Source organism: Heptranchias perlo, chromosome 17, assembly GCF_035084215.1.
Source record: "Heptranchias perlo isolate sHepPer1 chromosome 17, sHepPer1.hap1, whole genome shotgun sequence".
Taxonomy (NCBI): Eukaryota; Metazoa; Chordata; class Chondrichthyes; order Hexanchiformes; family Hexanchidae; genus Heptranchias; species Heptranchias perlo.
In genome coordinates this window covers 60,079,090-60,150,471 of record NC_090341.1, presented here as the reverse complement: position 1 = coordinate 60,150,471, position 71,382 = coordinate 60,079,090, and positions in this window count along the sequence as shown.

Here is a 71,382-nt window from a genome sequence, read left to right as displayed (position 1 = left end):
CCCACTCTCGGGCCTCGGTCTGCTGCTGCTTTTATCCCCACTCTCGGGCCTCGGTCTGCTGCTGCTTTTATCCCCACTCTCGGGCCTCGGTCTGTTGCTGCTTTTATCCCCACTCTCGGGCCTCGGTCTGTTGCTGCTTTTATCCCCACTCTCGGGCCTCGGTCTGCTGCTGCTTTTATCCCCACTCTCGGGCCTCGGTCTGTTGCTGCTTTTATCCCCACTCTCGGGCCTCGGTCTGCTGCTGCTTTTATCCCCACTCTCGGGCCTCGGTCTGTTGCTGCTTTTATCCCCACTCTCGGGCCTCGGTCTGCTGCTGCTTTTATCCCCACTCTCGGGCCTCGGTCTGCTGCTGCTTTTATCCCCACTCTCGGGCCTCGGTCTGTTGCTGCTTTTATCCCCACTCTCGGGCCTCAGTCTGCTGCTGCTTTTATCCCCACTCTCGGGCCTCGGTCTGCTGCTGCTTTTATCCCCACTCTCGGGCCTCGGTCTGCTGCTGCTTTTATCCCCACTCTCGGGCCTCGGTCTGCTGCTTTTATCCCCACTCTCGGGCCTCGGTCTGTTGCTGCTTTTATCCCCACTCTCGGGCCTCGGTCTGCTGCTTTTATCCCCACTCTCGGGCCTCGGTCTGTTGCTGCTTTTATCCCCACTCTCGGGCCTCGGTCTGTTGCTGCTTTTATCCCCACTCTCGGGCCTCGGTCTGTTGCTGCTTTTATCCCCATTCTCGGGCCTCGGTCTGCTGCTGCTTTTATCCCCACTCTCGGGCCTCGGTCTGCTGCTGCTTTTATCCCCACTCTCGGGCCTCGGTCTGTTGCTGCTTTTATCCCCACTCTCGGGCCTCGGTCTGCTGCTGCTTTTATCCCCACTCTCGGGCCTCGGTCTGTTGCTGCTTTTATCCCCACTCTCGGGCCTCGGTCTGTTGCTGCTTTTATCCCCACTCTCGGGCCTCGGTCTGCTGCTGCTTTTATCCCCACTCTCGGGCCTCGGTCTGCTGCTGCTTTTATCCCCACTCTCGGGCCTCGGTCTGTTGCTGCTTTTATCCCCACTCTCGGCCCTCGGTCTGTTGCTGCTTTTATCCCCACTCTCGGGCCTCGGTCTGTTGCTGCTTTTATCCCCACTCTCGGGCCTCGGTCTGCTGCTGCTTTTATCCCCACTCTCGGGCCTCGGTCTGCTGCTGCTTTTATCCCCACTCTGGGCCCTCGGTCTGTTGCTGCTTTTATCCCCACTCTCGGGCCTCGGTCTGCTGCTGCTTTTATCCCCACTCTAGGGCCTCGGTCTGCTGCTTTTATCCCCACTCTCGGGCCTCGGTCTGTTGCTGCTTTTATCCCCACTCTCGGGCCTCGGTCTGTTGCTGCTTTTATCCCCACTCTCGGGCCTCGGTCTGTTGCTGCTTTTATCCCCACTCTCGGGCCTCGGTCTGCTGCTGCTTTTATCCCCACTCTCGGGCCTCGGTCTGTTGCTGCTTTTATCCCCACTCTCGGGCCTCGGTCTGCTGCTGCTTTTATCCCCACTCTCGGGCCTCGGTCTGCTGCTTTTATCCCCACTCTCGGGCCTCGGTCTGTTGCTGCTTTTATCCCCACTCTCGGGCCTCGGTCTGCTGCTGCTTTTATCCCCACTCTCGGGCCTCGGTCTGCTGCTTTTATCCCCACTCTCGGGCCTCGGTCTGCTGCTGCTTTTATCCCCACTCTCGGGCCTCGGTCTGCTGCTTTTATCTCCACTCTCGGGCCTCGGTCTGCTGCTGCTTTTATCTCCACTCTCGGGCCTCGGTCTGCTGCTGCTTTTATCCCCACTCTCGGGCCTCGGTCTGCTGCTGCTTTTATCCCCACTCTCGGCCCTCGGTCTGCTGCTTTTATCCCCACTCTCGGGCCTCGGTCTGTTGCTGCTTTTATCCCCACTCTCGGGCCTCGGTCTGTTGCTGCTTTTATCCCCACTCTCGGGCCTCGGTCTGCTGCTGCTTTTATCCCCACTCTCGGGCCTCGGTCTGCTGCTGCTTTTATCCCCACTCTCGGGCCTCGGTCTGCTGCTGCTTTTATCCCCACTCTCGGGCCTCGGTCTGTTGCTGCTTTTATCCCCACTCTCGGGCCTCGGTCTGCTGCTGCTTTTATCCCCACTCTCGGGCCTCGGTCTGCTGCTGCTTTTATCCCCACTCTCGGGCCTCGGTCTGCTGCTGCTTTTATCCCCACTCTCGGGCCTCGGTCTGCTGCTGCTTTTATCCCCACTCTCGGGCCTCGGTCTGTTGCTGCTTTTATCCCCACTCTCGGGCCTCGGTCTGCTGCTGCTTTTATCCCCACTCTCGGGCCTCGGTCTGCTGCTGCTTTTATCCCCACTCTCGGGCCTCGGTCTGTTGCTGCTTTTATCCCCACTCTCGGGCCTCGGTCTGTTGCTGCTTTTATCCCCACTCTCGGGCCTCGGTCTGCTGCTGCTTTTATCCCCACTCTCGGGCCTCGGTCTGCTGCTTTTATCCCCACTCTCGGGCCTCGGTCTGTTGCTTTTATCCCCACTCTCGGGCCTCGGTCTGCTGCTGCTTTTATCCCCACTCTCGGGCCTCGGTCTGCTGCTGCTTTTATCCCCACTCTCGGGCCTCGGTCTGTTGCTGCTTTTATCCCCACTCTCGGGCCTCGGTCTGCTGCTTTTATCCCCACTCTCGGGCCTCGGTCTGTTGCTTTTATCCCCACTCTCGGGCCTCGGTCTGTTGCTGCTTTTATCCCCACTCTCGGGCCCTCGGTCTGTTGCTGCTTTTATCCCCACTCTCGGGCCTCGGTCTGCTGCTGCTTTTATCCCCACTCTCGGGCCTCGGTCTGCTGCTGCTTTTATCCCCACTCTCGGCCCTCAGTCTGCTGCTTTTATCCCCACTCTCGGGCCTCGGTCTGTTGCTTTTATCCCCACTCTCGGGCCTCGGTCTGTTGCTGCTTTTATCCCCACTCTCGGGCCTCGGTCTGCTGCTGCTTTTATCCCCACTCTCGGGCCTCGGTCTGTTGCTGCTTTTATCCCCACTCTCGGGCCTCGGTCTGCTGCTTTTATCCCCACTCTCGGGCCTCGGTCTGTTGCTGCTTTTATCCCCACTCTCGGGCCTCGGTCTGCTGCTTTTATCCCCACTCTCGGGCCTCGGTCTGTTGCTGCTTTTATCCCCACTCTCGGGCCTCGGTCTGCTGCATTTATCCCCACTCTCGGGCCTCGGTCTGTTGCTGCTTTTATCCCCACTCTCGGGCCTCGGTCTGTTGCTGCTTTTATCCCCACTCTCGGGCCTCGGTCTGCTGCTGCTTTTATCCCCACTCTCGGGCCTCGGTCTGCTGCTGCTTTTATCCCCACTCTCGGCCCTCGGTCTGTTGCTGCTTTTATCCCCACTCTCGGGCCTCGGTCTGTTGCTGCTTTTATCCCCACTCTCGGGCCTCGGTCTGTTGCTGCTTTTATCCCCACTCTCGGGCCTCGGTCTGCTGCTTTTATCCCCACTCTCGGGCCTCGGTCTGCTGCTGCTTTTATCCCCACTCTCGGGCCTCGGTCTGTTGCTGCTTTTATCCCCACTCTCGGGCCTCGGTCTGTTGCTGCTTTTATCCCCACTCTCGGGCCTCGGTCTGCTGCTGCTTTTATCCCCACTCTCGGGCCTCGGTCTGTTGCTGCTTTTATCCCCACTCTCGGGCCTCGGTCTGTTGCTGCTTTGATCCCCACTCTCGGGCCTCGGTCTGCTGCTTTTATCCCCACTCTCGGGCCTCAGTCTGCTGCTGCTTTTATCCCCACTCTCGGGCCTCGGTCTGTTGCTGCTTTTATCCCCACTCTCGGGCCTCGGTCTGCTGTTGCTTTTATCCCCACTCTCGGGCCTCAGTCTGCTGCTGCTTTTATCCCCACTCTCGGGCCTCGGTCTGTTGCTGCTTTTATCCCCACTCTCGGGCCTCGGTCTGTTGCTGCTTTTATCCCCACTCTCGGGCCTCGGTCTGTTGCTGCTTTTATCCCCACTCTCGGGCCTCGGTCTGTTGCTGCTTTTATCCCCACTCTCGGGCCTCGGTCTGTTGCTGCTTTTATCCCCACTCTCGGGCCTCGGTCTGTTGCTGCTTTTATCCCCACTCTCGGGCCTCGGTCTGTTGCTGCTTTTATCCCCACTCTCGGGCCTCGGTCTGTTGCTGCTTTTATCCCCACTCTCGGGCCTCGGTCTGTTGCTGCTTTTATCCCCACTCTCGGGCCTCGGTCTGTTGCTGCTTTTATCCCCACTCTCGGGCCTCGGTCTGTTGCTGCTTTTATCCCCACTCTCGGGCCTCAGTCTGCTGCTGCTTTTATCCCCACTCTCGGGCCTCGGTCTGCTGCTGCTTTTATCCCCACTCTCGGGCCTCGGTCTGTTGCTGCTTTTATCCCCACTCTCGGGCCTCGGTCTGTTGCTGCTTTTATCCCCACTTTCGGCCCTCGGTCTGTTGCTGCTTTTATCCCCACTCTCGGGCCTCGGTCTGTTGCTGCTTTTATCCCCACTCTCGGGCCTCGGTCTGTTGCTGCTTTTATCCCCACTCTCGGGCCTCGGTCTGTTGCTGCTTTTATCCCCACTCTCGGGCCTCGGTCTGCTGTTGCTTTTATCCCCACTCTCGGGCCTCGGTCTGTTGCTGCTTTTATCCCCACTCTCGGGCCTCGGTCTGCTGCTGCTTTTATCCCCACTCTCGGGCCTCGGTCTGTTGCTTTTATCCCCACTCTCGGGGCTCGGTCTGCTGCTGCTTTTATCCCCACTCTCGGGCCTCGGTCTGTTGCTGCTTTTCTCCCCACTCTCGGGCCTCGGTCTGCTGCTGCTTTTATCCCCACTCTCGGGCCTCGGTCTGCTGCTGCTTTTATCCCCACTCTCGGCCCTCGGTCTGCTGCTTTTATCCCCACTCTCGGGCCTCGGTCTGCTGCTTTTATCCCCACTCTCGGGCCTCGGTCTGTTGCTGCTTTTATCCCCACTCTCGGGCCTCGGTCTGCTGCTTTTATCCCCACTCTCGGGCCTCGGTCTGCTGCTGCTTTTATCCCCACTCTCGGGCCTCGGTCTGCTGCTGCTTTTATCCCCACTCTCGGGCCTCGGTCTGCTGCTGCTTTTATCCCCACTCTCGGGCCTCGGTCTGTTGCTGCTTTTATCCCCACTCTCGGGCCTCGGTCTGCTGCTGCTTTTATCCCCACTCTCGGCCCTCGGTCTGCTGCTTTTATCCCCACTCTCGGGCCTCGGTCTGCTGCTTTTATCCCCACTCTCGGGCCTCAGTCTGTTGCTGCTTTTATCCCCTCTCTCGGGCCTCGGTCTGCTGCTGCTTTTATCCCCACTCTCGGGCCTCGGTCTGTTGCTGCTTTTATCCCCGCTCACGGGCCTCGGTCTGCTGCTGCTTTTATCCCCACTCTCGGGCCTCGGTCTGTTGCTGCTTTTATCCCCACTCTCGGGCCTCGGTCTGTTGCTGCTTTTATCCCCACTCTCGGGCCTCGGTCTGTTGCTGCTTTTATCCCCACTCTCGGGCCTCGGTCTGCTGCTGCTTTTATCCCCACTCTCGGGCCTCGGTCTGCTGCTGCTTTTATCCCCACTCTCGGGCCTCGGTCTGTTGCTGCTTTTATCCCCACTCTCGGGCCTCGGTCTGTTGCTGCTTTTATCCCCACTCTCGGGCCTCGGTCTGCTGCTGCTTTTATCCCCACTCTCGGGCCTCGGTCTGCTGCTGCTTTTATCCCCACTCTCGGGCCTCGGTCTGCTGCTGCTTTTATCCCCACTCTCGGGCCTCAGTCTGCTGCTGCTTTTATCCCCACTCTCGGGCCTCGGTCTGTTGCTGCTTTTATCCCCACTCTCGGGCCTCGGTCTGTTGCTGCTTTTATCCCCACTCTCGGGCCTCGGTCTGTTGCTGCTTTTATCCCCACTCTCGGGCCTCGGTCTGTTGCTGCTTTTATCCCCACTCTCGGGCCTCGGTCTGTTGCTGCTTTTATCCCCACTCTCGGGCCTCGGTCTGCTGCTGCTTTTATCTCCACTCTCGGGCCTCGGTCTGTTGCTGCTTTTATCCCCACTCTCGGGCCTCGGTCTGCTGCTGCTTTTATCCCCACTCTCGGGCCTCGGTCTGTTGCTGCTTTTATCCCCACTCTCGGGCCTCGGTCTGTTGCTGCTTTTATCCCCACTCTCGGGCCTCGGTCTGCTGCTGCTTTTATCCCCACTCTCGGGCCTCGGTCTGTTGCTGCTTTTATCCCCACTCTCGGGCCTCGGTCTGTTGCTGCTTTTATCCCCACTCTCGGGCCTCGGTCTGCTGCTGCTTTTATCCCCACTCTCGGGCCTCGGTCTGTTGCTTTTATCCCCACTCTCGGGGCTCGGTCTGCTGCTGCTTTTATCCCCACTCTCGGGCCTCGGTCTGTTGCTGCTTTTATCCCCACTCTCGGGCCTCGGTCTGTTGCTGCTTTTATCCCCACTCTCGGGCCTCGGTCTGCTGCTTTTATCCCCACTCTCGGGCCTCGGTCTGCTGCTGCTTTTATCCCCACTCTCGGCCCTCGGTCTGCTGCTTTTATCCCCACTCTCGGGCCTCGGTCTGCTGCTTTTATCCCCACTCTCGGGCCTCGGTCTGCTGCTTTTATCCCCACTCTCGGGCCTCGGTCTGCTGCTGCTTTTATCCCCACTCTCGGGCCTCGGTCTGCTGCTGCTTTTATCCCCACTCTCGGGCCTCGGTCTGCTGCTGCTTTTATCCCCACTCTCGGGCCTCGGTCTGTTGCTGCTTTTATCCCCACTCTCGGGCCTCGGTCTGCTGCTGCTTTTATCCCCACTCTCGGCCCTCGGTCTGCTGCTTTTATCCCCACTCTCGGGCCTCGGTCTGCTGCTTTTATCCCCACTCTCGGGCCTCAGTCTGTTGCTGCTTTTATCCCCTCTCTCGGGCCTCGGTCTGCTGCTGCTTTTATCCCCACTCTCGGGCCTCGGTCTGTTGCTGCTTTTATCCCCACTCTCGGGCCTCGGTCTGCTGCTTTTATCCCCACTCTCGGGCCTCGGTCTGTTGTTGCTTTTATCCCCACTCTCGGGCCTCGGTCTGCTGCTGCTTTTATCCCCACTCTCGGGCCTCGGTCTGTTGCTGCTTTTATCCCCTCTCTCGGGCCTCAGTCTGCTGCTGCTTTTATCCCCACTCTCGGGCCTCGGTCTGCTGCTGCTTTTATCCCCACTCTCGGGCCTCGGTCTGTTGCTGCTTTTATCCCCACTCTCGGGCCTCGGTCTGCTGCTTTTATCCCCACTCTCGGGCCTCGGTCTGTTGCTGCTTTTATCCCCACTCTCGGGCCTCGGTCTGCTGCTGCTTTTATCCCCACTCTCGGGCCTCGGTCTGTTGCTGCTTTTATCCCCACTCTCGGGCCTCGGTCTGTTGCTGCTTTTATCCCCACTCTCGGGCCTCGGTCTGCTGCTTTTATCCCCACTCTCGGGCCTCGGTCTGCTGCTGCTTTTATCCCCACTCTCGGGGCTCGGTCTGCTGCTGCTTTTAAACCCACTCTCGGGCCTCGGTCTGTTGCTCCTTTTATCCCCACTCTCGGGCCTCAGTCTGCTGCTGCTTTTATCCCCACTCTCGGGCCTCGGTCTGCTGCTGCTTTTATCCCCACTCTCGGGCCTCGGTCTGCTGCTGCTTTTATCCCCACTCTCGGGCCTCGGTCTGCTGCTTTTATCCCCACTCTCGGGCCTCGGTCTGTTGCTGCTTTTATCCCCACTCTCGGGCCTCGGTCTGTTGCTGCTTTTATCCCCATTCTCGGGCCTCGGTCTGCTGCTTTTATCCCCACTCTCGGGCCTCGGTCTGCTGCTTTTATCCCCACTCTCGGCCCTCGGTCTGCTGCTGCTTTTATCCCCACTCTCGGGCCTCGGTCTGTTGCTGCTTTTATCCCCATTCTCGGGCCTCGGTCTGCTGCTGCTTTTATCCCCACTCTCGGGCCTCGGTCTGCTGCTGCTTTTATCCCCACTCTCGGGCCTCGGTCTGCTGCTTTTATCCCCACTCTCGGGCCTCGGTCTGTTGCTGCTTTTATCCCCACTCTCGGGCCTCGGTCTGTTGCTGCTTTTATCCCCACTCTCGGGCCTCGGTCTGTTGCTGCTTTTATCCCCACTCTCGGCCCTCGGTCTGTTGCTGCTTTTATCCCCACTCTCGGGCCTCGGTCTGTTGCTGCTTTTATCCCCACTCTCGGGCCTCGGTCTGCTGCTGCTTTTATCCCCACTCTCGGGCCTCGGTCTGCTGCTGCTTTTATCCCCACTCTCGGGCCTCGGTCTGTTGCTGCTTTTATCCCCACTCTCGGGCCTCGGTCTGTTGCTGCTTTTATCCCCACTCTCGGGCCTCGGTCTGCTGCTGCTTTTATCCCCACTCTCGGGCCTCGGTCTGCTGCTGCTTTTATCCCCACTCTCGGGCCTCGGTCTGCTGCTTTTATCCCCACTCTCGGGCCTCGGTCTGTTGCTGCTTTTATCCCCACTCTCGGGCCTCGGTCTGCTGCTGCTTTTATCCCCACTCTCGGGCCTCGGTCTGTTGCTGCTTTTATCCCCACTCTCGGGCCTCGGTCTGTTGCTGCTTTTATCCCCGCTCTCGGGCCTCGGTCTGTTGCTTTTATCCCCACTCTCGGGCCTCGGTCTGCTGCTGCTTTTATCCCCACTCTCGGGCCTCGGTCTGCTGCTTTTATCCCCACTCTCGGGCCTCGGTCTGCTGCTTTTATCCCCACTCTCGGGCCTCGGTCTGCTGCTGCTTTTATCCCCACTCTCGGGCCTCGGTCTGCTGCTTTTATCCCCACTCTCGGGCCTCGGTCTGTTGCTGCTTTTATCCCCACTCTCGGGCCTCGGTCTGCTGCTTTTATCCCCACTCTCGGGCCTCGGTCTGTTGCTGCTTTTATCCCCACTCTCGGGCCTCGGTCTGCTGCTGCTTTTATCCCCACTCTCGGGCCTCGGTCTGCTGCTGCTTTTATCCCCACTCTCGGGCCTCGGTCTGTTGCTGCTTTTATCCCCACTCTCGGGCCTCGGTCTGTTGCTGCTTTTATCCCCACTCTCGGGCCTCGGTCTGTTGCTGCTTTTATCCCCACTCTCGGGCCTCGGTCTGCTGCTTTTATCCCCACTCTCGGGCCTCGGTCTGCTGCTGCTTTTATCCCCACTCTCGGGCCTCGGTCTGCTGCTGCTTTTATCCCCACTCTCGGGCCTCGGTCTGTTGCTGCTTTTATCCCCACTCTCGGGCCTCGGTCTGCTGCTTTTATCCCCACTCTCGGGCCTCGGTCTGCTGCTTTTATCCCCACTCTCGGGCCTCGGTCTGCTGCTGCTTTTATCCCCACTCTCGGGCCTCGGTCTGCTGCTGCTTTTATCCCCACTCTCGGGCCTCGGTCTGCTGTTGCTTTTATCCCCACTCTCGGGCCTCGGTCTGTTGCTGCTTTTATCCCCACTCTCGGGCCTCGGTCTGCTGCTGCTTTTATCCCCACTCTCGGGCCTCGGTCTGCTGCTGCTTTTATCCCCACTCTCGGGCCTCGGTCTGTTGCTGCTTTTATCCCCACTCTCGGGCCTCGGTCTGCTGCTGCTTTTATCCCCACTCTCGGGCCTCGGTCTGCTGCTGCTTTTATCCCCACTCTCGGGCCTCGGTCTGTTGCTGATTTTATCCCCACTCTCGGGCCTCGGTCTGCTGCTGCTTTTATCCCCACTCTCGGGCCTCGGTCTGCTGCTGCTTTTATCCCCACTCTCGGGCCTCGGTCTGTTGCTGCTTTTATCCCCACTCTCGGGCCTCGGTCTGTTGCTGCTTTTATCCCCACTCTCGGGCCTCGGTCTGCTGCTGCTTTTATCCCCACTCTTGGGCCTCGGTCTGTTGCTGCTTTTATCCCCACTCTCGGGCCTCGGTCTGCTGCTGCTTTTATCCCCACTCTCGGGCCTCGGTCTGCTGCTGCTTTTATCCCCACTCTCGGGCCTCGGTCTGCTGCTGCTTTTATCCCCACTCTCGGGCCTCGGTCTGCTGCTGCTTTTATCCCCACTCTCGGGCCTCGGTCTGCTGCTGCTTTTATCCCCACTCTCGGGCCTCGGTCTGTTGCTGCTTTTATCCCCACTCTCGGGCCTCGGTCTGTTGCTGCTTTTATCCCCACTCTCGGGCCTCGGTCTGCTGCTTTTATCCCCACTCTCGGGCCTCGGTCTGTTGCTTTTATCCCCACTCTCGGGCCTCGGTCTGCTGCTTTTATCCCCACTCTCGGGCCTCGGTCTGCTGCTGCTTTTATCCCCACTCTCGGGCCTCGGTCTGTTGCTGCTTTTATCCCCACTCACGGGCCTCGGTCTGCTGCTGCTTTTATCCCCACTCTCGGGCCTCGGTCTGCTGCTGCTTTTATCCCCACTCACGGGCCTCGGTCTGTTGCTGCTTTTATCCCCACTCTCGGGCCTCGGTCTGCTGCTGCTTTTATCCCCACTCTCGGGCCTCGGTCTGCTGCTGCTTTTATCCCCACTCTCGGGCCTCGGTCTGTTGCTGCTTTTATCCCCACTCTCGGGCCTCGGTCTGCTGCTGCTTTTATCCCCACTCTCGGGCCTCGGTCTGCTGCTGCTTTTATCCCCACTCTCGGCCCTCGGTCTGTTGCTGCTTTTCTCCCCACTCTCGGGCCTCGGTCTGCTGCTGCTTTTATCCCCACTCTCGGGCCTCGGTCTGCTGCTGCTTTTATCCCCACTCTCGGGCCTCGGTCTGCTGCTTTTATCCCCACTCTCGGGCCTCGGTCTGTTGCTGCTTTTATCCCCACTCTCGGGCCTCGGTCTGTTGCTTTTATCCCCACTCACGGGCCTCGGTCTGTTGCTGCTTTTATCCCCACTCTCGGGCCTCGGTCTGTTGCTGCTTTTATCCCCACTCTCGGGCCTCGGTCTGTTGCTTTTATCCCCACTCTCGGGCCTCGGTCTGCTGCTTTTATCCCCACTCTCGGGCCTCGGTCTGCTGCTGCTTTTATCCCCACTCTCGGGCCTCGGTCTGCTGCTGCTTTTATCCCCACTCTCGGGCCTCGGTCTGTTGCTGCTTTTATCCCCACTCTCGGGCCTCGGTCTGTTGCTGCTTTTATCCCCACTCTCGGGCCTCGGTCTGTTGCTGCTTTTATCCCCACTCTCGGGCCTCGGTCTGCTGCTGCTTTTATCCCCACTCTCGGGCCTCGGTCTGTTGCTGCTTTTATCCCCACTCTCGGGCCTCGGTCTGTTGCTGCTTTTATCCCCACTCTCGGGCCTCGGTCTGTTGCTGCTTTTATCCCCACTCTCGGGCCTCGGTCTGCTGCTTTTATCCCCACTCTCGGGCCTCGGTCTGTTGCTGCTTTTATCCCCACTCTCGGGCCTCGGTCTGCTGCTTTTATCCCCACTCTCGGGCCTCGGTCTGTTGCTGCTTTTATCCCCACTCTCGGGCCTCGGTCTGCTGCTTTTATCCCCACTCTCGGGCCTCGGTCTGTTGCTGCTTTTATCCCCACTCTCGGGCCTCGGTCTGCTGCTGCTTCTATCCCCACTCTCGGGCCTCGGTCTGCTGCTGCTTTTATCCCCACTCTCGGGCCTCGGTCTGCTGCTGCTTTTATCCCCACTCTCGGGCCTCGGTCTGCTGCTGCTTTTATCCCCACTCTCGGGCCTCGGTCTGTTGCTGCTTTTATCCCCACTCTCGGGCCTCGGTCTGCTGCTGCTTTTATCCCCACTCTCGGACCTCGGTCTGCTGCTGCTTTTATCCCCACTCTCGGACCTCGGTCTGCTGCTGCTTTTATCCCCACTCTCGGACCTCGGTCTGTTGCTGCTTTTATCCCCACTCTCGGGCCTCGGTCTGTTGCTGCTTTTATCCCCACTCTCGGGCCTCGGTCTGCTGCTGCTTTTATCCCCGCTCTCGGGCCTCGGTCTGTTGCTGCTTTTATCCCCACTCTCGGGCCTCGGTCTGTTGCTGCTTTTATCCCCACTCTCGGGCCTCGGTCTGTTGCTGCTTTTATCCCCACTCTCGGGCCTCGGTCTGTTGCTGCTTTTATCCCCACTCTCGGGCCTCGGTCTGCTGCTGCTTTTATCCCCACTCTCGGGGCTCGGTCTGTTGCTGCTTTTATCCCCACTCTCGGGCCTCGGTCTGCTGCTGCTTTTATCCCCACTCTCGGCCCTCGGTCTGCTGCTGCTTTTATCCCCACTCTCGGGCCTCGGTCTGCTGCTTTTATCCCCACTCTCGGGCCTCGGTCTGCTGCTGCTTTGATCCCCACTCTCGGGCCTCGGTCTGTTGCTTTTATCCCCACTCTCGGGCCTCGGTCTGCTGCTTTTATCCCCACTCTCGGGCCTCGGTCTGCTGCTTTTATCCCCACTCTCGGGCCTCGGTCTGCTGCTGCTTTTATCCCCACTCTCGGGCCTCGGTCTGCTGCTGCTTTTATCCCCACTCTCGGGCCTCGCTCTGCTGCTGCTTTTATCCCCACTCTCGGGCCTCGGTCTGCTGCTTTTATCCCCACTCTCGGGCCTCGGTCTGCTGCTGCTTTTATCCCCACTCTCGGGCCTCGGTCTGCTGCTGCTTTTATCCCCACTCTCGGGCCTCGGTCTGCTGTTGCTTTTATCCCCACTCTCGGGCCTCGGTCTGCTGCTGCTTTTATCCCCACTCTCGGGCCTCGGTCTGTTGCTGCTTTTATCCCCACTCTCGGGCCTCGGTCTGCTGCTTTTATCCCCACTCTCGGGCCTCGGTCTGTTGCTGCTTTTATCCCCACTCTCGGGCCTCGGTCTGCTGCTGCTTTTATCCCCACTCTCGGGCCTCGGTCTGCTGCTGCTTTTATCCCCACTCTCGGGCCTCGGTCTGCTGCTTTTATCCCCACTCTCGGGCCTCGGTCTGTTGCTGCTTTTATCCCCACTCTCGGGGCTCGGTCTGTTGCTGCTTTTATCCCCACTCTCGGGCCTCGGTCTGTTGCTGCTTTTATCCCCACTCTCGGGGCTCGGTCTGTTGCTGCTTTTATCCCCACTCTCGGGCCTCGGTCTGTTGCTGCTTTTATCCCCACTCTCGGGCCTCGGTCTGCTGCTGCTTTTATCCCCACTCTCGGGCCTCGTTCTGTTGCTGCTTTTATCCCCACTCTCGGGCCTCGGTCTGCTGCTGCTTTTATCCCCACTCTCGGGCCTCGGTCTGTTGCTGCTTTTATCCCCACTCTCGGGGCTCGGTCTGCTGCTGCTTTTATCCCCACTCTCGGGCCTCGGTCTGTTGCTGCTTTTATCCCCACTCTCGGGGCTCGGTCTGTTGCTGCTTTTATCCCCACTCTCGGGCCTCGGTCTGCTGCTGCTTTTATCCCCACTCTCGGGCCTCGGTCTGTTGCTGCTTTTATCCCCACTCTCGGGCCTCGGTCTGTTGCTGCTTTTATCCCCACTCTCGGGCCTCGGTCTGTTGCTGCTTTTATCCCCACTCTCGGGCCTCGGTCTGCTGCTGCTTCTATCCCCACTCTCGGGCCTCGGTCTGCTGCTTTTATCCCCACTCTCGGGCCTCGGTCTGTTGCTGCTTTTATCCCCACTCTCGGGCCTCGGTCTGCTGCTTTTATCCCCACTCTCGGGCCTCGGTCTGTTGCTGCTTTTATCCCCACTCTCGGGCCTCGGTCTGCTGCTGCTTCTATCCCCACTCTCGGGCCTCGGTCTGCTGCTGCTTTTATCCCCACTCTCGGGCCTCGGTCTGCTGCTGCTTTTATCCCCACTCTCGGGCCTCGGTCTGCTGCTGCTTTTATCCCCACTCTCGGGCCTCGGTCTGTTGCTGCTTTTATCCCCACTCTCGGGCCTCGGTCTGCTGCTGCTTTTATCCCCACTCTCGGACCTCGGTCTGCTGCTGCTTTTATCCCCACTCTCGGACCTCGGTCTGCTGCTGCTTTTATCCCCACTCTCGGACCTCGGTCTGTTGCTGCTTTTATCCCCACTCTCGGGCCTCGGTCTGTTGCTGCTTTTATCCCCACTCTCGGGCCTCGGTCTGCTGCTGCTTTTATCCCCGCTCTCGGGCCTCGGTCTGTTGCTGCTTTTATCCCCACTCTCGGGCCTCGGTCTGTTGCTGCTTTTATCCCCACTCTCGGGCCTCGGTCTGTTGCTGCTTTTATCCCCACTCTCGGGCCTCGGTCTGTTGCTGCTTTTATCCCCACTCTCGGGCCTCGGTCTGCTGCTGCTTTTATCCCCACTCTCGGGGCTCGGTCTGTTGCTGCTTTTATCCCCACTCTCGGCCCTCGGTCTGCTGCTGCTTTTATCCCCACTCTCGGGCCTCGGTCTGCTGCTTTTATCCCCACTCTCGGGCCTCGGTCTGCTGCTGCTTTGATCCCCACTCTCGGGCCTCGGTCTGTTGCTTTTATCCCCACTCTCGGGCCTCGGTCTGCTGCTTTTATCCCCACTCTCGGGCCTCGGTCTGCTGCTTTTATCCCCACTCTCGGGCCTCGGTCTGCTGCTGCTTTTATCCCCACTCTCGGGCCTCGGTCTGCTGCTGCTTTTATCCCCACTCTCGGGCCTCGCTCTGCTGCTGCTTTTATCCCCACTCTCGGGCCTCGGTCTGCTGCTTTTATCCCCACTCTCGGGCCTCGGTCTGCTGCTGCTTTTATCCCCACTCTCGGGCCTCGGTCTGCTGCTGCTTTTATCCCCACTCTCGGGCCTCGGTCTGCTGTTGCTTTTATCCCCACTCTCGGGCCTCGGTCTGCTGCTGCTTTTATCCCCACTCTCGGGCCTCGGTCTGTTGCTGCTTTTATCCCCACTCTCGGGCCTCGGTCTGCTGCTTTTATCCCCACTCTCGGGCCTCGGTCTGTTGCTGCTTTTATCCCCACTCTCGGGCCTCGGTCTGCTGCTGCTTTTATCCCCACTCTCGGGCCTCGGTCTGCTGCTGCTTTTATCCCCACTCTCGGGCCTCGGTCTGCTGCTTTTATCCCCACTCTCGGGCCTCGGTCTGTTGCTGCTTTTATCCCCACTCTCGGGGCTCGGTCTGTTGCTGCTTTTATCCCCACTCTCGGGCCTCGGTCTGTTGCTGCTTTTATCCCCACTCTCGGGGCTCGGTCTGTTGCTGCTTTTATCCCCACTCTCGGGCCTCGGTCTGTTGCTGCTTTTATCCCCACTCTCGGGCCTCGGTCTGCTGCTGCTTTTATCCCCACTCTCGGGCCTCGTTCTGTTGCTGCTTTTATCCCCACTCTCGGGCCTCGGTCTGCTGCTGCTTTTATCCCCACTCTCGGGCCTCGGTCTGTTGCTGCTTTTATCCCCACTCTCGGGGCTCGGTCTGCTGCTGCTTTTATCCCCACTCTCGGGCCTCGGTCTGTTGCTGCTTTTATCCCCACTCTCGGGGCTCGGTCTGTTGCTGCTTTTATCCCCACTCTCGGGCCTCGGTCTGCTGCTGCTTTTATCCCCACTCTCGGGCCTCGGTCTGTTGCTGCTTTTATCCCCACTCTCGGGCCTCGGTCTGTTGCTGCTTTTATCCCCACTCTCGGGCCTCGGTCTGTTGCTGCTTTTATCCCCACTCTCGGGCCTCGGTCTGCTGCTGCTTCTATCCCCACTCTCGGGCCTCGGTCTGTTGCTGCTTTTATCCCCACTCTCGGGCCTCGGTCTGTTGCTGCTTTTATCCCCACTCTCGGGCCTCGGTCTGCTGCTGCTTTTATCCCCACTCTCGGGCCTCGGTCTGTTGCTGCTTTTATCCCCACTCTCGGGCCTCGGTCTGTTGCTGCTTTTATCCCCACTCTCGGGCCTCGGTCTGTTGCTGCTTTTATCCCCACTCTCGGGCCTCGGTCTGTTGCTGCTTTTATCCCCACTCTCGGGCCTCGGTCTGTTGCTGCTTTTATCCCCACTCTCGGGCCTCGGTCTGATGCTGCTTTTATCCCCACTCTCGGGCCTCGGTCTGTTGCTGCTTTTATCCCCACTCTCGGGCCTCGGTCTGTTGCTGCTTTTATCCCCACTCTCGGGCCTCGGTCTGCTGCTGCTTTTATCCCCACTCTCGGGCCTCGGTCTGTTGCTGCTTTTATCCCCACTCTCGGGCCTCGGTCTGTTGCTGCTTTTATCCCCACTCTCGGGCCTCGGTCTGTTGCTGCTTTTATCCCCACTCTCGGGCCTCGGTCTGCTGCTGCTTTTATCCCCACTCTCGGGCCTCGGTCTGTTGCTGCTTTTATCCCCTCTCTCGGGCCTCGGTCTGCTGCTGCTTTTATCCCCACTCTCGGGCCTCGGTCTGTTGCTGCTTTTATCCCCACTCTCGGCCCTCGGTCTGTTGCTGCTTTTATCCCCACTCTCGGGCCTCGGTCTGTTGCTGCTTTTATCCCCACTCTCGGGCCTCGGTCTGCTGCTTTTATCCCCACTCTCGGGCCTCGGTCTGTTGCTGCTTTTATCCCCACTCTCGGCCCTCGGTCTGCTGCTGCTTTTATCCCCACTCTCGGGCCTCGGTCTGCTGCTGCTTTTATCCCCACTCTCGGCCCTCGGTCTGTTGCTGCTTTTATCCCCACTCTCGGGCCTCGGTCTGTTGCTGCTTCTATCCCCACTCTCGGGCCTCGGTCTGCTGCTGCTTTTATCCCCACTCTCGGGCCTCGGTCTGTTGCTGCTTTTATCCCCACTCTCGGGCCTCGGTCTGTTGCTGCTTTTATCCCCACTCTCGGTCCTCGGTCTGTTGCTGCTTTTATCCCCACTCTCGGGCCTCGGTCTGCTGCTTCTATCCCCACTCTCGGGCCTCGGTCTGCTGCTGCTTTTATCCACACTCTCGGGCCTCGGTCTGCTGCTGCTTTTATCCCCACTCTCGGGCCTCGGTCTGTTGCTGCTTTTATCCCCACTCTCGGGCCTCGGTCTGTTGCTGCTTTTATCCCCACTCTCGGGCCTCGGTCTGTTGCTGCTTTTATCCCCACTCTCGGGCCTCGGTCTGCTGCTGCTTTTATCCCCACTCTCGGGCCTCGGTCTGTTGCTGCTTTTATCCCCACTCTCGGGCCTCGGTCTGCTGCTGCTTTTATCCCCACTCTCGGGCCTCGGTCTGTTGCTGCTTTTATCCCCACTCTCGGGCCTCGGTCTGTTGCTGCTTTTATCCCCACTCTCGGGCCTCAGTCTGCTGCTGCTTTTATCCCCACTCTCGGGCCTCGGTCTGCTGCTGCTTTTATCCCCACTCTCGGGCCTCGGTCTGCTGCTGCTTTTATCCCCACTCTCGGGCCTCGGTCTGCTGCTGCTTTTATCCCCACTCTCGGGCCTCGGTCTTCTGCTTTTATCCCCACTCTCGGGCCTCGGTCTGTTGCTGCTTTTATCCCCACTCTCGGGCCTCGGTCTGTTGCTGCTTTTATCCCAACTCTCGGGCCTCGGTCTGTTGCTGCTTTTATCCCCACTCTCGGGCCTCGGTCTGCTGCTGCTTTTATCCCCACTCTCGGGCCTCGGTCTGTTGCTGCTTTTATCCCAACTCTCGGGCCTCGGTCTGTTGCTGCTTTTATCCCCACTCTCGGGCCTCGGTCTGCTGCTGCTTTTATCCCCACTCTCGGGCCTCGGTCTGTTGCTGCTTTTATCCCCACTCTCGGGCCTCGGTCTGTTGCTGCTTTTATCCCCACTCTCGGGCCTCGGTCTGTTGCTGCTTTTATCCCCACTCTCGGGCCTCGGTCTGTTGCTGCTTTTATCCCCACTCTCGGGCCTCGGTCTGTTGCTGCTTTTATCCCCACTCTCGGGCCTCGGTCTGTTGCTGCTTTTATCCCCACTCTCGGGCCTCGGTCTGTTGCTGCTTTTATCCCCACTCTCGGGCCTCGGTCTGTTGCTGCTTTTATCCCCACTCTCGGGCCTCGGTCTGTTGCTGCTTTTATCCCCACTCTCGGGCCTCGGTCTGTTGCTGCTTTTATCCCCACTCTCGGGCCTCGGTCTGTTGCTGCTTTTATCCCCACTCTCGGGCCTCGGTCTGTTGCTGCTTTTATCCCCACTCTCGGGCCTCGGTCTGCTGCTTTTATCCCCACTCTCGGGCCTCGGTCTGTTGCTGCTTTTATCCCCACTCTCGGGCCTCGGTCTGTTGCTGCTTTTATCCCCACTCTCGGGCCTCGGTCTGTTGCTGCTTTTATCCCCACTCTCGGGCCTCGGTCTGCTGCTGCTTTTATCCCCTCTCTCGGGCCTCGGTCTGTTGCTGCTTTTATCCCCACTCTCGGGCCTCGGTCTGTTGCTGCTTTTATCCCCACTCTCGGGCCTCGGTCTGCTGCTTTTATCCCCACTCTCGGGCCTCGGTCTGTTGCTGCTTTTATCCCCACTCTCGGGCCTCGGTCTGCTGCTGCTTTTATCCCCACTCTCGGGCCTCGGTCTGCTGCTGCTTTTATCCCCGCTCTCGGGCCTCGGTCTGTTGCTGCTTTTATCCCCACTCTCGGGCCTCGGTCTGTTGCTGCTTTTATCCCCACTCTCGGGCCTCGGTCTGTTGCTGCTTTTATCCCCACTCTCGGGCCTCGGTCTGTTGCTGCTTTTATCCCCACTCTCGGGCCTCGGTCTGCTGCTGCTTTTATCCCCACTCTCGGGGCTCGGTCTGTTGCTGCTTTTATCCCCACTCTCGGGCCTCGGTCTGCTGCTGCTTTTATCCCCACTCTCGGCCCTCGGTCTGCTGCTGCTTTTATCCCCACTCTCGGGCCTCGGTCTGCTGCTTTTATCCCCACTCTCGGGCCTCGGTCTGCTGCTGCTTTTATCCCCACTCTCGGCCCTCGGTCTGCTGCTGCTTTTATCCCCACTCTCGGGCCTCGGTCTGTTGCTTTTATCCCCACTCTCGGGCCTCGGTCTGCTGCTTTTATCCCCACTCTCGGGCCTCGGTCTGCTGCTTTTATCCCCACTCTCGGGCCTCGGTCTGCTGCTGCTTTTATCCCCACTCTCGGGCCTCGGTCTGCTGCTGCTTTTATCCCCACTCTCGGGCCTCGGTCTGTTGCTGCTTTTATCCCCACTCTCGGGCCTCGGTCTGCTGCTGCTTTTATCCCCACTCTCGGGCCTCGCTCTGCTGCTGCTTTTATCCCCACTCTCGGGCCTCGGTCTGCTGCTTTTATCCCCACTCTCGGGCCTCGGTCTGCTGCTGCTTTTATCCCCACTCTCGGGCCTCGGTCTGCTGCTGCTTTTATCCCCACTCTCGGGCCTCGGTCTGCTGTTGCTTTTATCCCCACTCTCGGGCCTCGGTCTGCTGCTGCTTTTATCCCCACTCTCGGGCCTCGGTCTGTTGCTGCTTTTATCCCCACTCTCGGGCCTCGGTCTGCTGCTTTTATCCCCACTCTCGGGCCTCGGTCTGTTGCTGCTTTTATCCCCACTCTCGGGCCTCGGTCTGTTGCTGCTTTTATCCCCACTCTCGGGCCTCGGTCTGCTGCTGCTTTTATCCCCACTCTCGGGCCTCGGTCTGCTGCTGCTTTTATCCCCACTCTCGGGCCTCGGTCTGTTGCTGCTTTTATCCCCACTCTCGGGCCTCGGTCTGTTGCTGCTTTTATCCCCACTCTCGGGCCTCGGTCTGTTGCTGCTTTTATCCCCAGTCTCGGGCCTCGGTCTGCTGCTGCTTTTATCCCCACTCTCGGGCCTCGGTCTGTTGCTGCTTTTATCCCCACTCTCGGGCCTCGGTCTGTTGCTGCTTTTATCCCCACTCTCGGGCCTCGGTCTGCTGCTTTTATCCCCACTCTCGGGCCTCGGTCTGTTGCTGCTTTTATCCCCACTCTCGGGCCTCGGTCTGTTGCTGCTTTTATCCCCACTCTCGGGCCTCGGTCTGTTGCTGCTTTTATCCCCACTCTCGGGCCTCGGTCTGCTGCTGCTTTTATCCCCACTCTCGGGCCTCGGTCTGTTGCTGCTTTTATCCCCACTCTCGGGCCTCGGTCTGTTGCTGCTTTTATCCCCACTCTCGGGCCTCGGTCTGTTGCTGCTTTTATCCCCACTCTCGGGCCTCGGTCTGCTGCTGCTTTTATCCCCACTCTCGGGCCTCGGTCTGTTGCTGCTTTTATCCCCACTCTCGGGCCTCGGTCTGTTGCTGCTTTTATCCCCACTCTCGGGCCTCGGTCTGCTGCTGCTTTTATCCCCACTCTCGGGCCTCGGTCTGTTGCTGCTTTTATCCCCACTCTCGGGCCTCGGTCTGTTGCTGCTTTTATCCCCACTCTCGGGCCTCGGTCTGCTGCTGCTTTTATCCCCTCTCTCGGGCCTCGGTCTGCTGCTGCTTTTATCCCCACTCTCGGGCCTCGGTCTGTTGCTGCTTTTATCCCCACTCTCGGGCCTCGGTCTGTTGCTGCTTTTATCCCCACTCTCGGGCCTCGGTCTGCTGCTGCTTTTATCCCCTCTCTCGGCCCTCGGTCTGTTGCTGCTTTTATCCCCACTCTCGGGCCTCGGTCTGTTGCTGCTTTTATCCCCACTCTCGGGCCTCGGTCTGCTGCTTTTATCCCCACTCTCGGGCCTCGGTCTGTTGCTGCTTTTATCCCCACTCTCGGCCCTCGGTCTGTTGCTGCTTTTATCCCCACTCTCGGGGCTCGGTCTGTTGCTGCTTTTATCCCCACTCTCGGGCCTCGGTCTGCTGCTGCTTTTATCCCCACTCTCGGGCCTCGGTCTGTTGCTGCTTTTATCCCCACTCTCGGGCCTCGGTCTGCTGCTTTTATCCCCACTCTCGGGCCTCGGTCTGTTGCTTTTATCCCCACTCTCGGGCCTCGGTCTGCTGCTGCTTTTATCCCCACTCTCGGGCCTCGGTCTGCTGCTGCTTTTATCCCCACTCTCGGCCCTCGGTCTGTTGCTGCTTTTATCCCCACTCTCGGGCCTCGGTCTGTTGCTGCTTCTATCCCCACTCTCGGGCCTCGGTCTGCTGCTGCTTTTATCCCCACTCTCGGGCCTCGGTCTGCTGCTGCTTTTATCCACACTCTCGGGCCTCGGTCTGTTGTTGCTTTTATCCCCACTCTCGGGCCTCGGTCTGTTGCTGCTTTTATCCCCACTCTCGGGCCTCGGTCTGTTGCTGCTTTTATCCCCACTCTCGGGCCTCGGTCTGCTGCTGCTTTTATCCCCACTCTCGGGCCTCGGTCTGCTGCTGCTTTTATCCCCACTCTCGGGCCTCGGTCTGCTGCTGCTTTTATCCCCACTCTCGGGCCTCGGTCTTCTGCTTTTATCCCCACTCTCGGGCCTCGGTCTGTTGCTGCTTTTATCCCCACTCTCGGGCCTCGGTCTGTTGCTGCTTTTATCCCCACTCTCGGGCCCTGGTCTGCTGCTGCTTTTATCCCCACTCTCGGGCCTCGGTCTGTTGCTGCTTTTATCCCCACTCTCGGGCCTCGGTCTGCTGCTGCTTTTATCCCCACTCTCGGGCCTCGGTCTGTTGCTGCTTTTATCCCCACTCTCGGGCCTCGGTCTGCTGCTGCTTTTATCCCCACTGTCGGGCCTCGGTCTGCTGCTTTTATCCCCACTCTCGGGCCTCGGTCTGCTGCTGCTTTTATCCCCACTCTCGGGCCTCGGTCTGTTGCTGCTTTTATCCCCACTCTCGGGCCTCGGTCTGCTGCTGCTTTTATCCCCACTCTCGGGCCTCGGTCTGTTGCTGCTTTTATCCCCACTCTCGGGCCTCGGTCTGCTGCTTTTATCCCCACTCTCGGCCCTCGGTCTGTTGCTGCTTTTATCCCCACTCTCGGGCCTCGGTCTGTTGCTGCTTTTATCCCCACTCTCGGGCCTCGGTCTGTTGCTGCTTTTATCCCCACTCTCGGGCCTCAGTCTGTTGCTGCTTTTATCCCCACTCTCGGGCCTCGGTCTGCTGCTGCTTTTATCCCCACTCTCGGGCCTCGGTCTGTTGCTGCTTTTATCCCCACTCTCGGGCCTCGGTCTGCTGCTGCTTTTATCCCCACTCTCGGGCCTCGGTCTGTTGCTGCTTTTATCCCCACTCTCGGGCCTCGGTCTGTTGCTGCTTTTATCCCCACTCTCGGGCCTCGGTCTGTTGCTGCTTTTATCCCCACTCTCGGGCCTCGGTCTGCTGCTTTTATCCCCGCTCTCGGGCCTCGGTCTGCTGCTGCTTTTATCCCCACTCTCGGGCCTCGGTCTGCTGTTGCTTTTATCCCCACTCTCGGGCCTCGGTCTGCTGCTGCTTTTATCCCCACTCTCGGGCCTCGGTCTGTTGCTGCTTTTATCCCCACTCTCGGGCCTCGGTCTGCTGCTGCTTTTATCCCCACTCTCGGGCCTCGGTCTGCTGCTGCTTTTATCCCCACTCTCGGGCCTCGGTCTGTTGCTGCTTTTATCCCCACTCTCGGGCCTCGGTCTGTTGCTGCTTTTATCCCCACTCTCGGGCCTCGGTCTGTTGCTGCTTTTATCCCCACTCTCGGGCCTCGGTCTGTTGCTGCTTTTATCCCCACTCTCGGGCCTCGGTCTGCTGCTTTTATCCCCACTCTCGGGCCTCGGTCTGTTGCTGCTTTTATCCCCACTCTCGGGCCTCGGTCTGCTGCTGCTTTTATCCCCACTCTCGGGCCTCGGTCTGTTGCTGCTTTTATCCCCACTCTCGGGCCTCGGTCTGCTGTTGCTTTTATCCCCACTCTCGGGCCTCGGTCTGCTGCTGCTTTTATCCCCACTCTCGGGCCTCGGTCTGTTGCTGCTTTTATCCCCACTCTCGGGCCTCGGTCTGCTGCTGCTTTTATCCCCACTCTCGGGCCTCGGTCTGCTGCTGCTTTTATCCCCACTCTCGGGCCTCACTCTGCTGCTTTTATCCCCGCTCTCGGGCCTCGGTCTGTTGCTGCTTTTATCCCCACTCTCGGGCCTCGGTCTGCTGCTGCTTTTATCCCCACTCTCGGGCCTCGGTCTGTTGCTGCTTTTATCCCCACTCTCGGGCCTCGGTCTGTTGCTGCTTTTATCCCCACTCTCGGGCCTCGGTCTGTTGCTGCTTTTATCCCCACTCTCGGGCCTCGGTCTGCTGCTGCTTTTATCCCCACTCTCGGGCCTCGGTCTGCTGCTGCTTTTATCCCCACTCTCGGGCCTCGGTCTGTTGCTGCTTTTATCCCCACTCTCGGGCCTCGGTCTGTTGCTGCTTTTATCCCCACTCTCGGGCCTCGGTCTGCTGCTGCTTTTATCCCCACTCTCGGGCCTCGGTCTGCTGCTGCTTTTATCCCCACTCTCAGGCCTCGGTCTGCTGCTGCTTTTATCCCCACTCTCGGGCCTCGGTCTGCTGCTGCTTTTATCCCCACTCTCGGGCCTCGGTCTGCTGCTGCTTTTATCCCCACTCTCGGGCCTCGGTCTGCTGCTGCTTTTATCCCCACTCTCGGGCCTCGGTCTGTTGCTGCTTTTATCCCCACTCTCGGGCCTCGGTCTGCTGCTTTTATCCCCACTCTCGGGCCTCGCTCTGCTGCTGCTTTTATCCCCGCTCTCGGGCCTCGGTCTGTTGCTGCTTTTATCCCCTCTCTCGGGCCTCGGTCTGTTGCTGCTTTTATCCCCACTCTCGGGCCTCGGTCTGCTGCTGCTTTTATCCCCACTGTCGGGCCTCGGTCTGCTGCTTTTATCCCCACTCTCGGGCCTCGGTCTGTTGCTGCTTTTATCCCCACTCTCGGGCCTCGGTCTGCTGCTGCTTTTATCCCCACTCTCGGGCCTCGGTCTGCTGCTGCTTTTATCCCCACTCTCGGGCCTCGGTCTGTTGCTGCTTTTATCCCCACTCTCGGGCCTTGGTCTGCTGCTGCTTTTATCCCCACTCTCGGGCCTCGGTCTGTTGCTGCTTTTATCCCCACTCTCGGGCCTCGGTCTGCTGCTTTTATCCCCACTCTCGGCCCTCGGTCTGTTGCTGCTTTTATCCCCACTCTCGGGCCTCGGTCTGCTGCTGCTTTTATCCCCACTCTCGGGCCTCGGTCTGTTGCTGCTTTTATCCCCACTCTCGGGCCTCGGTCTGCTGCTGCTTTTATCCCCACTCTCGGGCCTCGGTCTGTTGCTGCTTTTATCCCCACTCTCGGGCCTCGGTCTGTTGCTGCTTTTATCCCCACTCTCGGGCCTCGGTCTGCTGCTGCTTTTATCCCCACTCTCGGGCCTCGGTCTGTTGCTGCTTTTATCCCCACTCTCGGGCCTCGGTCTGTTGCTGCTTTTATCCCCACTCTCGGGCCTCGGTCTGTTGCTGCTTTTATCCCCACTCTCGGGCCTCGGTCTGTTGCTGCTTTTATCCCCACTCTCGGGCCTCGGTCTGCTGCTTTTATCCCCACTCTCGGGCCCTGGTCTGCTGCTGCTTTTATCCCCACTCTCGGGCCTCGGTCTGCTGCTGCTTTTATCCCCACTCTCGGGCCTCGGTCTGCTGCTTTTATCCCCACTCTCGGGCCTCGGTCTGCTGCTGCTTTTATCCCCACTCTCGGGCCCTGGTCTGCTGCTGCTTTTATCCCCACTCTCGGGCCTCGGTCTGCTGCTGCTTTTATCCCCACTCTCGGGCCTCGGTCTGCTGCTTTTATCCCCACTCTCGGGCCTCGGTCGGTTGCTGCTTTTATCCCCACTCTCGGGCCTCGGTCTGCTGCTGCTTTTATCCCCACTCTCGGGCCTCGGTCTGATGCTGCTTTTATCCCCACTCTCGGGCCTCGGTCTGCTGCTGCTTTTATCCCCACTCTCGGGCCTCGGTCTGCTGCTGCTTTTATCCCCACTCTCGGGCCTCGGTCTGCTGCTGCTTTTATCCCCACTCTCGGGCCTCGGTCTGCTGCTTTTATCCCCACTCTCGGGCCTCGGTCTGCTGCTGCTTTTATCCCCTCTCTCGGGCCTCGGTCTGTTGCTGCTTTTATCCCCACTCTCGGGCCTCGGTCTGCTGCTGCTTTTATCCCCACTCTCGGGCCTCGGTCTGCTGCTTTTATCCCCACTCTCGGGCCTCGGTCTGTTGCTGCTTTTATCCCCACTCTAGGGCCTCAGTCTGCTGCTGCTTTTATCCCCACTCTCGGGCCTCGGTCTGTTGCTGCTTTTATCCCCACTCTCGGGCCTCGGTCTGTTGCTGCTTTTATCCCCACTCTCGGGCCTCGGTCTGTTGCTGCTTTTATCCCCACTCTCGGGCCTCGGTCTGTTGCTGCTTTTATCCCCACTCTCGGGCCTCGGTCTGTTGCTGCTTTTATCCCCACTCTCGGGCCTCGGTCTGCTGCTGCTTTTATCCCCACTCTCGGGCCTCGGTCTGTTGCTGCTTTTATCCCCACTCTCGGGCCTCGGTCTGCTGCTTTTATCCCCGCTCTCAGGCCTCGGTCTGCTGCTGCTTTTATCCCCACTCTCGGGCCTCGGTCTGCTGCTTTTATCCCCACTCTCGGGCCTCGGTCTGTTGCTGCTTTTATCCCCACTCTCGGCCCTCGGTCTGCTGCTGCTTTTATCCCCACTCTCGGGCCTCGGTCTGCTGCTTTTATCCCCACTCTCGGGCCTCGGTCTGTTGCTGCTTTTATCCCCACTCTCGGGCCTCGGTCTGTTGCTGCTTTTATCCCCACTCTCGGGCCTCGGTCTGTTGCTGCTTTTATCCCCTCTCTCGGGCCTCGGTCTGCTGCTTTTATCCCCACTCTCGGGCCTCGGTCTGTTGCTGCTTTTATCCCCACTCTCGGGCCTCGGTCTGTTGCTGCTTTTATCCCCACTCTCGGGCCTCGGTCTGTTGCTGCTTTTATCCCCACTCTCGGGCCTCGGTCTGTTGCTTTTATCCCCACTCTCGGGCCTCGGTCTGTTGCTGCTTTTATCCCCACTCTCGGGCCTCGGTCTGTTGCTGCTTTTATCCCCACTCTCGGGCCTCGGTCTGCTGCTGCTTTTATCCCCACTCTCGGGCCTCGGTCTGCTGCTGCTTTTATCCCCACTCTCGGGCCTCGGTCTGCTGCTGCTTTTATCCCCACTCTCGGGCCTCGGTCTGCTGCTGCTTTTATCCCCACTCTCGGGCCTCGGTCTGTTGCTGCTTTTATCCCCACTCTCGGGCCTCGGTCTGCTGCTGCTTTTATCCCCACTCTCGGCCCTCGGTCTGCTACTTTTATCCCCACTCTCGGGCCTCGGTCTGCTGCTGCTTTTATCCCCACTCTCGGGCCTCGGTCTGTTGCTGCTTTTATCCCCACTCTCGGGCCTCGGTCTGTTGCTGCTTTTATCCCCACTCTCGGGCCTCGGTCTGTTGCTGCTTTTATCCCCACTCTCGGGCCTCGGTCTGCTGCTGCTTTTATCCCCACTCTCGGGCCTCGGTCTGTTGCTGCTTTTATCCCCACTCTCGGGCCTCGGTCTGTTGCTGCTTTTATCCCCACTCTCGGGCCTCGGTCTGTTGCTGCTTTTATCCCCACTCTCGGGCCTCGGTCTGTTGCTGCTTTTATCCCCACTCTCGGGCCTCGGTCTGTTGCTGCTTTTATCCCCACTCTCGGGCCTCGGTCTGTTGCTGCTTTTATCCCCACTCTCGGGCCTCGGTCTGTTGCTGCTTTTATCCCCACTCTCGGGCCTCGGTCTGCTGCTGCTTTTATCCCCACTCTCGGGCCTCGGTCTGCTGCTGCTTTTATCCCCACTCTCGGGCCTCGGTCTGCTGCTGCTTTTATCCCCACTCTCGGGCCTCGGTCTGCTGCTGCTTTTATCCCCACTCTCGGGCCTCGGTCTGCTGCTTTTATCCCCACTCTCGGGCCTCGGTCTGCTGCTGCTTTTATCCCCACTCTCGGGCCTCAGTCTGCTGCTGCTTTTATCCCCACTCTCGGGCCTCGGTCTGCTGCTGCTTTTATCCCCACTCTCGGGCCTCGGTCTGCTGCTTTTATCCCCACTCTCGGGCCTCGGTCTGTTGCTGCTTTTATCCCCACTCTCGGGCCTCGGTCTGTTGCTGCTTTTATCCCCACTCTCGGGCCTCGGTCTGTTGCTGCTTTTATCCCCACTCTCGGGCCTCGGTCTGCTGCTTTTATCCCCACTCTCGGGCCTCGGTCTGTTGCTGCTTTTATCCCCACTCTCGGGCCTCGGTCTGCTGTTGCTTTTATCCCCACTCTCGGGCCTCGGTCTGTTGCTGCTTTTATCCCCACTCTCGGGCCTCGGTCTGTTGCTGCTTTTATCCCCACTCTCGGGCCTCGGTCTGTTGCTGCTTTTATCCCCACTCTAGGGCCTCGGTCTGTTGCTGCTTTTATCCCCACTCTCGGGCCTCGGTCTGCTGTTGCTTTTATCCCCACTCTCGGGCCTCGGTCTGCTGCTGCTTTTATCCCCACTCTCGGGCCTCGGTCTGTTGCTGCTTTTATCCCCACTCTAGGGCCTCGGTCTGTTGCTGCTTTTATCCCCACTCTAGGTCCTCGGTCTGCTGTTGCTTTTATCCCCACTCTCGGGCCTCGGTCTGCTGCTGCTTTTATCCCCACTCTCGGGCCTCGGTCTGCTGCTGCTTTTATCCCCACTCTCGGGCCTCGGTCTGCTGCTGCTTTTATCCCCACTCTAGGGCCTCGGTCTGCTGCTTTTATCCCCGCTCTCGGGCCTCGGTCTGCTGCTGCTTTTATCCCCGCTCTCGGGCCTCGGTCTGTTGCTTTTATCCCCGCTCTCGGGCCTCGGTCTGCCGCTTTTATCCCCTCTCTCGGGCCTCGGTCTGCTGCTGCTCTGGTCCCCCGCCGCTCTGTGGAAAAAATTAGGAAAAGCAAGGCAAAGCAAAGGAACACCTCCTTCCCCCATTTCACCAAACTCCCACACTCCCACACGTCTGTCATGGCACCCTTGCAGGAGAGGAGAGCGCAGAATGCCAGGGAGAGGGCACGGACCGGAGGCAGTCATGGAACTTTACCAGCAGAGGCAGCGGCTCTGGAAATAAGCTGCCTCCCACCTCCCTCAGCATCGAAGATGGCAAAACTGGTAGTTCCATTGGAGCAGGGTGACAGCATTAATCTCTCCACACCCACATCTCCTACAAGACAAAGTCATCTTCAGTTGACTGCAGCACGTTATCAAATATAATCATTTTAATCATGTGCATTTCAATATTTGTAAAGTTCCATGACTAAATCTTGTCCGTCTCTTCTCTCCTCCAGGACCAACACATGAAGAACAGGAGCCGCTGCCCAGAGAGGACGAAGACTCCTCAGAGGAGCTCACTCCTGCGGTGGGCCCACCGTCACAGGAGACGTGCGTTGCAGGCACCCGCGCGGATATGAGCACATCGGTAGAGCTTGTAAGAGTTAGATGGGATGTCACCTGGTGATTGGCATGGCATAAATGAGCACGAGCAGATTGGTGGCAGGAAGAGCTGTGGAGAGTCCACGTTAAAAGGCACACTCCTCTCCATGTTCTGCTCAGCTGGACAGAGAGCTGAACTCAGGGGGCCATCAATTAAAAGGAGAATGCTAGAGGCTCAGTGGAAGCTGTGCGAGGTAATGGCAGTCCTGCCAGGCACACTCTCCACAATGGCACAGACGATGGAGGAGTCCAGCTCAAACATTTGTGGAGTGTTGCACTGGGCTTTTCGACCATATCGTACATTGAGAGTTTGACTGCCTCTAAGGAAGTTGTATCAGGAGAACAAATGAGTTCCTGCAGGCCCAGACAGCGGCCTTGCATATCATGGCCGCCAATATTTCTACCGGCTTCCACGTGCTGGCAGATAGATTAGACGTGGGCTTCCAAGGAATCACTGATCTCCTCCAAGCTGTCCGGCCGCAGAGGCAGGAGTGATGTGCCGCGGGCCCAGGGGAGGGAGGATGGTGATAAGGGAGAAGAAAGTGCGCATGCTTCTCGAACATATGCACGTCTCTCCCGCTGGCCCAGTCTGCCCCTGAACAAGTACAGGTGGAGCAGTCAGTGGCAGGGCCCTCAAGGCTCCAACACCCAGAGGTCGGTGACAACTTATATGACAGAGCATGGTACAGAGCAGTCTGCCGCTACCTCTGCTGATGCCACAGGGGCAGCACCACATAGAAGTGGCAGGGATAAAGAAAATAAAGGCTTTATAGATCTCCAAGGGTAAGCACATGGGTGTATTTTTATATTTATTGGAGCACATTAAATTTATTAATTCGCAACACTTTCCCATGTGCCCCATTATTGAATGGAGAGTGCCCAATCTACATTTCATTTATTTGGTGACTGTATTGACTGACACCAATTGATGGATGAATAGTTACAAGACGGCTTATGCGAGGGGGGACAATATCATGACATTGGTCCAGTGCGAGTGACTAACTGAATCTTCGAGCTATCAGTGCATCCCTGGCAGCTCGAGCAGCAATGTGATCGGCTGGTCTTGTGTTAGATGCCCCATCCTCCTCCTCACCATTGTAATCCTCATCAGATGAGGAGTCCTGAGCGGCTTCTTCCTCCTGGACCTCTAGTCCTTGCTGCTGTGCTGTGTTGTGTTGTGCAGCACACAGCAGACCACGGTTATCGTCGAGTCTCTCGTTGGTGAGTACTGAAGGGCACCTCCAGACCTGTCCGGACACCTGAAGCGCAACTTCAGCATGACGATGGCTTGCTCAATGACACATCTAGTTGTCATATAGCTCGAGTTGTACCGGTCTTGGTGTTGATTGGTGGTGATCCTCAGAGGAGTTATCGGCCAGGTTTGAATGGGGTATCCTTTGTCACCGAGCAGCCACCCCTTAAGGTTCATTCCAAGTCAGAACATGTTGGGGATGTTGGACTGCTCCAATATGAAAGCATCATGGCAGCTCTCAGGGAATCTGGTGCTGACCTGCGTGAACCTTTTCTTGTGATTGCACACCAGCTGAACATTGATGGAATGAAATCTCTTGCAGTTGACGAATGCTCCTGGTTGATCAGGTGGTGCTCGGATTGCCACGTGTGTGCAATCGATGGCACCCTGTACCTGTGGGAAGACAGCCAGAGACGCAAATCACGCATGCTCATTCTGGCTATTGTCATCGTAGGGAAAATTTACATAACTCTTAGCCCCGGCAAACAAACCATCCATCACTTGCCGTATGCATTTATGTGCAACCGACTGCGACATGCTCACTATTGCTCCGTTAGCAGCCTGGAAGGAGTCGGAGACAACGAAATTGAGGGAGGTGGTTACTTTCACAGCCACTGGAAATGCTTGGCTGCCAGGTCCAGCTGGCAGCAGCTCTTCCTATAGGATGTTGCAGATATCTGCGACCACCTAACGGGATAATCTCAGTCTTCAGAAGCACTGCTCCTCCGACAGGTCAAGGAAACAAATGACTGCACAGGGAGGCACAGTGAAGTGTAGAAATGCAGTGGTCATAAGGGATTCGATAGTCGGGGGACAGTGTAAGATGGTCACTGTGTCGGATTGACACGTGAAATGGCCACTATATTAAATTGGGAAACTGTTGCTAGGCTGACTGTTAATGAGAAGATGGGTCATGAGGCCCACTGACTAAACTGACCAAGTGAGATTAGCACAATTGATTATCATGTTGCAGCCACAATAATTCAGGACATAAATATGAGGGCAGTGAGAGATCTGGGCACTGCAGTCAACGAGTCCTTGGTTTGATCACCAAGTTGAGGCACCCAGGGCAAGGTAAGCCTGACCAGCACCTGATCCTGGGTAACATAAATGGGAACCTTTACGGTATTTACTCTGTGTATGATATGCTAAATTGTGTTTATCTAACTTGAGTTAGACAAATAAAAGTGTTAACGGTTAACCCGACATTGTGTGTATGTGTCTGTAATTCCCGGAGTCTCGAACATTGTAACATAGGGTAAAGGCACGTTCCTTTTTTCCTACAACAGACAGGTTTTTCTGCAACCCCCGACGTGAGTCCCTCATGGTGAGCTGCCTCCCTGCTGCCAGGGTAAAGAATGTCACTGAGAGGGTGCAGAACATTTTGAGGGGGGAAGGGGAACAGCCAGAAGTCGTGATCCATGTGGGAACCAATGACAGGAAAGAAAAGGGTCGAGATCCTGCAGTCAGAGTTTCAGGAGCTATGAAGGAAATTAAAAAGCAGGACCCTAAAGGTAGTAATCTCTGGATTACTCCCAGTGCCATGTGCCAGTGAGTAAAGGAGCAGTAAGATAAGACAGGTTAACGCATGGCTGGAGAAATGGTGCAGGAGGGAGAACTGCAAATTCCTGGGGCAGGAGGGATCTGTACGAGACGGACGGGTTACACCTCAACAGAGCCTGGACCAATGTCCTCATGGGGAAGTTAACTAGAGCAGTGGGGAAGGGTTTAAACTAATTTGGCAGGGGGATGGACACCAGGATGAAGCAACAGAGAGGAGATACACGGTGCATAAAGGACTGGGAGGAACAAACAGCATTAGAATAAAGAGTAGTTCAGAAATAGGAGGGATCAGACAGCGGGGGGGGAAGAAACTTTGATACATTACACTCGGTCCCTTCATCTAAGTCATTAATATAGATTGTAAATAGCTGAGGCCCAAGCACTGATCCTTGCAGTACCCCACTAGTTACAGCCTGCTAACCTGAGAATGACCTGTTTATCCCGACTCTCTGTTTTCTATCCATTAACCAATCCTCTATCCATACTAATATATTATCCCCAACCCCATGAGCCCTTACCTTGTGTAACAACCTTTTATGTGGCACCTTATTGTGTGGCACCTTATTGTGCCTAAGAAATAACAAGGGGCAGAAAACATTGGTGGGAATAGTTTATTGGCCCCCTAATAGTAGCTATACCGTTGGACAGAGTATTAATCATGAAATAATAGGAGCTTGTAACAAAGGTAATGCAATAATCGTGGGGGACTTTAATCTTCATATAGACTGGGCAAATCAAATCGGCAAAGGTAGTTTGGAGGACGAGTTCGTGGAATGTATTCGAGACAGTTTCCTAGAGACACCATGGAACCAACCAGGGAACAGGCTATTTTAAATCTTGTCTTGTGTAATGAGACAGGGTTAATTAGTAATCTCACAGTAAAGGATCCTCTGGGGAAGAGTGATCATAATATGATAGAATTTCACATTGATTTTGAGAGTGACATACTTAAGTCCAAAACTAGAGTCTTAAACTTAAATAAAGCCAATCACATTGGTATGAGGGGTGATTTGGCTCAGGTAGATTGGGAAATTAAATTAAAGGGTATGATGATTGAAAAGCAATGGCAAACATTTAAAGGAATATTTTAATATTCTCAACAAATATACATTCTATTGAGAAATAAAAACTCCATGGGAAAAGTGATCCACCCGTGACTAACTAAAGAAATTAAGGAGAGTATTAGATTGAAAGAAGAGGCCTATAATGTTGTGAAGAAGAGTAGTAAGCCTGGGGATTGGGAGAGTTTTAGAAACCAGCAAAGGATGACCAAAAAATTGATCAAAAGGGAGAAAATAGACTATGAAAGTAAACTAGCAAGAAATATAAAAACAAATTGTAAGAACTTCTACAAGTATGTAAAAAGGAAGAGAGTAGCAAAAGTAAACGTTGGTCCCTTAGAGGCTGAGACAGGAGAAATTAAAATGGGGAATAAGGAAATGGCAGAGACATTAAACAAATATTTTGTATCTGTCTTCACAGTAGAAGACACAAAAAGCATATCAGAAATAATGGGGAACCAAAGGGCTAATGAGAGTGAGGAACTTAAAGTAATTAATATCAGTAAAGAAAAAGTTCTTGAGAAACTAATGGGATTAAAAGCTGATAAATCCCCTGGACCTGATGGCCGACATCCGAGGGTTCTAAAAGAGGTGGCTGCAGAGATAGTGGATGCATTGATTATGATTTTCGAAAATTTTGAGGATGTAACTAGCAGGGTAGATAAAGGAGAACCAGTGGATATAGTATATTTGGATTTTCAAAAGGCAGTCGATAAGGTGCCACATAAAAGGTTGTTACACAAGATAAGGGCTCCTGGGGTTGGGGTAATATATTAGCATGGATAGAGGATTGGTTAACGGACAGAAAAGAGAGTAGGGATAAACGGGTCATTCTCAGGTTGGCAGGCTGTAACTAGTGGGGTATCGCAAGGATTGGTGCTTGGGCCTCAGCTATTTACAATCTATATTGACTTAGATGAAGGGACCAAGTGTAATGTATCCAGGTTTGCTGACAATACAAAGCTAGGTGGGAAAGTAAGTTGTGAGGAGGACACAAAGAGTCTGCGAAAGGATATAGACAGGTTAAGTGAGTGGGCAAGAAGGTGGCAGATGGAGTATAATGTGGGAAAATGTGAGGTAGGAAGAATAGAAAAACTGAACATTTTTTAAATGGTGAGAAACTATTAAATGTTGGTGTTCAGAGGGATTTGGGTGTCCTTGTACATGAAACACAGAAAGTTAACATGCAGGTACAGCAAGCAATTAGGAAGTCAAATGGCATGTTGGCCTTTATTGCAAAGGTGTTGGAGAACAAGATAAGGAAGTCTACAATTGTACATTGGTGAGACCTCACCTGGAGTACACTGTGTCCAGTTTTGGTCTCCTTATCTAAGGAAGGATATACTTGCCTTAGAGGCGGTGTAACGAAGGTTCACTAGATTGATTCCTAGGATGAGAAGGTTGTCCTATGAGGAGAGATTAAGTAGACTGGGCCTATACTCTCTGGAGTTTAGAAGAATGAGAGGAGATCTCATTGAAACATAAAAGATTATGAGGGGGCTTGACAGGGTAGATGCTGAAAGGCTGCTTCCTCTGGCTGGAGAGTCTAGAACTAGAGGGTATAGTCTCAGGATAAGGGGTGAGTCCTAGTTGGGACTGAAATGAGGAGGAATTTCTTCACTCAGCGGTTTTGAATCTTTGGAATTCTGTACCCCAGGAGGCTGTGGAGGCTCAGTCATTCAGTATATTCAAGGTTGAGATTGATAGATAAGGTGGTTAAGAAGGCATGCGGGATACATTCCTTTATTAGTCGAGGCATAGAATATAAGAGCAGGGAGGTTATGCTGGAACTGTATAAAACACTGGTTAGGCCACAGCTTGAGTACTGAGTCCAGTTCTGGTCACCACATTACAGGAAGGATGTGATTGCACTGGACAGGTTGGAGAGGAGATTTACGAGGATGTTGCCAGGTCTGGAGAATTTTAGCTATGAGGAAAGATTGGATAGGCTGGGGTTGTTCTCGTTGGAACAGAGGAGGCTGTGGGGTGATTTAATTGAGGTGTACAAAATTATAAGGGGCCCAGATAGAGTGGATAGGAAGGACCTATTCCCTTAGCAGAGAGGTCAATAACCAGGGGGCATAGATTTAAAGTGATTGGTAGAAGGATTAGAGGGGAGCTGAGGAAAATTATTTTCACCCATAGGGTGGTGGGGGTCTGGAACTCACTGCCTGAAAGGGTGGTGGAGGCAGAAACCCTCAACTCATTTAAAAAGTACTTGGATGTGCACCTGAAGTGCCAAAACCTACAGGGCTACGGACCAAGTGCTGCAAAGTGGGATTAGGCTGGGTGGCTGAATGGCCTCCTTCTGTGCGGTAAATTTTCTATGATTCTATGATAGATTTTTGGATTCTAGGGGAATCAAGGGATTTGGGGATAGGGCGGGAAAGTGGAGTTGAAGTCAAAGATCAGCCATGATCTGATTGAATGACGGAGCAGGCGCGAATGTTCGTATGGCCTACGCCTGCTCCCGTTTCTTATGTTCGTATGTTCTTATATAGTTGCCTCAACTACTCCTTGTGGTGGTGAGTTCCACATTCTAACCACTCTCTGGGTAAAGAAGTTTCTCCTGAATTCCCTATTGGATTTATTAGTGACTCTTATATTTATGGCCCCTAGTTCTAGTCTCCCTCGCAAGTGGAAACATCTTTTCTACGTCTACCAATCAAACCCTTTCATGATCTTAAAGACCTTTCAGGTAGGCAAAACAGTAATTGAAGGCCTTCAGGGAGGAGATGGTTCGGGTACAGAGTAGACAGATTCCCATCAGGGGGAAAGGAAGGGCATCCAAAGTTAGAGCTCCCTGGATGACTAAAGATATAGAGATTAAAATGAAACAGAAAAAGGAGGCTTATGATTAATGTAATGTTCATAATACAGTAGAGAACTAGGCTGAATACAGAAAGTACAGAGGAGATCTAAAAAAGGGAATAAGTGGGGGGTGAAGAGAGAGAATGAGAATAGATTAAAGGCAAACATAAAAGTGAACCCAAAAGTCTTTTATAAACATATAAATAGTAAAAGGGTAGTTAAAGGGAAGGTGGGACCGATTAGGGGCAAAAGGCAATCTTCTAGTGGAGGCAGAAGGGGGTGGCTGAGGTACTAAATGAATACTTCACATTGGTCTTCACTAGAGAAGAGGATGCTGCCATTGTAGCAGTAAAGGAGGAGGTAGCAGCGATATTGGATAGGATAAAAATAGATGAAGAGGAGATACTTAAAAGATTGGCAGTACTCAAAGTAGAAGTCACCCGGTCCAGATGGGATACATCCTCGGTTACTGAGGGAAGTAAGGGTGGAAATTGTGGAGGCTCTGGCCACAATCTTCCAATCCTCCTTAGATATGGGGACAATGCCGGGAGACTGGAGAATTGCAAATATTACACCTCTGTTCAAAAAAAGGGGAAGAGTGAAAAACCCGGAAATTACAGGCCAGTCAGCCTAACGTCGGTGATGGGGAAGCTTTTAGAGACAATAATCCGAGACAAAATTAATTGGCACTTGGAAAAGTATGGGTTAATAAGGCTAATGGAATGCTGGCCTTTATATCTAGAGGACTGGAGTACAAGGGGGCAGAAGTTATGCTGCAGCTATACAAAACCCTGGTTAGACCGCACCTGGAGTACTGTGAGCAGTTCTGGGCACCGCACCTTCGGAAGGACACATTGGCCTTGGAGGGAGTGCAGCGTAGGTTTATTGAAATGATACCCGGACTTCAAGGGTTAATTTACGAGGAGAGATTACACAAATTGGGGTTGTATTCTCTGGAGTTTCGAAGGTTAAGGGGTGATCTGATCAAAGTTTATATGATATTAAGGGGAATGGATAGGGTGGATAGAGAGAAACTATTTCCGCTGGTTGGGGATTCCAGGAGTAGGGGGCACAGTCTAAAAATTAGAGCCAGACCTTTCAGGAGCGAGATTAGAAAACATTTCTACACACAAAGGGTAGTAGAAGTTTGGAACTCTCTTCCGCAAACGGCAATTGATACTAGCTCAATTGCTAAATTTAAATCTGAGATAGATAGCTTTTTAGCAATCAAAGGTATTAAGGGATATGGGCCAAAGGCAGGTATATGGAGTTAGATCACAGATCAGCCATGATCTTATCAAATGGCGGAGCAGGCGGAGGGGCTGAATGGCCTACTCCTGTTCCTATATTCCTATAAGTGAAAGTCAGCATGGATTTGTTAAAGGAAAATTGTGTTTGACTAACTTGATTTGAGTTTTTTGATGAAGTAACGGAGGGTTGATGAGGGTAGTGTGGTTGATGTTGTGTATATGGACTTTCAAAAGGCATTTGATAAAGTACCACATAATAGACTTGTTAGAAAAATTAAAGCCCATGGAATTCAAGGGACAGTGGCAGTGTGGATACAAAAATTGGCTGAGGGACAGAAAACAGAGAGTAGTGGTGAACGGTTGTTTTTCAGACTGGAGGGAAGTATACAGTGGTGTCCCCCAGGGGTCAGTATTAGGACCACTGCTCTTTTTGATATATATTAGTGACCTAGACTTAGGTATAGAGGGTATAATTTCAAAGTTTTCAGATGACATGAAACTCGGAAATGTAGTAAACAATGTGGAGGATAGTAAGAGACTTCAGGAGGACATAAACAGACTGGTGAAATGGGCAGACACATGGCAGGTGAAAATTTAACGCCGAGAAATGTGAAGTGATCCATTTTGGTAGGAAGAATGAGGAGAGACTATATAAACTAAATGGTACAATTTTAAAAGGGGTGCAGGAACAGAGAGACCTGGGGATGTCAAATCTTTGAATGTGGCAGGACAAGTTGAGAAGGCTGTTAAAAAAGCATAAGGGGTCCTGGGCTTTAATAGAGGCATCGAGTACAAAAGCAAGGCAGTTATGCTAAACCTTTATAAATCACTGGTTAGGCCCCAGCTGGAGTATTGTGTCCAATTCTGGGCATCACACTATAGGAAGGATATCAAAGCCTTGGAGAGGGTGCAGAAGAGATTTACTGGAATGGTGCCAACAATGAGGGACTTCAGTTATGTGGAGAGACTGGAGAAGCTGGGATTGTTCTCCTTAGAACAGAGAAGGTTAAAACGAAATTTGATAGAGGTGTTCAAAATCATGAATGGTTTTGACAGGGTGAATAAAGAGAAACTGTTTCCAGTGGCAGAAGGGTCAGTAACCAGAGGGCACAGATTTTAGGTAATTAGCAAAAGAGCCAGAAGCGACGAGGAAACATTTTTTTTTTACGCAGTGAGTTGTTACAATCTGGAATGCACTGCCTGAAAGGGTGGTGGCAGCAGACTCAATAGTAAGTTTCAAAAGGGAATTGGATAAATACTTGAAGGGAAAAAATTTACACGGCTATGGGGAAAGAGCAAGGGAATGGGTCTAATTGGATAGCTCTTTCAAAGAGCTGGGACAGGCATGATGGGCCGAATGGCCTCCTTCTGTGCTGTACCTACTACGATACTATGATGCCACTCAGTCTTCTCTTTTCCAGAGATAACAGCCCCAGCCTGTTCAATCTTTCCTGATAGGTATAACCTTTCAGTTCTGGTATCATCCTAGTAAATCTTGTTTGCACCTTCTCCAGTGCCTCTTTATCCTTTTTATAATATGGAGACCAGAACTGTTCACAATACTCCAAGTGTGGTCTAACAAAGGTTCTATATAAGTATAACATAACTTCTGTTTTCAATTCTACCTCTCTAGAAATGAACCCCAGTGCTTGGTTTGTTTTTTTCATGGCCTTATTAACCTGCAGCACTACTTTTAGCAATTTGTGTATCTGTACCCCCAGATCCCTCTGCTCCTCTACCCCATTTAGACTCTTATTATCCAAGGCGTATGTGGCTTCCTTATTCTTCCTATCAAAATGTACCCTATCACACACTTATCTACATTAATATTCATTTGCCAATTACACGCCCGTTCTGCAAGTTTATTAATGTCATCCTGTACTTTGTCGCAGTCCTCCTCAGTATTAACTACACCCCCCAATGTGGTGTCATCCGCAAATTTTGAAATTATACTTCCGATTCCAGAGTCTAAATCATTTATATAAGTTGTGAACAGCAGTGGTCCCAGCGCCGATCCTTGTGGAACATCACTTCCCAACTTTTGCCAATTTGAGCAGCTACCTTTAACCCCTACTCTCTGTTTTCTGTTTTATAAACATTTAAGGAAATCCTCCCCCTCTTTGCCCTTTATACTGTTACTGTCCCAGTCTATATTGGATAATTGAAGTCCCTCATTATCACTATAGTTCTTGCTTCTTTCTGTAGCCAGGAATATTAAGTCCCCAATCCTCCCCTTCTTTGAGCCAGGTCTTTGTTATTGTCACTATATCATAGTTCCATGTGGCGATTTGAGCCTGCAGCTCACCAACCCTATTTACCACGCTATGTACATTTATGGACTCCAAACTCATCTTAGACTGCCTCGCATTTGCCCTGTCTGATCCGTCCTATTTCTGAACTATTCTTTACTCTAGTGCTACTTGTCCCTCCCAGTCCTCTGTGCACCTTGTTTCTCCTTTCTAATGTTCCATCCTGGCACCCACCCCCTGCCAAATTAGTTCAAACCCTCCCCACAGCACAAGTTAACCTCCCAGCAAGAATATTGTATAACGTGGGGAAATGTAAAATTACCTACTTTGGTAGGAATAGAAAAATAGAATATTTTTTTTAAAAGGTGAGAGACTAAGAAATGTTGGTATTCAGAGGGATTTGGGTGTCCTTGTACACATCGCAGAAAGTAACATGAGGTACTGCAAGCAATTGGGAAGGCAATGGTATGTTGGTCTTTTTTGCAAGGGAGCTGGAGTATAAGAGTAAGGAGATCTTGCTACAATTATATAGGGCTCTGGTGAGATCACACCTGGAGTACTGTGTACAATTTTGGTCTCCTTGCCCAAGGAAGGATATACTTGGCTTAGAGGCAGTGAAACAAGGGTTCACTAGATTGATTTCTGGGATGAGAGGGTTGTCCTGAGGAGAGATTGAGCAAAATGGGCCTATATTCTCTGGAGTTTAGAAGAATGAAAGGTGATCTCATTGAAACATATAAAATTCTTAAGAGGGCTTGACAGGGTACATGCCGAAAGGCACGATCTGATTGAACGTCAAAGCAGGCTCGAGGGGCCGCACAGCGTACTCCTGCTCCTATTTCTTATGAAGGGTTTTGATAAAGTAAATAAGAAGAAACTGTTTCCAGTGGCAGAACAGTCAGTAACCAGAGGACACAGATTTAAAGTAATTGGCAAAGGAACCACAGGCGAGATGAGGAGAAATATTTTTATGCAAGGAGTTATGATGTGGAATGCACAGTACGAAAGGGTGGTGGAAGCAGATCCAATAATTTCAAAAGGGAATTGGATAAATACTTGAAGGGGAAAAATTTGCAGGGTATGGGCAAAGGGACTAATTGGATAGCTACTTCAAAGAGCTAGCACAAACACAGTGGGCCAAATGGGCTCTTCTTGAGCTCTATCACTGAATGATGACGACCATCTAAAGTTTGAATGTGCCAGCCATGCCTACCTACAAGTTGTAAATACTCACACACCAGAACTTAGGTGTACAGACAGATCATAGTATTCAGAATAATGGCACACCAATTCTAATCTGGAAAACCTCAGATTCAACTAACACCAAAGTAAAATATTTCAGGAATAAAGGTTAGAATCATTTTCCTGAGAAATAGGATTTAACTGAAAGAGGTAGAAATTGGACCTGAACGTGCCATTTTTGTTACCTTGTCGGCTATACAAGGAGCCTAACCATAAATCAACCTTGGCAACTGTCAGTCACAGACATTGAACTAAGTATTCTCCAGCTGATGCTGAGTTAATGTGATACACTTAAGCTGTCTTTGTGCCTGTAGGTTACTAATTCTGGTAGTTATTAGCATTTGCTCAACTACCTCGTATACTTTTTGATGTCTAATATCAAAAGATTTTGTTAACTATTATAAGTATGTTAATAAATAAATATTAGTTCATGATTTCATTGTCTTCTTTGATGACAGTTAGACACTCTAAAAGGGCAGTTGGTTACAGTTAGAGGCTTCAAGTCAGATAAATTTTCGACATTCTAAACATGGATGGCTAATTTCCAGCTGGTTCTTTGATGAGAAATTAAGGTAAAAGGTTTAAAGGTCCATCTGGTGCCAGTTGATTACTATAATATAATATATTCAGTGTAATATAATACAATGTAATCTAATCTAATCAGTGTAATATAATACAATGTAATGCAATCTAATCAGTGTAATATGACAGTCAGGGTATTATAATGGAGACCAAAACAGCACACAGTACTCCAAGTGTAGTCGAACCAAGGTTCTACTTAAATGTAACATTACCTTCTTGTATTTGTATTCTATTCCTCTAGAAATGAACCCCAGTACTTTGGTTGCACTGTTTATGGCCGTATCAACTTGTTACAACTTTTACTCTGTACGCCCAGATCTCTCTGCTCCTCTACCCCATGTAGTTTCTCACCTGGATCTTTTCCATCTGTTGTGCAGATTAGATAAGACAGGTCGGAGGGCACTCTACACATTACATCACAACTGTGCAGGAAGGAAAACACAGAAGGGGAAATTTTAGGAATTCATGCTCCCAGTGCAGAACTGTGGGAGCAGAGTGTGTCAGGAATTCAAGAGCAGAGGGCATTTGCCCTGTGCAATTTAGCGACTATTAATTTTTACAGACAGAAAACCATGCACTCCCATCATACAAGTTCTGTGCCAACAGCACAAGTTCATAGAAGAGCCCTCAGAACGTCACAGTACTATTCACCAACGATAGGTCAATTGCTCATGGAATTCACTTGTCCCATCACAGCAGAAAATGACTTTCAGGAAATATGTTTCTTGTGTCTGAAAAGCATCATTACACACAGCAATTTGTGGATTCTAATTTCTGTGTTGCATTGTGATATTTAATAGCAAGTTTCACAGCAATTCACTGTTGTTTTAAGATCTAAAAAAACTAGTTACAACAGTTTTTTTATTTATTTCAGAGCACAAAAAGAAATGCAAAATACCATTTTCAAACAAGCCATTTTCTCCGAGCATCATTAGCACCTTCGATCCTGGGGCCACCCCTCCACCTTTAGTCCCATTAGGCACATGTGGAGCAGGTGTAGCGTCTGTGCTGTTGGTCAACAGCAAATGCCAAAGCAGCATAGGGTGTGGAAATGTTCTTCTGGAGGTAGGAAAAATGAAGTTGAACAGAACATTGAATTTGCTCTTAGATCAGATTCCAAGGAGTCAATCCTGTCAGGGAAGTCTTTGATACTATATTGTGATAGATCCTTCAGGAACATCCTATAGTTCAGGAGGGGTCCACTAAATACTCTCAATCACTCCGCACACATTATCCAACCCCACCAATGGGTGGCCAAGACCTGGGTAAATCTGTATATCCCGATGGCCTCTTTGCTCTTTTCATCAAGGTGCACTAGCAAGCTGACCAGGCTCAAGAGACAAGGTTCTGAAAAGTAATTTCCACTCCTGACTAAGTCTCTGAACAGAATAAATGCTGCAGACCACACTTTATCAGACTCCACCTCAAAAAAGCCCAATCCTTATTAGTACCTTTGTATTAGGTAGGAAAGGTATGATTGCATTTGCATCCAATTGATGAATGAGTTTCAAAACAATGGCATCACCTCTAGCTCTAAATTATTGTGAATCTCCGTGATTTCCATCCCAGCAATCATTGCACACAGCAGCTTTAAAAAATACTTTTCAATTAGGTTGGGAATTCCAATTGTAATGTTACCCAGGTGCTGAATGGAAAGCAACTGGACAAACAGAAGAATCAGCCATACGTGTATGCAGATATTGGTATGTATGTGAGGGCCAGGTGTGAGCCCACTGAAGGCAGAAGACTCCTGTGTATCAAATCGGGCAGTTTGAGCCGTGCTGCAATACAAATCAGGCAAGACCCAGTGTAATTGGCCATGCCTCTCCTTGGCAGGGCAACCCCCTGGTAATATGTACATGGACCCATGATCTGATCCTAGCTTCCCTGCTCCCTCATATTCAACACTTCTCATTGTGTGCCCGAGTCAGCAGTAAACACAAGCATTTCTGCTTTTGGATGTTTGAGGCTGGGCTGGACTTGGTCTCTGCTTTGATTCATCAACAGATAGAAAATAATCAGGGAAGTGGACATTGATGCAGGAGCCGTGACAAGCTAGAAGGGTGCTAAATAATTGTGGATATAATGCGCAGACTCAGGATTAGATAGGATCTCCCACAGTTCCAGCAGATGTGTGCAGGCATTCGTTGTAGACTGTCAAAACAGGGCTCTGTCTATTGTGCTTCAGATCTAACCAGAGGCTCAGCAACTACATTTTGTATCATTGATCGGCAAAGTCTCTTCTTTCCTCAGCTGTTAACATTTTGTTCTGAAACAAAAACAGAAGACATTAGAAACACATAGCAGATCAGGCAGCATCCATTGAGAAAACATGAGCGAGTTGATGTTTCAGGTATAATACCTTCCTCAGAATTAAAAGATATTACAGATGGACAGCAATTAAGAAACAGAACCAGGGAAAGGGAAAAAACACACACACAGAGGTGAAAAATTCATTAGTACCACTGGGCCAGGAAGATCTGAGCACAGGGAACAATCTCTGCACCTGAACAGCTGGGCTCAATCAATATTGATCCTCAGGCCCCATTTTGATAAGTCCAGCAAGCTGTCGCCAACACGAGCTGGCAGCGGCCTTCAGGAGTGCTGTGACCTGCTCCCCCACCTCCGCCTGCACGGAAAGGTAAGCTTTTAAATTATAAGATATTAAGGGGAACGGATAGGGTGGATAGAGAGAAACTATTTCCGCTGGTTGGGGATTCCAGGAGTAGGGGGCACAGTCTAAAAATTAGAGCCAGACCTTTCAGGAGCGAGATTAGAAAACATTTCTACACACAAAGGGTGGTAGAAGTTTGGAACTCTCTTCCGCAAACGACAATTGATACTAGCTCAATTGCTAAATTTAAATCTGAGATAGATAGCTTTTTGGCAACCAAAGGTATTAAGGGATATGGGCCAAAGGCAGGTATATGGAGTTGGATCACAGATCAGCCATGATGTTATCAAATGGCGCAGCAGGCACGAGGGGCTGAATGGCCTACTCATGTTCCTATGTTCCTATGTTTTGGTGGTAGCCTCCAAGGGTCCCTTTAAGGACTGCTAGCTAGACTGCAGGTGGAACCAAAGGACTGAGCAGAACTCTGCTCAGCGCCGGCGAATTTCCCAGAAGGGTCCTTAAACAGCTGTTATGCCCCATGAATGTTAATGAAGGGCCTAACATTGGTTTAAGGCGGCTGCCCAGAATGCCTGCAGAGCTATCTTTACCAATAAGGCGGCGCCCATAACGTGGGAAGTTGCATGCTGAAATTGGTACTTTCGTGCCTGCTTTTCACCCAGCAATCAAGCATAATGAGGACCATTTTCTACCCCAGAACGACCGGTGCTCCAGTCAGCAAAAATGATACGCGCAGAGACAAAAAAAAGAGAAATCAACGAAATACAAGAAATATATACGAGACACAGAGTGTGAGAAGATCTAATGAGGGATAGGTAAGTGGAATGGGAACCGTGAAAAGTTGGTAAAGTGGAGCAGGTGCTAGCAGACCAAGGGTTCTGGTGGAAGAAAAAAGTAGGTCGACATAAAGGGTGCAGACCACCTCGCCAGTACAGTGTTCCACGGGGGAGGTGCGAATCCCCACCCCTAGCACAAATCCGCTTGCCTCCCCATCCTTCAAATGCCAGTGCATCTATCCTATATTGGCAGCGCCGACTGCGAGGGAAAATGGGAGCTATAGTTAACATCTAGAGCTGTTAAAGTCAATATTACGGCCAGATGACTGTGAAGTGCCTCGTAGAAAGATGAGATGCTGTTCCTTGAGCTTGCATTAAGCGTCACTGAATCTGAGTAGGAGGCAGAGGACGGAGGTCAGAATGACAGTGGGGTGGAGAATTGAACTGGTGAGCTACAAGGAGATTGGGGTCAAACTTGTGGACAGAAGAGGTGTTTAGTAAAATGCTCACCCAATTTGCATTTGGGCATAACACTTTGTTGTGTTTATGCAGCAGATATTTCACTGAAACTGTAGCCAATTTGGTCTCCAGTGCCAGTGATTTTAATGCCACTGGGATACTCACCCAAAGGAAGAGGGTATTTAGAACCAGGGTCCAACTGTTGGCAGATTGTGTGAAGTGAGAATGATTATGGTATTTAGAACTGAATGCTTCATTGCCTGAAAATACTCAGCAAGTCAGGCAGCATCTGTGAAGAAAGAGAAAAAATTAAACGTTTCAAGTCTCATGACCCTTCAGAAGTGCCAGCGCTTCTGGGATTGGGGTAGGTTTGTGGGTTGTGCTTGGGAGGGTGGAATGCATCACTGGTGTCTCCCTTCCTTTCTCTTCCACCTCATTCCCGGGCCACTCTTAGCCAGTTCTTCCATGCTTTCACCCCCTTGACTATTCTGGTTTAATCATTCATACATCCTCTGGGTCTCGTATATATCTTTTATTTCTCTAATTTTTGTTATTATGCCTCCTTTTACACTATTACCACATGAAATTTAATCATCTTCTGTTGTCCACTTAATCACTCGACAGATCATTTTTTCTCATGTATGTGGGCATTTTTTTTTCCTTTGCTTCATTCCTCCTCATAAACTGTTCATTTGTAACATCTCCCAGTTCTGCCGAAGGGTGATAATATCCGCAATGTTAACATTTTCCCTTTCTCCACAGATGCTACTGGAACTGCTGAGTTTTTCCAGCAGGTCTTGTTTTTATTTCAAATTCTAGCATCTGCAGTATTTTGCTTTACTGCCTGTGGCGTGATTAACTGGAGTTGATCCAGCACTATGAGTCTCTCTGGGCTCTGATCCCAAAGCTCAGTACCACATCTTTTAATGATGCTTTTCATGACCAAAGCAACTTCACTGGAACAGTAGATTTCAGTTAACTATTGCCTTGAGGAGAGTGAGGGGCAAGTTGCCCAGCTCATTATGGGGTAAACACTTTGGAATTACCCCTGCAATCTCAGAGCACATCTCAAAGCAGACCAAGTGTTGTGTAACTGTTCCCTGACTGTTTGCTATATCTAATGTAAATGTCATTGCTCACTCTCTCGTTCATAGCCCTTTGGTGATGTTATCCATTCTTCCATGTGTTTGAAGTAAAATTTGTTTCAGGAGACATTCCGAACCAGATGTTGTTTCAGTGTAGTCTCTCACTTTTATATCGCTATTTGTATCTTTCTGGTCCTTCCCCGATTCTAGTTACTTAACGAACACGCTGTTGAAGCGGGTTTTCATTCATTCCGAGGTGTCAGCTTCCTTTGGCTGAGGATACAGGTGTACATGATGTGTGTAGGCATTCACTGCAGGCTGTCAAACAGAACTCCACAGCAGCTCTGTTGGCTCAGCCTTGCTAAGTTCCTGCATATACATCAGCAGTTCCGTATTCTGATGGAACTGAAAGTAAGTCTGGCCACTGGACTGGATGGATCTGGCCATCACAGTCAGTCTTTAGCAGGCTCAACTTTAATGTAGTGAGCTTCCATGTCACATTTATCTTCTGTCAAATTGTACTGACTGGAAAATAACAACTGGCAGACTGTAAGCCTCTATTTTGAACAGAACAAGATCCTCAGGTACATTTAGTCTCATGTACCATAATGCAGAACCAGTGTGCTGAGCTTCATTCACATCCAAATCAAAACTTGTCTTCAACAAGGTCAAAGCAACTTCTACTGTTCTTAAAATACATTTGTCAGTGAAATTCTCCAGGCAACTGAGAATCTCACCAAAATGCTCCCTGGCACACAAACAACTCCAACACCTACATCCTCCTTCCCAAAAGTCCCATTGTGAACAGTCAGTAGCCTTTAATGAAGTTCCTCCATTATGTTCCTGCTGTACATCTGACACAGCACTATACCAAGAGACTTCTATAGAAGGCCCGGGGGGTAAATTAGGTAACTCCTGAAAATGGGCGCAGCGATTGCGGTACGTTACATACGTGCTGCTTGCTATTTTGAATGATTGCTGTGTGCAGCCAGCACTACATGCGCTGTTGATTGGCTGCGCGCACCAATAGGGGGCCCCAATATTGAGTGGCTCGCGCTTCTTAAAGGCAGCCGGCACCTTTTAAAGGGGAGATGCATAGTGGCTGCAAGAAGTGGTGGGAGTCATTTCAAAACTGAATCTGTGCTGAGCTACTTTGAAGAATTACTGCGCCTGGAAGAGAAAGTGCACCAAGGTTCTCTGATGATGCACTCGACGCCTTGGTGCAAGAGGTGGAGAGGAGAAGTATCTTGTATCCGCAGGGGGGCAAGAGGCCCTCTGGACATATGCTGAAGAGACAGTGAGAGGAAGCAGAGGAGGAGGTCAATGCCAGGAGCGTAGCTCCAAGAACATGAATGCAGTGCAGGAAGAAGTTCAATGATTTAAAACGATTTTTCAAGGTGAGTGAATTTGAGCTTCAAATGGCATATTGTACCAACTGCACCACCAGCCTCGTCCACTGCTCAATTCACGACACCCCCATAACCCACCTACCAACAAACCCTTTCAATCAGTACTCAACCATTCAAATCATATGCTTTAACTCACCCTTACACACTTAGCACTGTTGCAATTTGCACACCCACAACTCAGTTCACACGCACTGGTAGCTATTCAACCATAACAGCCACATCGCCCATACGTCTTGCAGGACACTCACTGACACACTTCCCTCTTTCTTGCAGAAGGTGGCGCATTACAGGACAGTGGCTCCATGGAACATAAACCTGCTGTCCTCTTTCAGGACGACAACATTCAGGCTCCCACCCCTGCCAATGCCCTTTGCTGTTGCCTGTCAGCCAACTCCCTGTAGAGTATTGAAACATACTCCAAATATAGGAAACCTCCAAAAACACGTATAAATGCACCTGCAGCCAGAAGAAATAATCCAGCAACTAACCTGTAACTCCTGTATGATCCCTTTAAATGGTGGAGGGTCCTTCATGCCTTTTAAGTCATGTTCAGCTGTGCGAGGTTAAGACAATGCACTGGCTGGAGCGTGGAGTTCCAAAATAGCAGTGGTCCCTTTAAATCAGCGATGCACACTGATTCGCATCATAATCTCCCTATTTTGCATGTTGCCGGCAGTCGTTAGGTGCGTACTTGCAAACCCCTTTAACGAGGATGGCGTCCTTCGCACTTCCCGTCGCAAGTGTGTGCATGCATCACAGACCCCATTTTTGAGGCTTAGTTGGCAGTGTAGCGTCTAAAAAACGGATGCTAAATGGCTCAATATCCCCCCCCCCCCCCCCACTTATGGGTAACTATAGCAGGTGGAGATCAGTCTATTTATTTCCTCGCTGAGCTGGCACATCCATTCCATATTGTCTGTTAAACAATGAATTAATAGAGGAAGCCCCTTTTTCCCAAGCCCTCACTGTTGTGGGTGATATACAGGTTCATGACTTGCAGTAACCTCAGCCTCCTCCGTTATGGGCGACAAAACGCAATCAGAAGTCGTGTCAGCAGCACGAGGTTCAGTAAGATTTACCTTTTTATTGTATTAAGAAAAATCTTTTCAATCTCAGTTTGCAGATCCTCTTTCTAAAGTTTGGCAAACAATGCTGCTACGGTGTTGGTGCAATCGATCATGCTCACACACTGCAGTGAGAATGGCCTGAGTGTATCTTATACCATCTACCGCTATTGTCTAGAAGCATTGGTTTCATAGCTGTTCCTTCTGTCAATCTGAACCATCTTCCTGTCTCGCTCTGAAGAGACAGCGATGATGAGGTGCTTCAGCACAGTTAGTGTTCCCGCTCTCATTTGTTGACTGTTCTCCACTAGCCGCGGTAGATAGAATTTGATCAGCAGGTTTGTGTCAATTTGGCCAGAACTGTAAAACAGCAGAGACTTTCATTTTGGTTCTTTGCAGATAAATTTCAGAGCCACTGGTTTGTCACTTTGGTTGTGGGTGTCCTTGATAACCATCTCCAATCTCTGCTATATTATAGCACACTGCAGCATGATATGGTGCTAGAGATAAATACAGCAGGTCATTAACACCCAGTTCTGGGTGATGATTTCTCAATTCATCTAAGGTGCTTGCCGTTTGCTGATGAGCATTTTGGGTCTTCAGCCATGTCCATCAGAGGCACGGACAATCTTTCTGTTGTACGGTCCATTTTTGATGCGCCTGTGTGCAGCTTGGCTTCAAAGGACAGGTATATATTTTCTTCTGATGGAGGTTATTGCTCTGGAACTCAAGCTTTGAACATTTGAATGTTTCATAAATGCTTCTGCCGTGTTTGTTTTTTGCTGTAATTCCAATTCTTATTATTCCATCTGTAAAATGGCTCACTTTTAACTCCTTAAGTTCTGTGGCTAATGTTCAATTTCTTATTTTGGTTTACCCACAGTCTGAGATCCCACCAGCTGTGGTGGGTGACTCTCTTGTAGTTATTTTTCCTGATGTTTAACACAGTTGCTTGCCAGTTTTAAATCCAGTGGCAAGTGATCTTCACAGACTTTGATGAATTTGAAGAACTCTCACAAGCTGAAATACAGTGTACCTTTAACCATCAGCCTTTGCTTCTTTGCCCCTGGGTTGACATGGTTCAGTGTGACGTCATGTGATGCGGTCCTTGGATTGTGGGCCCGTGCTGGCGCTGCCACCTGTTTGAGGGTGGGTGGAATAAACCATAAACATGAGATATATCATCAAATTGGAAACTGGCTGCCAGTTTCCAGTGTACAGTTGCTTCTTACTAATGAAGACACCACAATATCACAGGCTTTCTAAATACACAAAATATGTAGAAAATGGTAGTGTAAGCTGTATATTTTTACCAAAATACCAAATAAAATGAGGCCCCCAAAAATCCATGCTGTGGTTTAAGACCGTCCCTCTGCAAATAGTGTTGCCAAATCTGCAGAAGTTGCAGGGTTAGCTCATTTGTAATATTCACCGGCAGACCAAGAGCACAACTCACGAGCGTAACACTGGGAGTAGGGGAGGAGTAAGGAAACTTGTTGCTGCGGGCTTTAAAACCCGTTACTTTTTCCTCTCGAGCTGTGGATGGCAGTATTTATTGCCATCCTGAGTTGCTCGAAGGGTATGAAGAGTCAACCATGTGGTGTGGGGATGGTCACATCCAGGTCAAACCAGGGAGGGTGGCAGTTTCACATCTGTAAAGGACATTAGTTGGGTTTTTACAATGATCCAGGAACTTTCATGCTTATTTTCTGGCGCTTGCCAACAAATGACCGGATTTTTCAATTCCGCAACTTTTCATAGTGGAATATGAACCCATGAGCTACTGTTGTACAGTACAGTACTGTAACCACTAGGATACCGTACTTTATAAAGTCTACTAGCACCTTATGGTGGCTACAGATTACTGGAGACACAGCAGATAAGTGATGTGTGTTTTCTCATCTGGCTTCTATCAGAATGTTCAACTGCAGTGATTTCTTACCAAAGGATTTAGTGTTTTAAGACTTCGTAATGGCTTCTACCTCATAGTCTGGTGGCTCGCAAAGATGACCCCAGGAAAGTGGTGGCTGAAGGGGTTAACCCAGAATTTTACTGATGCTGATCTGCCGATCCTCCTTGATGAGTACAGATAGAGGAGAGCCCACTTGCCATCGAAAGCAATCACCAGTATTCGCCATATGAAGGGAAGTGCAGTGGTGGCTCAGTGACCTCAAACATGGCCATCTGCAGGAGTGGGCAGAGCCAGGGACTCCCTACCGTGGGTGTGTGAGATCTTGGCCCTCAAGGGAGCCTTTGAAGGGTCAGCGCAGGTACTGGCTGGCCCAGTAATGGCTATGGGTCCAACCTGGGAATCCAGGTCAGAATTGAGGCCTGCATTCCCTAAGTGGAGGTAAGTGCGTTTTATTTAATTCTTTTAAAGCAGGCACTTTTCTGCTTTAAAGGGGTGGGGCACTTGGAAACTTCCAGGGTTGGGGATCACCAACCTTCCCGGACTGCCTGAGCTTCAATCTCCTGGACTTCCACAAGAACAAAGCTAGGTGGCAAAGTAAGCTGTGAGGAGGACACAAAGAGTCTGCAAAGAGATAGAGACAGGTTAAGTGGTGGGCAAGAAGGTGGCAGATACAAATGAGAGGATAGTCACTTTGGTATGAAGAATAGAAAAACAGAATATTTCTTAAATGGTGAGAAACTATTAAATGTTGGTGTTCAGAGAGACTTGGGTGTCCTGGTACAAGAAACACAAAAAGTTAATGTGCAGGTACAGCAAACAATTAGGAAAGCAAATGGCATGTTTGAATCATCGACAGCTACAGGTGAGGTGCCTGAAGATTGGAGGGTAGCAAATGTTGTGCCTTTGTTTAAGAAGGGTGGCAGGGAAAAGCCTGGGAACGACAGACCAGTGAGCCTGACATCTGTAGTGGGTAAGTTGTTAGAGGGTATTCTGAGGGACAGGATCTACAGGCATTTGGAGAGGCAGGGATTGATTAGGAACTGTCAGCATGGTTTTGTGAGAGGAAAATCATGTCTCATGAATTTGATTGAGTTTTTTGAAGGGGTAACCAAGAAGATAGATGAGGGCTGTGCAGTAGACGTGGTCTACATGGACTTCAGCAAAGCCTTTGAAAGGTACCGCATGGTAGGTTGTTACATAAGGTTAAATCTCACGGGATCCAAGGTGAGGTAGCCAATTGGATACAAAATTGGCTTGACGACAGAAGACAGAGGGTGGTTGTCGAGGGTTGTTTTTCAAACTGGAGGCCTGTGTCCAGCGGTGTGCCTCAGGGATTGGTGCTGGGTCCGCTGTTATTTGTTATTTATATTAATGATTTGGATGAGAATTTAGGAGGCATGGTTAGTAAGTTTGCAGATGACACCAAGATTGGTGGCATTGTGGACAGTGAAGGTGGTTATCTAGGATTGCAACGGGATCTTGATAAATTGGGCCAGCAGGCCGATGAATGGCAGATGGAGTTTAATTTAGATAAATGTGAGGTGATGCATTTTGGTAGATCGAATCGGGCCAGGACCTACTCCGTTAATGGTAGGGCGTTGGGGAGAGTTATAGAACAAAGAGATCTAGGAGTACAGATTCATAGCTCCTTGAAAGTGGAGTCACAGGTGGATAGGGTGGTGAAGAAGGCATTCGGCATGCTTGGTTTCATTGGTCAGAACATTGAATACAGGTGTTGGGATGTCTTGTTGAAGTTGTACAAGACATTAGTAGGGCCACACTTGGAATACTGTGTACAGTTCTGGTCACCCTATTATAGAAAGGATATTATTAAACTAGAAAGAGTGCAGAGAAGATTTACTAGGATGCTACCGGGACTTGATGGTTTGACTTATAGGGAGAGGTTAGATAGACTGGGACTTTTTTCCCTGGAGAGTAGGAGGTTAAGGGGTGATCTTATAGAAGTCTATAAAATAATGAGGGGCATAGATAAGGTAGATAGTCAAAATCTTTTCCCAAAGGTAGGGGAGTCTATAATGAGGGGACATAGATTTAAGGTGAGAGGGGAGAGATACAAAAGGGTCCAGAGGGGCAATTTTTTCACTCAAAGGGTGGTAAGTGTCTGGAACGAGCTGCCAGAGGCAGTAGTCGAGGCGGGTACAATTTTGTCTTTTAAAAAGCATTTGGACAGTTATATGGGTAAGATGGGTATAGAGGGAAATGGGCCAAGTGCAGGCAATTGGGACTAGCTTAGTGGTATAAACTGGGCGACATGGACATGTTGGGCCGAAGGGCCTGTTTCCATGTTGTAACTTCTATGATTCTATGTTAGCCTTTATTGCAAGGGGGGTTGGAGTACAAGAGTAAGGAAGTCTTACTACAATTGTACAGGGCTTTTGTGAGATCTCACCTGGAGTACTGTTTGCAGTTTTGGTCTCCTTTTTTAAGGAAGGATATACTTGCGTACCCCTTATATATGCCTATTGCTGCTCCTATTTACGTTCTTATCCTCAGTGTCCTCCATGGAAAATCTGACTCAGTTATCTTCAAAGCCTCTCCAATCCTCAGCAATCTCCTCATGCTCCTTGATTCAATGACCTTCCCAGATTTCCTCATCCTCAGCCACCTGGTCAGCCTCCTTAACCCAATGACCTTCCGAAATTCCCTTGCTCTCAGAGACCTTATCAGCCTTCCTGATCCTCAGAGCTCTTGCAAGCCTTCCTGAAAATACGACCTCTTCAGACTTACAGCCTCCTTGACCCTTAGTGGCTTCCCTGGACTCCCCAAGCATCAGCTACCTACCCAGACTCCAAGTAGGCTCCTTGACTAGCCTCCAAAAGGCAGAGGCCTCCCTAGGCTCCCGATACTTAACGACCTCGCCAACGTCCCTGAAACAGTGACCTCTCCAGCCTTCCTGATCTCAGGGGCACCCCGAGTCACTCTGTCTCAGGAACCCCATGAGCCTTCCAAACTCTGCAACCTCAGAATGCTCCCCATTCCTCAGCAACATCTTCAGAAGTCTCCTCAATTCTCAACAACCTCCCCAGACTGCCTGACCCCATCAATCTCCTACTCCCTGACATTCAGTGACCTCCCTATGTTTCCATTCATCAGCAGCTATCTCAGAATCCCTGATTTAGTGACAATCCCCAGCCTCCTCAACTCACACTGACCTCCCCAAACCTCCAGACTGTTGACAACCTCCCTGGACTCTGTTACTCTCAGCTACTCCAGAGGCTCCTATAACCCTGGATCCTTCCACAGCCACCCTGACCCATCTCCCAACCTATCAAAACCCCCCAGGTATGGAACAGCAGAGTTAGATATAGAATAAAAGACTAGATATAAAGTAGACAGTCACATCAAACCCTCCCAGAGCAGGTACAGCATGGGTTAGATACAGAGTAAAGCCACCTCTACACTGTCCCATCAAACACTCCCAGGGCAGGTACAGCATGGGTTAGATACAGAGTAAAGCCACCTCTACACTGTCCCATCAAACACTCCCAGGGCAGGTACAGCATGGGTTAGATACAGAGTAAAGCCACCTCTACACTGTCCCATCAAACACTCCCAGGGCAGGTACAGCATGGGTTAGATACAGAGTAAAGCTCCCTCTACACTGTCCCATCAAACACTCCCAGGGCAGGTACAGCACGGGGTTCGATACAGAGTAAAGCTCCCTCTACACTGTCCCATCAAACACTCCCAGAGCAGGTACAGCACAGGTTAGATACAGAGTAAAGCTCCCTCTACACTGTCCCATCAAACACTCCCAGGGCAGGTACAGCATGGGTTAGATACAGAGTAAAGCTCCCTCTACACTGTCCCATCAAACACTCCCAGAGCAGGTACAGCACAGGTTAGATACAGAGTAAAGCTCCCTCTACACTGTCCCATCAAACACTCCCAGGGCAGGTACAGCACGGGTTAGATACAGAGTAAAGCTCCCTCTACACTGTCCCATCAAACACTCCCAGGGCAGGTACAGCATGGATATGCGAGCGAGAGAGAGAGCAAGAGAGAGCTTGACTTTCCTCTCTTGACTTGCCACCTATCCTCGAGTGGATTCAGGGCAGTATTTTGCCTCTCTTGCCGCCTCCCAAAATGAAACCCTGTAGAAGAGACATTTGGTGATGTTAGGCATCTGCCGACAGAGGTGGGGGGAGGGCGAAGGTCACTGTCACAAGTTACTTCCTAGTTTTCTATTGAACATTCCTTTTCTTTTTTTTTCACTTTCTGGAACCTGCCGGTTTCAGCAATGGTGCTGATGCATAATATTTTTCCACCATCATTACTGACAGGAAATATCAGTGTTTCCATTAAGGATTCCACTTCTCTGAAGGGAGGCCCGGCTGATCCAGCAACGTTGGTGGTGCCTGGCCCCATCTGCAGGTACCTTTGCCTCCACGTGAGACATTTTGATAAGGTAAATAAGAACATACAAAACTGACAGGCAAGAAAAAACCAGCTGGCCCATCAAGCCTGCCCCACACCTCATAATGGCTGGAGCATCATAACTCGACCCCCCTCCGCAGCAATGTAATCTCCTGGTACAGGCAAAAAAACAGAAAAATAAGGGACAACTATTTCCACTGATCAGTGAGTCAGTAACTAACCAGAGGGCAGCGTTTTAAAGATTATCACCAAAAGTACAAAGGGAGAGGTTAGCAGAATTTTTTTTTATAGTAAGGGGATTATTTGGGCACAATGCCCTGCCAGGAACAGTGGAGGAAGCAGAATCCATATTAGCTTTTAAAAGGGAAGTGACTAAACATTTGAAAAAGAAAAAATTAAAAAGGTATGGGGCAAGGGATTAAGTGGATAAATCTTTCAAAGAGCCACCACAGGTGTGATGGACCAAATATTGCAAAATTCGTAAGACCCGAAACGCCAGAGGTTCTCCAGGTCGAACTTCAGCAGGTGACTGGCAGAACTCCCGGACAAACCGCGTTTTCAGATCTTGACGCCATGTGTGCACGGGTTCCTCTGGTCTCCGGCCGAAGTTACAATGGGAGGTTGGGAGAACCCCTTCAGAATTTTAGGGCCTATGATTCTTAGAGCCACACGGTCACATCAGGACCTCCTGGCTCAGCAATGCTTGAAAAGGCTGCAGTTCTCTTGTGAGCCAATAACAGAGTTGTGCCACCTGCTTACCCCGGACGCAGCCTCTGCCAGAAGGAATGTCGGCAGTAGTAGAAGTCATTGTGGTGCGAAACTCCCAATTCCACTGCTTCCATTCAGGCAACATTGGAGACATTTGCAACATCAGCCAATTGGCTGTCCGCCAATGCATTGCTGGTACAAGCAGCTCCATTTATCTCCTTTCCTATGAACCTTGGACATCAATATGAGCGGGCTGCCAACTTTTATAGATTGGCTGGATTTCCCAAGATACAATTGATTATACTCACCACCAGACATGCCCCTTTTAGGAACATTATAAACTTCCAAGCAGGAAAAGTTTCATTTGCTCAATTTCCAATTGGTGTCCAAAGACAAGCACCACATGATACATGTGAATGCTCACTATCCAGGAAGCTGTTATAATTCTTTTATATTAAAACATGCAATCCAACCACTATTCAAAGGTGAAAGGAGCTCATCCAAAATTCTGCTGCTCGCATCCTAACTCGCACCAAGTCCCATTCTCCCATCACCCCTGTGCTCGCTGACCGACATTGCCTCCCGATCAGGGAAGCCTCAAATTTAAAATTCTCATCCTTGTTTTCAAATCTCTCCATGGCCTCACCCCTCCCTATCTCTGTAACCTCCTCCAGCCCTACAACCCTCCGAGATCTCTGCACTCCTCCAATTCTTGCCTCTTGCGCATCCCCGATTTTAATCGCTCCACAATTGGCAACTAACCTGGAAATAGTGGATGCATTGCTGGTCATCTCCCAAAATTCTATAGACTCTGGAACAGTTCCTACAGATTGGACGGTGGCAAATGTAACCCCACTATTTTAAAAAGGGAAAGAAAAAAATGAATTACAGGCCAGTTAGCCTAACATCAGTAGTGGGGAAAATGCTAGAGTCTATTATAAAGGATGTGATAACAGAACACTTGGAAGGCATTAACGGGGTTGGACAAAGTCAGCATGAAAGGGAAATCACGCTTAACAAATCTACTGGAGTTTTTTTGAGGATGTAACTAGTAGAATAGATAGAGGAGAACCAGTGGATGTGGTGTATTTGTATTTTCAGAAGGCTTTTGATAAGGTCCCACACAAGAGGTTAGTGCGCAAAATTAAAGCACATGGGATTGGTGGGGAATATACTGGCATGGATTGAGAATTGGTTGACAGACAGGAAACAGAGAGTAGGAATAAACGGGTCTTTTTCCAGGTGGCAAGCAATGACTAGCGGGGTACCACAGGGTTCAGTGCTTGGGCCCCAGCTATTCACAATCTATATCGATGATTTGGATGAGGGAACGGAATGTAACATTTCCAAGTTTGCAGACGACACAAAGCTGGGGTGGAATGTGAACTGTGAGGAGGATGCAAAGAGGCTCCAATGTGATTTAGACAAGCTGGGTGAGTGGGCAAGAACATGGCAGATGCAGTATAACGTGAATAAATGTGAGGTTATCCACTTTGGTTGTAAAAACAGAAAGACACATTATCTGAATGGTGATAGATTGGGAAAAGGGGAGGTGCAACGAGTCCTGGGTGTCCTTGTACACCAGTCGCTGAAAGCGAGCATTCAGGTGCAGCAAGCAGTTAGGAAGGTGAATGGTATGTTGGTGTTCATTGCAAGAGGATTTGAGTACAGAAACAGGGATATCTTACTGCAGTTGTAGAAGGCCTTGGTGAGACCACATTTGGAGTATTGTGTGCAGTTTTGGTCTCCTTATCTGAGGAAGGATGTCCTTGCCATGGAGGGAGTGCAACGAAGGTTTACCAGAGTGATTCCTGGGATGGCAGGACTGACGTATGAGGAGAGATTGGGTCGACTAGGCCTATATTCACTAGAGTTCAGAAGAATGAGAGGTGATCTCATCAAAACGTATAAAATTCTAACAGGACTAGACGCAGGGAGGATGTTGGGAGTCCAGAAGCAGGGGTCACAATCTCAGGATATGGGGTATGCCATTTAGAACAGAGATGAGGAGAAATTTCTTCACTCAGAGGGCGGTGAACTTGTGGAATTCTCTACCACAGAAGGCAGTGGAAACCAGGTCATTAGATATATTTCTTAATGCTAAAGGGATCAAGAGATATGGGAAAAAGCGGGAACAGGGTACTGAGTTAGACGATCAGCCATGATCATTTTGAATGGGGAAGCAGGCCCGGAGGGCCAAATGGCCTACTCTTGCTCCTATTTTCTATGTTTCTATGACTATGCCTTCAGCTGTTTAGGCCCTAAGCTCTGGCAGTCCCTCCCTAAACCTCTCTGCCCCTCTCTCCTCCTTTAAGACACTCCTTAAAACCTACCTCTTAGACCAAGCTTTTGGTCACCTGTCCTAGTATATCCTTATGTTTTTTTTATTCATTCATGGGATGTGGGCATCCGAATTGCCCTCGAGAAGGTGGTGGTGAGCCACCTTCTTTAACCGCTGCAGTCCGTGTGGGGACGGTTCTCCCACAGTGCTGTTAGGAAGGGAGTTCCAGGATTTTGACCCAGCGACGATGAAGGAACGGCGATATATTTCCAAGTCGGGATGGTGTGTGACTTGGAGGGGAACGTGCAGATGGTGTTGTTCCCATGTGCCTGCTGCTCTTGTCCTTCTGGGTGGTACAGGTCGTGAGTTTGGGAGGTGCTGTGGAAGAAGCCTTGGCGAGTTGCTGCAGTGCATCCTGTGGATGGTGCACACTGCAGTCTGCGGCTCGGTGTCAAATTTTGTTTGATAATCGCTCCTGTAAAGCATCTTGGGACGTTTTACTATGTTAAAGGAGCTATATAAATGCAAGTTGTTGTTGTAGTAATCAAGAGGACCCTCTACAGCAGAGGCTGAGGAAACTGGTTTAGAACCCGCAGACTCCCAAGGAGCACTGATACAAAGAGATTCATGATGCCATCAGGATTCTCATTGAGCCGACCACTGGTATTTTGAAGGTGTTTGGATAAATCTAAGGAGGCACTCCAGCCAGGGCATCTCGCAATGTTGTGGTTTGCTGCACACTGTGCCACTTTGGCAAGGACTGATTAATGCCTTGGTGGAGGTGGAGGAAGAGGAAGGTGACCAGGTTCGGCAGGCTCAGCTGGCAACCTAGGCCCTGATCGAGGAAGAGATCGCACTGGAGAACCCTTCCCCAGCTGCCAGACATCTATAAAAGACAGCTTGTGAGGGAATTCCTTCAGTGATGTCCAATCATTCATTGCTGCAGGAGTTCCTCAGGGCAGTGTCCTAGGCCCAACCATCTTCAGCTGCTTCATCAACGACCTTCCCTCATCATAAGGTCAGAAATGGTGATGCTCGCTGATGATTGCACAGTGTTCAGTTCTATTCGCAACCCCTCAAATAATGAAGCTGACCGAGCCCGCATGCAGCAAGACCTGGACAACATCCAGGCTTGGGCTGATAAGCGGCAAGTAACATTCTCCAAGAGAGAGTCTAACCAGCTCTCCTTGACATTCAACGGCATTACCATTGCCGAATCCCCCACCATCAACATCCTGGGGGTCACCATTGACCAGAAACTTAACTGGACCAGCCATATAAACACTGTGGCTACAAGAGCAGGTCAGAGGCTGGGTATTCTGCGGCGAGTGACTCACCTCCTGACTCCCCAAAGCCTTTCCACCATCCACAAGTCACAAGTCAGGAGTGTGATGGAATACTCTCCACTTGCCTGGATGAGTGCAGCTCCAACAACATTCAAGAAGCTCGACACCATCCAGGACAAAGCAGCCCGCTTGATTGGCACCCCGTCCACCACCCTAAACAAACATTCACTCCCTTCACCACCGTCGCAGTGGCTGCAGTGTGCACCATCCACAGGATGCACTGCAGCAACTCGCCAAGGCTTCTTCGACAGCACCTCCCAAACCTCTACTACTTAGGACAAGGGCAGCAGGCACATGGGAACACCACCATCTGCACGTTCCCCTCCAAGTCACACACCATCCCAACTTGGAAGTATATCGCCGTTCCTTCATCGTCGCTGGTTCAAAATCCTGGAACTCCCTTCCTAACAGCACTGTGGGAGAACCTTCACCACACGGACTGCAGTGGTTCAAGGCGGCGGCTCACCACCACCTTCTCAAGGGCAATACATGCTGGCCTTGCCAGCGACGCCCACATCCCATGAACGAATAATAAAAAAAAATATGCTGACATGCCTCCACAACTACCAACGCTCTCATTTCAAGTTACCAGAATATATCTGAAATGGGAGTGTAGGTAGTTGTGTAGGAATGTCAGCATTTGAATGATTCAGTACATGGGCCAAGGTTCTCACTGCACCTCACGCTCATTTCTAATAAGTTGTAAATAGGGTTTTAGCCCAGTGTGGCTAAGGAGAATGCAAACATGAAGCACATTCTTTCATTGCATTGTTAGAAGGTGTGACTGTCTCCTATTACCTTGGCGAGCTTAGTGTTGTCACCAAACCTTTTCCAGCACTGAATTGCTGTGCAGGGGTTGATTGCCAGGGCCAACTCCACTGTGCTTGACCACTCCACTGGCTGGTTTCTTTGCCTCGGTACCAAGCAACTGTTCCCTCCGTTTCCCAGAGGTGAGTTTCCAACAGTCAACAATAATAACGCTGAGAGGCTGCCCTGATTAGAACAATAATCCCAACTCAGGAAAAGAGGACAGGGTCAGATTGGGGTCAAACCATTAGGTAGAAGTGCTGCCTCAATGCACCTCTGGCAGGAAACATTACCGTGGAGCAAAATCCAGGCCAACATGCCCTTGGGATGCTACTTTCTTTCTCAAAAATTGCTAATTGTTTTAAAAGTTTCACAGTCTGCATCCAAGAGTAGGCGCATCAGATCTGTTAAGTGGTCCAGTCTCGTGGGCGACTCCACTCCAGGTACATTGTATACAACAACTGGAAATCAGACCAGTCAACACATCATTCGGGATTCAAAAGGTGTTTGATAAAGTGCTGCACAATAGGCTTGTCATCAAGATTGAAGCCCATGGAATAAAGGGGGCAGTAGCAGCATGGATATAAAATTGGCTAAGTAACAGGAAGCAGAGAGTAGTGGTAAACGGTTGCTTTTCAGACTGGAGGAAGGTGTACAGTGGTGTTCTCCAGGGGTCAGTACTAGGACCACTACTTTTCTTGATATAGATTAATGACTTGGACTTGGGTGTACAGGGCACAATTTCAAAATTTGCAGATGACACAAAACTTGGAAGTATAGTGAACCGTGAGGAGGATAGTGATAGACATCAAGAGGACAGGCTGGTGGAATGGACGGACATGTGGTAGATAAATGCAAAGTGATACATTTCAGTAGGAAGAACAAGGAGAGGCAATATAAACTAAAGGGCACAATTTTAAAAGAGGTACAGGAAGAGAGAGATCTGGGGGTATATGTGCACAAATCGTTGAAGGTGGCAGGGCAGGTTGAGAAAGCAGTTAAAAAAAATACTGGGATCCTGGGCTTTATAAATAGAGGCATAGAGTACAAAAGTAAGGAAATCATGATGAACCTTCATAAAACAATGGTTCGACCACAACTGGCGTATTGTGTCCAGTTCTGGGCACTGCCCTTTAGGAAAGATGTGAAAGCCTTAGAGGGGGTGCAGAAAAGATTTTCTAGACTGATTCCAGGGGTGAGGGACTTTAGTTATGTGGATAGACTGGAGAAGCTGGGGTTATTCTCCTTGGAACAGAGAAGGTTGAGAGGAGATTTGATCGAGGTATTCAAAATCATGAAGGGTCTAGACAGAGTGGATAGAGAGAAACTGTTCCCATTGGCAGAATGGTCCACAACCAGAGGACATAGACTTATGGAGATTGGCAAAAGAAACAAAGGTGACATTGAGGATCCCTACGTGGTCAGTTTTCAGTAAAATATTAAAATGTCTACGTGGCAAAGAAGCAGAATGCAAAATGGTTAGAAAGGGTTAATTAGTTAGTAACTGAGATTGATACAAGTGGCCTGGCCCTCCTGCTGGGCCATATGTTTGCTTAGTCAGCAGGCCTGCATTGTCTTATCAATGATAGGTCTTTGATGTGAGTCAAGGACTGGTCTGAATGTCTCCATGTTTATGGCAGATCAATATAGGGAACGAGCTTAGCCAAAGTTGAAAGACATTCCAGGTTGGGAGATAAGGAACAGAAGGAACAGGGAAGAACATTCCAAGTTGGAAAGTGAGGAAGTTATCCCCTTTGATGTCTAACAGCAGCATGATCAGCACATGGACGATTTATGATTGGTCGGAAATAATGTAACCTCGCATGGCAACCTATGCCCGGCTTATGATTGGTGTTGACCCTCGTTAAGTATGTTCCAACCCTATTGATTTGTATAAAAACGTGTGGATTTCTGTATGTTTTTGTTCTTGCTCTGCCAGCATAGAGGGACTCTATCAGGAGTCCAAATCAATGCTGCAGACTAAGAACCCTGCTATTAAAGATGTGTTGAACTTTAAAATGTATTCGACTTCAGTTATTACTGAACCAGACTGAGGGGATAGAATCCGGATCGTCAACATGAGGAAAAACTTTTTTACACAGCGAGTGGTTAGGATCTGGAATGCACTGCCAAGGGGTGGTAGTTGAGTCAGATTCAATTGTGGCTTTCAAAAGGGAACTTGATAAAGACTTGAAAGGAAAAAAATGTCAGGGGTACAGGGATAGGGCAGGGGATTAGGACTAGATGGATTGGTCTTGCATAGAGCCGGCACGGATTCAATGGGCCAAATGGCTTCCTTCCTTGCTGTAACCCTTCTATGATTCTATTCTTCGACCTGCTGGCAGAATGTACAGCCTGAAGTCAGGCCCAGTGTGCTAAATCCTTGGCTTCTGACAAAAATGGTCACCTCACACAATCTTCTATAATTAATACGGAATGTAGCACGCACATCCCCCAGTGGCTTTGGGACTGCGACCACAGGAAAGCCCACGTGCCCAAGGCTGGTTCAATAATATCATACGCTAGCAGCTTCTTGACATATCGGTTTCCCAATGCCCTTTTCACCGTAGACCTGTTTTAAAGGATTAAGGCAATGGGAGCAGCCTCCCCAGTGTCAATATAGTGTGCAATCATATTAATTCAGCCTGCTGTGTCAGAAAACTGTAGAGAATTCACGGAGGAGTTTCAATGACTGCTTCTCTGTTACATTGTCAGAGGCCTGCTCTTTCCGGGCCCATTCCCACCCACTCCGCCCCGCTGGTACCTCTGGTCTCGAGGTCTCTTCCCCTGCTCTTTCCAGGCCCCTTCCCGTTCCGCTATGCTCCGCCGGTAATGCTGTTACATTGTCAGAGGCCTGTTCAGCAATTAATTCAAACTGTACTTCATCAAATCAGGTCCTAAATGATCGCCTAGCCATTTTGTGTTGTATTGTGTTGTATCGCCCCTGTCTGTTGGTTAGCAAACATAGCCACAGGTTTCTGCCTGACTGAAATCTGGCTCTCGGGAGCTTTCCTCTCACTGTGGGACACTCAGCACCTGCTACTGAATTGCAGCCAGCCATACGGGCCAATCATGACCGCAGCAGCAGGAAACTTGCTGACTAATGAACAATTCTGACTGAATTTTTACTGCCAGCATTCAAATTTTATGTTAAGTGCCCCAGTTGGTCAGGGGTTCAGAGTTTGCCAATACATGGACTGATCAACCTGGAACACCGCGGACAAATTCGACCCTCATCACAGAGAGTGTGGCACATGTACCCAGTTGGGCTATGAATTGATTATTAATATGAAGAGTCAGGTATGGACCCCTATTTGACGAGTCATTTCTCCCCCCTGAAAATGGCAAATACAATTAAACCCTGCTGTTCCACCCTATCTGATCAATTGCCATTTTTTTTGCTCCCTTTTCCCCCAGAACCCTTAAAAGATAATCATTGTTCAGTCCATTCAGTAGCTTCCCCGTGGGGTAAAATGTTGCCGATCTGTATTGCATTGCAGGTACAGATTGTGAAGTTGGGTACATCACAGCGAAAACTTTTCAGCTCTCGGTCCCTTGCCAAAGATGGTAACATTCCTTGGAATGTTCCCATGTTCAGAGCACTGAATCTGACTTCTGTAAGGTGAGGTGAGAATAACTGCCCTTGACATCAAGGCAGGATTTGACCGAGTGTGGCACCAAGGAGCCCTAGTAAAATTGAAGTCAATGGGAATCAGGGGGAAAACTCTCCAGTGGCTGGAGTCATACCCAGCTCAAAGGAAGATGGTAGTGGTTGTTGGAGGCCAATCATCTCAGCCCCAGGGCATTGCTGCAGGAGTTCCTCAGGGCAGTGTCCTAGGCCCAACTATCTTCAGCTGCTTCATCAATGACCTTCCCTCCGTCATAAGGTCAGAAATGGGGATGTTCGCTGATGATTGCACAATGTTCAGTTCCATTCGCAACCCATCAAATAATGAAGCAGTCCGAGTCCGCATGCAGCAAGACCTGGACAACATCCAGGCTTGGGCTCATAAGTGGCAAGTAACATTCGCGCCAGGTAAGTGCCAGGCAATGACCATTTCCAACAAGAGAGAGTCTAACCACCTCCTCTTGACATTCAACGGCATTATCATCGCCGAATCCCCCACCATGAACATCCTGGGGGTCGCCATTGACCAGAAACTTAACTGCACCAGCCATATAAATACTGTGGCTACGAGAGCAGGTCAGAGGCTGGGTATTCTGCGGCGAGTGACCCACCTCCTGACTCCCCAAAGCCTTTCCACTATCTACAAGGCACAAGTCAGGAGTGTGATGGAATACTCTCCACTTGCCTGGATGAGTGCAGCTCCAACAACACTCAAGAAGCTCGACACCATCCAATATAAAGCAGCCCGCTTGATTGGCACCCCATCCACCACCCGAAACATTCACTCCCTTCACCACTGGCGCAGAGTGGCTGCAGTGTGTACCATCTACAGGATGCACTGCAGCAACTCGCCAAGGCTTCTTCGACAGCACCTCCCAAATCCGCGACCTCTACCACCTAGAAGGACAAGAACAGCAGGCACATGGGAACAACACCACCTGCACGTTCCCCTCCAAGTCACACACCATCCCGACTTGGAAATATATCGCCGTTCCTTCATCGTCGCTGGGTCAAAATCCTGGAACTCCCTTCCTAACAGCACTGTGGGAGAACAGTCACCACACGGACTGCAGCGGTTCAAGAAGGCGGCTCACCACCACTTTCTCAAGGGCAATTAGGGATGGGCAATAAATGTCGGCCTCGCCAGCGACGCCCACATCCCATGAACGAATAAATAAAAAAAAAACTTTACCTCACTCTATGAGGTTGCAAGCATCAGAAAATAGCATTCAAACAAGGCAGGTAACAGAAACACTCCTCACTTTAAGCACCGAAAGAAAGGTTACCTACCCTGTTGGGTTTCCTTATCCGACTGTAAGATCATCATCGTCATACTGCAGGGCAGGATGCCTGAAATGAAGAGAAATGAATGAACTCTGTGGAAAAATTTGAAATAAAGTGCAACCAACTTATTTCACTAAGTGATGTGTGTACGTGAGATTAATATTTATTATCCCTGCGATCCTCCAGTGAAAGGAATAAGTGCCATGCCTGATGGAGCAGTGCACGTCTGGTCCTGCTCACTGTATGGCACTTCTTATCGTCATTTGAGAGTGGAGGCTGAGTAGGATGGATGTGGTATCATCCTGAAAGACAGCTGCCTCATCCATGCCCACTCTTGCTATGTTTCTAATGCTGGGCACTCTCAGTATGTCCAAGATCGGTGTGGGAACAGGCCATTGGCCAGCAATGAATTATGACAAACCCTGCATCAAGGTTCTCTCAACCCAACCTCCCAACATAGAATCTAAACATGAGGCATCTGTATACTGGACCTCAAGGTTTCAATAGCTCTATTCAGAGAATCCAGGAGAAACTGCAACTGGACTTAGGATCTGTCACCAGGGGCTCTGTTACAGGTGGCTGTGGGTTAGCCCTGCATTCCATGGTGACCTGCAGTTCTGTACGGGATTCGTGCACCACTGCAAACATGTAGCAAGTGGACTCCTCCACAAGTGCCACCAGATCTTCTAGGATGCTTTGCATTTTCTCAAATGGCTGAAATGTATTGATTCAGACAGCATCCTCCTTCCACATCCAGGCCCTCAGATACAATTCCTAGACTGGCAGCTGAGGAAGAATTAGGGCTGTCTCTTCAACCAGCAGGAACCTGTTCCCCTGCTGCCACCTCCACTTGCTCCTCTTCACTCGTGCTCAGTGCAACGCCCGCTGATGAGGGCAGGAAACCCTTGTTTTCCTCTATATTTTGCACGTGCAAGGGCCTGCAACTACAGCAGGGCTCTCCTCTGGTACACCACAGATCACTGTTATGAGCAGCATTCTCCTACAGCCGATACAGTGTTCAGCTGTTGAAAGTTTGACACCCAAGCGTCTATACAAGTCATTGGGTAGGCCACATTGTGTCCACTGTTGGTCGCCCTCCTTTAGGAAGGATGTGAAGGGCATAGAATCATTACAGCACAGAAGGCCATTCAGCCCATCAAGCTCATGCCAGCTTTTTGTAAGAGCGATCCAGTTAGTCCCATTCCCCCATGGAGAGAATGCAGGAAGAGATTTACTAGGATGATACTAAGGATGAGAGGCTTCAGTTATGAGGAGAGACTAGAGAAACTGGGACGCTTTTCCATATAACAAGGAAGATTCCAGCATAGATTTACTTCCAGCACTTTCTGCAGCCACAGAGCACCTCCCCTTTAAAAAGGTGCCAGGTGCCTTGAAGTAGTGCTAGCCACTCCCGAAATCCGGGCCCTCGCTGATGCATGCAGCCACTCAACAGTGCAGGTAATGCTGGCTGCACGCAGCATTTAAATCATCAGGCAGCATGAACGTTACGTGCTGCGTGCATCACAACAACCGGATGCGGGTTACTCACGCACCGCGATCCCAGCGCCCGTTTTCAGGGGTTATCCAATATAACCCCACCTATGCATTAACAGAAAGTGGTGGAAGCAGAATCTGTAATAGCTTTTAAAAGGGAAGTGGACAAATAATGAAAAATAAAATTTTTTAAAAGGTACAGAGAAAGGGCAGGGGAATAGTTCTAAGTAGACAGCTCTCTCAGAGAGCTAGCAGGTGCAATGAGCTTAATGGTCTCTCCAGTGGCTGAAGTCATAGCTAGCATAAAGGGAGATGGAAGTGGTTGTTGGAGGCCAATCATCTCAGCCACAGAACATTGCTGTAGGAGTTCCTCAGGGCAGCGTCCTAGGCCCAACCATCTTCAGCTGCTTCATCAATGACCTTCCCTCCATCATAAGGTCAAAAATGGGGATGTTTGCTGATAATTGCACAGTGTTCAGTTCCATTCGCAACCCCTCAGATAATGAAGCAGTCCATGCCCGCATGCAGCAAGACCTGGTAAACATCCAGGCTTGGGCTCATAAGTGGCAAGTAACATTCGCGCCAGGCAAGTGCCAGGCAATGACCATCTCCAACAAGAGAGAGTCTAACTACCTCCCCTTGACATTCAACGGCGTGATCATCACTGAATCCCCCACCATCAACATCCTGGGGTCACCATTGACCAGAAACTTAACTGGACCAGCCACATAAATACTGTGGCTACAAGAGCAGGTCACAGGCTGGGCATTCTGCAGCGAGTGACTCACCTCCTGACTCCCCAAAGCCTTTCTACCATCTGCAAGGCACAAGTCAGGAGTGTGATGGAATACTCTCCACTTGCCTGGATGAGTGCAGCTCCAACAACACTCAAGCAGCTCAACACCATCCGGGACAAAGCAGCCCACTTGATTGGCACCCCATCCACCACCCTAAACATTCACTCCCTTCACCACTGGCACACCGTGGCTGCAGTGTGTACCATCCACAGGATGCACTGCAGCAACTCACCAAGGCTTTTTTGACAGCACCTCTCAAACCCGCGACCTCTATCACCTAGAAGGACAAGAGCAGCAGGTACATGGGAACATCACCTTCACGTTCCCCTCCAAGTCACACACCATCCCAACTAGGAAATATATCGCCGTTCCTTCATAGTCGCTCATTGTCTTTGCCTTTTTTTAGTGTCAGGGTTGTGCAGAGGCTTGCAAAGCCATAAGTGAGAGACATAGACAGGTATACTGAACAAGTGGAATCAGATGCCTGAGGAAATTTATGTGATTAGCCTGTTCGTAAAGGAATGCTGCTTTGAAATTGGTCAATATTGGGCATTTCAATATAATCTTGTTTTTAAATACATTGTGCACTGAGAGACTTTCTTTAATTGTATCCTGGGACAGCAATACAGTATCAGCTTACAAAGAACACAAAGCAGTATTTTTCATTTGAAAAAATAAACTCAGCAGTCCCCAACGCCTGAACATTCCTCCATAGTTCATAGCAAATACACATTAAAACAAATGATGGTTGTAAGCACTTTTGACTACTTAGATTTATTTCTTTTAAGCTAGTTTTCCAAATTAGAAATGGAGGGAAACATCAGGCAGGGTGGCAAGCAACCCAGCTAAGGTGAACAACTGAGAATGGGATTTTCTTTCCAATGTTTTTATTACTGCACCTTGTGCTCAGTTCAGATCGAAATTGGAAAGATCTTGCAGATGACATGCTGAACATTAATCCTGAATTCTCAAGCGTGATATTCTTATTTCAGCAGCAAAAATATACCTACTGACATTCTTCCGATTTTGAAGTAGATTTTGACGATCCTTTTTTCCATAACACCTTTTCCTCTTCAATTCTATAGAATTTCCCCTTTGAAAAAATATCAAGAATAATTATTTTTAAAAATTAGACTATGATGGTTTCTATCTCTCAGGCTACTTTCAAAGGAAAATGGGCAGATGTTTATTTTGGAATGACAAGTGAATTTTTCTTATTCATTTTTTGATGCCTCCAACTCCCCACATTTCAGAATAGAGTTTCTCTTCCTAAGCCTCCATTTTATTATTGATTTGCCAGATCACTTCTAAGTCAGAGTCTATTCATAGCCTTGAGGACTTTCATGGGCAGAAATGCTATCACCCCAAACTAACATTACTCTCCATTCACACAGACCAACTATGGATCTTGTGCAAACTTGTCCACTCGTTTAGGCGGTTTTGCATACTTGAATGGATGTGTTGCAATTTTTAATTTCAATCAACCTCTGACAATTCACACCTTGGGTGAACTGCTAGTACCTGGTAATGTTGCTTGTTAATTTCTTATAGCCTACATATGCTTAATGCTTTTAGTATCAAATTTCTCACTGCTATTTTAAGAGGCATTAACATATTCAAAATAAACAGACCAAAGTCTATATTAAAATAGCAGAGAAAGGAATTTGATAAAAATGTGTTCCACATTTCTATGGTAACATTGTAATTTCCAAGCTTACGTCGCCACTCCCAGGATTTGCATGGAAGATCTATTTGATCATGAGTCACTGCAACATAATTTTCACCTTGAATAAGCAAGTGCTATCCACAAAATAAATCTAGACATATAGTTAATGGCTACATAGGGGAGGTTTCCTGTGTAGTCTGTTACAAAATTAGAAATCCTTTTCTAAGAAACCAGGTTTATATTATTGCAGAACCCACAAGGCAAACATTCCCCATAGTGCCTTTTAGCATGCATTTACCTCTAGCAACAAGTCGGTCTTACTAATCCATGTTACTTTCCAGAAGTCCAGTGAACAGCAAGCAACTTTGGGCAGAGTGGGGAACAGGCACTGAGGGGGTAATTTTAACCCCCAAGACAGGTGGGCAGTGAAAATAACAAGAATTCAGAGCTGAACCGCATCCCGACTCCAACGCGCCCACCTCCAGGTTTCACCCAGATGCGTTTGGATGCTCGCGCTTCTGACACCCTAAAGTCCTGCTGGCACTTAAAGACGGCGGGTTTGTATTTAAAAGGGCAAATTAACGTAGTTAAACCACTTGAGGCGATAAAATGTTTGTGTATTGAGCCACACAAACCATTTTAACTTTCCATGAACGTGTCTCCTGTGGCCTCTGAAACATGCCATGGAAACCGAGGAGAGTTGCAGCCGATCCTCATTTGGATCTTTAAACCAGTGATTGACACGTGAATAAAAGGTGAGTTTGCAGCTGCACAATCAGTTCTCAGACAAACCTTTGGTGGGGAGTTCTGTGTGTTTAGACTGAGATTTCTTTGTTCACACTGAATTCTTGTACTCAGACAAATTTACCTACATTTCGGACCTCCTCAAACTGACATCAGGTTGCGGGGGGCACAATGGATCTATTCCACAGTACATCTGAGGAGGCACAGTGTGCAGCTCTAGGAACTGCAGGTGCACAAGATAGAGGTGCACCACAAGGACCTGGAGAAGAGCTGAAAGGGGACCAATGGAGGGGACGAGGTCTCAGGAGGCACTACCCACGTGAGAGGGTGCACAGGCAGAGGATGAGCTTCCTGGACCTCTGAAGAGCAATGCATACACAGGCTCAGATTGAGTCGCCAGGTGATCAGAGACATCTGCACGCTCCTTCATGCAGGGCTGTGCCTGATGGCCACGCATTGGCCATCACAGTTAAAGTCACTACTGCCCTCAATTTCTTCATCTCTGGATCCTTCCAGGATACCACCAGTGACATCTCCAGGGTGTCTCAGTCACCCACACGTAAATGTATACGACAGATGGCTTGTTTGTCAGGGCATCCGACTACGTCAACTTCCCCAGCGACAATACAAGCCAGACTGAGGGAGCAGCAAGTTCAACTCTCTGGCTGGCTTCGCATGGGTGCAGGGCGCAATTGCTTGCACACATGTAGCAATCTGGGGACCTCCACGAGCCAGGACTGTTCATCGACCAAAACGGATGTCACTCCATCAATGCGCAACTGGTTTGCAACCACCGGAGGTTTCTGCAGGTGTGTGCCAGATTCCCTGGCAGCTGCCATGACTCCTTCATTTTGCATGAGTCCAACATTCCGGCCCTCTTCCATGCACAAGACAGACTTAAGGGCTGGCTCCTTGGAGACCAGGAATACCCCCTGCAGACGTGGCTCATGACACCAGTGAGAAACCCCACCAACGAGGCACAGCAGTGGTACGACAGCCACAACACCACCAGATCTGTCACTGAACAAGCCATAGGAATGCTGAAGATGTTTCAGGTTCCCGGATCAATTTGGGGGAGCCCTTCAGTACTAACAAGCGAGGGTGTGCAGAATAGTTGTGTATTTTGCTCAAGAGAGAGGAGTCACTAAAACAGGGTGCTGCCGTAGACATATAATGCTGTATTTTTCAATTTTCCTTTCTCCTTCAAAATCCATGGTTGCAATGGTCCTTTAAATACACCCATTCCTAGCACATTATTCAGGTGCGCAGTATACCCGCTACGCAGCTTGGAGACGCGAAACCTGGAAGTAACATTAAGGGCCTTCAATTTAGTCGTGATCACTCGAGCTGACGCGCAGAAAAGTTTTCCAGGTTTCCCCACACGATTATTCACCCACCGACTTCCCGCTGCCATGTTAAAATCATGCCCTGAATATCTAATCACAAGAAGAATGGGACAATATGGGTCTTACCAATATTAGCATCTCTATGAGCAGTAAGCAGTAAGAAAATCTACTCAGAATCCTGCATTGCACTCAGCAACCTGACAAAGCACAAAGTCTTTAATATGGTCAAGTAGGTTTTCAAACCAGGATCAAAGCATCTTTATTCCTTTACAATCAAGGACAGTAAAGTTTGTAATTATGTAACATATTGGCCTAGATTTTCCGGTTTCACAGAATTTGGGGTGCACTCTGACAGGGCAGGGCTTCCACCCAGAGAGGTGTGCCCCATCCCCAGCCAATTTTCCAGTCTTGGGTCATTTGAATATTGGAGGCAGGACCGACCCCCAGCCTTTGCTAGGGAGTCCCACTAAAACAGGGGCTGGGGTTTTGCTACCTCGAAGACTTGTAACAGTGTAGGAGCGGAGGGAGCCTCCGTGTTGCTTGTAAAATGGACAATGTTTTGAAAAGTAAAAATGTTCAACTTACCATTTGGACCTCTGCACAAGTTTCACCATTTTCAAGATGTTTCTGGGCTCTCTCCACTGACCTTAAAACGATGGACGCCTGAGCCTAATAGGAGTCCCAAGGTCAAATAACCATGTTGTTTCAATTCATCCACCTGCATACAGGTGAGCATATTGAATGACACTGTGGCTGGGGGATAGGATATTGGAGAAGGTAGGGGAGGAGAAGGGGGTTGGAAATATACAGGTGAGCATATTGAATGATACAGCAGAGTGCATCACCAAGCATTTTCCACCAATCCAAGCCCGGATCTGCTGATTATCAATGGGGATGGGGGAAGAAAAGGACGTGGGAAATCAAGGCCGGTGTTTTGCACTGAATTATGATCTATGTCAGATAAATTATTTGTTGGTTTACAGCCAAAGTCTCAATCTGATATTCAATCCATCTATTGAAGACAGAAGAATCACGTGGGACCAAGTGATACATTTTAATCAGTATGCATTCAGTGACCACGGTTCTCTGCTTGAATCCTGGGTGTTGCTATCATTTATATATCCGGCAGATAAAGATACATTCTGGATCATAGGGAACGAGAGGTCCGCTTACAGGAGTGGTGGGTAATGCTGAACCCAAGTGGAATTTCAAGCATAAAACCCAAAAAATAACAAGCAGTGTCTCGACCATTGATCAATATATACTGTATAACACTAGTTGATGATCAGACAAAAATAAAATGTGCGCCTCTCTTTCCTATTGGCTTGTCTTTTGCTCTCTAATTCTTTATTTTGTCTTTCTGTACAATGTTCACACACTTGGTGTCATCCCTAATTCTCTTCATTTGTATCCGACTCTCACTCTTTCTATAAATCTCTCCTTCCTTCTGTTTCCTGCCTTTATGCCTCACATATTTTCTGTCTGTTTTTCTCTCTCTATCTTCCAGCCTTCAGGCCTTTTACACTTTTATTTGTCTCTCTGTCCCTTTTCCTCTATCCTCCGTCAGGCCTTCAATGCTATCGTAGCTGAGAAATAATCTAGTCTCTCCCAGAATATGATGGAGGGAGCAGGGCGGTGGGAAAAACAGGAAATGGAGCTGGGAAGGAGGAAGAGGTTGACAAATTCAGGCAGGGTCTTGGG